Source organism: Marmota marmota, unplaced genomic scaffold (assembly GCF_001458135.2).
Source record: "Marmota marmota marmota unplaced genomic scaffold, marMar, whole genome shotgun sequence".
In the NCBI taxonomy this organism is placed as follows: Eukaryota; Metazoa; Chordata; class Mammalia; order Rodentia; family Sciuridae; genus Marmota; species Marmota marmota.
Window position 1 is genome coordinate 9,184,707 of NW_026000164.1, and position 72,089 is coordinate 9,256,795.

The 72,089-nt window shown below is 41.9% G+C and overlaps 1 long non-coding RNA gene and 4 gene segments (V, D, J or C); 1 reads left to right on the plus strand and 4 right to left on the minus strand.

Annotated features, from left to right (window-relative positions):
* Positions 1 to 23,443: 23,443 nt before the first annotated feature.
* LOC107149100 lies at positions 23,444 to 24,349 on the minus strand. The segment is given in 2 exon segments: positions 23,444 to 24,104; positions 24,233 to 24,349. Coding segments are annotated over 2 exon segments (399 nt in total).
* A 9,384-nt stretch (positions 24,350 to 33,733) lies between these two features.
* LOC107148990 lies at positions 33,734 to 34,277 on the minus strand. The segment is given in 2 exon segments: positions 33,734 to 34,122; positions 34,229 to 34,277. Coding segments are annotated over 2 exon segments (438 nt in total).
* Positions 34,278 to 39,930: 5,653 nt separating this feature from the next.
* On the plus strand, positions 39,931 to 43,740 carry LOC125611622. The gene is made up of 3 exons (XR_007341830.1): positions 39,931 to 40,049; positions 43,145 to 43,376; positions 43,518 to 43,740. It is a non-coding gene; the product is annotated as an uncharacterized LOC125611622 (long non-coding RNA).
* Positions 43,741 to 47,369: 3,629 nt separating this feature from the next.
* LOC125611620 lies at positions 47,370 to 48,271 on the minus strand. The segment is given in 2 exon segments: positions 47,370 to 47,847; positions 48,140 to 48,271. Coding segments are annotated over 2 exon segments (453 nt in total).
* Positions 48,272 to 51,597: 3,326 nt separating this feature from the next.
* LOC125611658 lies at positions 51,598 to 52,515 on the minus strand. The segment is given in 2 exon segments: positions 51,598 to 52,016; positions 52,304 to 52,515. Coding segments are annotated over 2 exon segments (588 nt in total).
* Between the last annotated feature and the right edge of the window lie 19,574 nt (positions 52,516 to 72,089).

Here is a 72,089-nt window from a genome sequence, read left to right on the forward strand (position 1 = left end):
CAAGAGGTGGCATGAGAAGCTGGGTTGACTCAGGCCATTTCTGTGAAAGGGACTAGTATGGAAAGCCCTAGACCCCCTAGAGCCTCAATATCTCCAGAATGGGGAGACAGGAAGGGCTTCTGAGTGCTTCTCGCTGGGCCTTCTTTGGTGAGGGCAGGGTTCAGGAAGGCCAGCTCTCCCCTTTCTGTGCAGAGAGGAAGTGACTGCATAGAGTTGTGGGCTAACTGCTGGCAGAGTGTGTGAGGGGGCTGCGTGTCTGAAGGTTGGGAGAAATGTTCAGTCTAGTCTCAAGACAGCACATTTCTCAGAGCTGTCCCATTTTGGGGTACCCCAGGCACCAATAGATTAATTGTATCCTTCCTCCTGGCTCTTGCCCTGACTCACACATATAGATCATGGTACACATTGTGGTTCACCTTTTCTGACCTTCTTTTCTGACCCTGAAACCTAATAGGGATCTCAGTGACACCATGATTCATGAACATTGTGGATAAAAAGAGGGAGAATTTAGGAAGGATACTGAAGTATAACCAAAGAAAAACGCTTAATATATGGTCTGGCACACCAAGTTCAAGGGTATCATACCTGGGAATCTGACCTGCCTCTTCTAAGGGGACAAAGGTCTTCACAGCCAAGAATCATGGTCTCCATGGCAGGTGAGTTTGTGGTGGAGTCTGAGTGTTAGGATTAGCTCTGTTCAGCATGCTATAAGAGAACACAAGAGAAACTGATCCATCAGGGATTTAAGGTCATCTTGGTTGAAATTGATACTACTGGTTACCGGTGAAGAGTTCTGCTCCATTCCATGTTGGAGTATAACATTGGAGAAGCAGGGTTTGTTTTAAAAAGGGCAACATAGACTTATTGGGGCAGATGGAGAAGCCCAGGACAACTTTATAACTTCCTATTAGGGGGGCTATTCCTGCTGAAGTTTCCCTTGGCAACAGGTTGGAGCAGGGGCAGGTTCTTGATAAGAGTGGAGGAAGGGCTCTGAAGGAATTAACATTTCAGTCCCTCCATTTTCTGGATCTGACCCTTGCCTATCTGCTTGTCTAATTCTGGCTTCAAAATGACTTTTAAAGTGGTTAGTTAGGTATCCAGAGGTACATCCAGGGAGAGGAAGAGGGATGAAGGTAGAGTGACCATAATAGATGAAGGCCTAGAAGTGAGTCAGCAAAAGTCACATCTGTGAGCCTGAGAGACGTGGAACATCTCTGGATAGAACGTCAGCTGAAGGCAAGGGAAAGTCCACCTTGAGAAGGGGGACAGGTGCATAGCCACAGCATCATGGGGATGTGGAGAGACTTGCAAACTCACAGAAACTTAACCCTGAAATTTAATGGGAAGGCCCTGGAGGGTGTAGGAGCAGGTAGCATGCTGGCAGGCGGACTGACATTTGAGTGTGGTTAAAGGAATCCAGGTGAGAGACGATATTTGCAGGTCCACAGTGTATCCGTGAGGTCAGGAAAGTCAGTAAAAATGTGGAGAACCTGGGAACATGCAGGACAGGACAGGGGATCGGCTATAGAGGAGAATGGGTGGGGGAGACAGGGAAGGTCACTCCTGCATCTCTGGCTTGTTTGGTTTTGGTGGTGGCAGAATCTGTCTGCTGAAATGGGGAAGCTGGGGGGCACTGGATTTAGTCAACAACTCAGAACATCTTCAGAACATGGTGTTCTCTCCAATCATGGAGACATCAGGAAGGGGACCTGGAGTAAGGGACCAAATTTTGTGGCAAGTAGATTGGAAATGAAATGGTTCGTTTGGGCAACAGCTCAATTGTATTTAAAGATTAAAGCTCCACATGGAAGAGGATTGTAGACTGTAACCCCAGACCCCAGACAGTGACTTCTCCTTCTTGGACTTTGAAAAGCTCCTTTGTATGGTGGGGAAAAGGAGAACAAGCCCCCAGGTGTTAACCATTATAGACAGCCCCGAAAGCTGGGGTGTGGGGAGGGTTTCTATGGTCAATGGTGGTGGGAGCAATTTTCCTTTTGTTTTGTGTGGGACCTTCCTGGGGAGGAGTCACCTATTTTTGTGGCTGCCCCTTTTTGTGCAGAGAGCAGCTGTCTGTGCTGTGCTGTGGATAAACTACTGGCACAGAAGTACAGGGAGGTCTGGTTGATGCTGGTTGACGTCAATGTCAGAGGAAATTCCTTGTTCTCTTTTCGAGAGACAATGTATCCATCGGAGATATCTCCCTTATCAACCATTTCAACATTAATTGAAAGGTAGATCAGCTGGAGACCCAATCCTGGGTCTTGTCGATACCAGTACATACAGTCATGGTTCATATTCTGAGAACAAGTCACCGTCAACGTCTTTCCAGTCTTGGTGATGAGGTACCTGGGGTTCTGGGTCACCTGGGCTTCCAGGGGGCCTGTTAGGGAAGGAGACAGAGCTAGAGAGAGCTGGGGTCCGTTGGATGCTGTAACCCCAGGAAAGGACTAGAGCAGAGGCCTGAAAGCTAAGGCCAAGGGTTGTCCACATGTTCTGGGACTCACCTGCTCCCAGGAGACAAAGGACCACAGAGCCCAGGAGCCAGGGGCCCATGGTAGCCTCATAACGTAACACCTGCATCAAGAAGATGTCTGCCTGGGGACTCTAGTTGTGTTTTTTTGCAGTATTTCTACTTATTTAGCTACTTGGGCCTGAGAGACATTTCCCAGAGAGAAGCCACTCCCCTTTCCTCTGGTCACAGGGCCAATTCAGGCTGGGGACACCTGTGATCAGTGTCATTTTCCTCAATCTCCTTGAGGCTGCTGGTCTTCATGGATGCATCATGTTTTCTTATTAATACATTCTGGTAAGATTGCCAAGTATTTATGTGTTTTGGATCTTGATGCTACAAACTGGCAAAACATGTTTGTCATCACTCAGAAATGTGAGAACATGAAGCTTACACTGTTATCAAAACTGCCTTCTGCTATTTTTAGAATGCCATTTCAACTCTGCAGAAAGCATTCCAAGTATCTTACCGACTGTCTATTCACTGGTATATTTTTTAGTTGCTACCTTTTAAAAGCAGCTAAGGTGGAAAAACAGTCAAACCCACATCCTGGATTTTACCGCTCTGATTCCAGCTCAGAATCCTGGACACGTGGCCCTGTTGTTCTTCGGCAGATGAGACTGGGCGATGGGTGCTGCAGCCAGCAGCTGCTCCCTTCAAGACGACAGGAGGAGTTTCTTTTTTCCTTTTCCTCTTCTCTCTCTTCAGTACCTTGGATCATCCTTAAAGTTTCTTTTAACAACTTAAGATGAATAAAATTGTATACATCTGCCACGTACCACGTGCTACACACACACACACACACACACACACACACACACACACAAAATATCAGCTTTTCTTGTGCTCTTTTTCTTGGGGCAATGGTATTCCTGGGAGGGAAGGGGACTGCCCTAGACCCCTCCTAATTCCTCCCACCACAGCTGGAACTTCCCTGAGCTCTTCAGTACTTTATCAAATAGTTTTCATCTCAGGGAAGAAGCAAGTTTCATCCCAGTTTCAAAGCCACCCTCCAAAGTCAGAGATGACTTTGCTGCCAGCCCTCTTCGGGGTGGGAGGTGCAGCTCCAACAGTTTCCATTCCAGGTGAGCAAGGGGAGGACTCTCATGGAGGACTCTTGTCCAAGGACACGTGCTCTGTGTGTGTGTGTGTGTGTGTGTGTGTGTTCCAGCACCATACCTTTCTGGAAAAGAGTGTGGGGAGCGAGCTTGACTCTACTTCACCCATAGGGGTCTGTGTTGTACTGGGAAATCCGCCACATCCTACCTGTGGGTCTTGAGGGAAGGAAAACCGTTTTCATTCTCAAAATCCCACTGAAGTGAATAATTTAACATCAGTCAACTCCCTCACCCCAAATATTGCCTTCAGAAACCTTTCAGTTTACCCACATCCACCAAGCTAAGCCCTCTGTCTAACTGGGCTTTGGGTTTTCTCTCTTAGACCTTCCAACATTGTAGAAGTGAAGAATTACACTTCAAGGTATTATTGTTTTTCACATGCACTTTTCATACTAGTTTAAATCAAGATTTAGGAGGTTGCTGACTTCACCTTCCTGTCCCCCTTCCAGCTAATTCAGTCTCCTCAGACACATGGCTCCTTCACAACCCTTCCCTTTGACTACAAAGAGGCTTCTCTGGTCTCTTCTTCCTTCTCTGCATCAACCAAGGCACTGAAATGCTGCTGCTAACCTGCGTGCCCACATCAGGAGCCAGGTGTTTGCCTTCCACTCTTCCTTCTTACCACCTTCCCTTTGCTTTCTTCTACCCAAGGCCACTGCATGCAAGAGTTTTGAGAACTTACTCCATTTCTCCTATGCAAGGCAGGCTCCTATGTCCCTAACAACAGGACTGGGAAGAAAACAGAGTCTCTAGATGGTGAGGAGCTCAGAGACATCTCCATCAATCTTTTGCAATTTTGTGTAATACATTTCATTCTAGCTGTCCTGTCCCAACTCCTATTCCCGTACTCCCAGGTGTCTGCTCTCTTCGTCCCCCTCCTGGCACCATTGGGTAAATTCACTGCATCTTTCATGCACACATCCTGGGCAATGGTATCTTGACCAAAAGTAATCATGCCCTCATCTGCCAGACTGAGGAGTAATTTCTTAAAACCCGTGTGACAGAACACGTGCTCTACCCTTTAAATACACAGCTATTCCCCACCCCCTGCCATGTCATTCTGATTGCTGGTGGAGACTGTGGAAATCTTGTCACATTCTAACTCTTATTTTGCTTTATGCTCAGGCGCTTTCGGTACTGAAGAATTCACTTTGCCCTTTATTTTCCTGTGCTCTTTAACAAAACCTTTGCAAAACTCCAATAAGGAATATTGGTATGTTCCTTTTAATTGATGATATTTAATTAGGTCAAACTCCTATTTCCTGAATTTTGTGATTATATTAAGAAATGTGTTAGTGCCCCCTAGTGGAATATTCCTGTAATGGATGTACTACGTCTTGATCCCAGAGTTTGGTGAATATATTTACTTGGATGGTAAATGAGACTTAAGGATGCAGATGGAATTAAAACTGCTAATCATCTGATCTTGATTAGATTAGATTGGGCCCTATAGGGAGAATGTCCTGTTTATCTCAGTGGGCCAAATCTAATCACACAGGTCCTTAAAAGTACAGAACCTTTCCTAGCCGTGTTCAGAGAGACACATGACCAGGGTGACTGAACAAGCAGGCTCAGAGGGAAGAGAGATGGACCTCTGCAGGTTTGAAGATAGCAGAAGGGAGTGGGAGGGCAAAGCAATGGGTTCTCTCCCAGATCCTTCAGAAAGGAACACACCCTGCGGACCTTGATTTTACTCAGGTGAGACCTGCGTTAGACTTCTGACCTACAGAACCATAAGATGACAAGTTTGCATTGTTCAGAGTCCAGAGTGCTAACCATCACACTGTGGAACAAGTTTGCGTTGTTCTAAGTCACAAGATGTGTGGTAATTTGTATGGTAGCATCAAACAACGAGTGCAGTAAAAAAAGACCCCAAACATGGCAAGGTGTGGTAAGAGAGTGACGAGGACGGGAAAGCCAAGGAAAGGGAGTAACCAGGACAGGGAGGGACCTGTATGTTTCCCTCCACTGGGGTGGGCTCAAAGGCCAGGGTCAATGCATGCCTTGGGTTTGCCATAGTTTGTGCAGAGAGGCTTTCTATGTATTGACAAAGTGATGGTGAAGGGGGATTTAAATATTTGGTTAGTGCTGGATGATTCAATGGTCTGGGAACATAATCCCATAAGTCTCTTTCTCTTTTCTTTCCTTTTTTTTATGGTTGTGGTTGTGAGGATTGAATCCAGTTCCTCATACAAGCTAGGCAAATGCTTTACCAGTAAACTACACCACTATCCTACCCTATTTCTTTGTTAGAGAGATTATGTTTACCCAGGGTATCTTTCTCAAAACTGCCAACTTCAGGAGAATAATGGATAAACTCTATCCTTAGCCTTGGATCTTACGGATTCCAGAACATTCTTCAGGTTGATACTCTGAAAACATTTCAATACAACTTTCTTCCCTGCTTCTCCCAGCAGGTGTCTCAGGGGCTGTGCTTCTTTGACATTCACAAGGCTTGTGGGAGAAGGATGCAGAAACTGACCAGAGTCCACCAGAAAATCAGTGGGGAAGCTGTGCAGAGCGGTGTGTCCACAGAGTCTGCAACACCAGGACCTTGGCTTCCCGTGTGCTGTGTGCTCTCTGAGCACACCTGCCTCTTCTTGGCCACACGATGAATGTCCCTAAGGCTTCCCTCCAGACCAGCTCTTTTCCTCAAAAAGCTTCAGCAAGTTAAGTATTTTATAGACCAACTCAGATCTGGAGAAAAGCCTTTTTTTTTTTCTTAAATACCCATCCCTTCCTATTTCTACATCATTTCTAACACAGTTTAGTCTATCAAACCACATGTTCTTTAAAATAAGTACCATCCTTATGATGATTAGGAAGACAGGTTCTAGAGAAAGTTTGAACTTGAATCCCATTGTGGAAATGATCACTTCTGTGGGCTCAAAGCAATTTACTCAGCCAATATGTGGTTCAATGTCTTTATAAGTAAGTGGGTGTGTTAGCTTCCTAGGGCTGCCATAACAAAATGCCAAAGACTGGCTGGAGCAGCAGAATTCTATTTCCTTAGAGTCCTGGAGGCTAACATTCTGAGATCAAGGTGCAGCAGGACAGGTTTCTTCCAGGGTCTCTCTCTTTGGCTTGTGGGTAGTGCCTTCCTGCATCTCCAAAAGGTCTTTTCTCTCTCTCTCTCTCTCTCTCTCTCTCTCTCTCTCTCTGTGTGTGTGTGTGTGTGTGTGTGTGACTGTGTCCTAAGCTCCTCTTCTAAGCACTAGGGCCTCGCCCAAATGCCCTCATTTTAACTTAATTATCTCTTTGAAGATTCCATCCCAGGTACAGTCACATCTGGGGTACTGAAGCTTGAGATGTCAATGTATTACTTTGGGGGTGGGGTAGGAATAGGCCTGTGACAATGGAATCTGAAATGTACTTACCTGACAGGTTTGTCATAACACTCAATTAAGTAACTGCATAAAGAGATTAAGACATTGCCAGACCCAGGGCAAAGAGCTCTGTTTCCTGCTGCCTCAGTCATAGCCTTGGTTTGTTCTCTGCCTGTAGGAATTCTTCTCCAATCTTCTCCAATGTTCTCACCCCAAACAGGCTTACTACACCCCCTTTCCTGCACTGCTTTGTGCCCTCCTTCTTTCTCATGTGTCCTGTGCCAACTTTGGCCTGGTTCCCTCTTAATCCTGGTGGCCCTGCCAAGCAGGACGACTCTGCTGACAGGCTAAAGGTGTGACTGCAATATCAACAGCAGGAGTGGTACAGGAAGTGTCTGCTATCTTTCCACGTGCTATCCTTTGTCTTGCTTCTACATGATTATAGCAATTTTTGTCAAACTGAGCATATATTTTTATACAGGTTGGCGTCTTAAATTGAAATAAATTTAATACACAGTTTCCATGTTTCATTTTTTAAGCATTCACCCTATTTTATACGTTTTGGGTGCACCCACACACTCGATTCTCTCTTGCCATGTGAGGTGACACAGTTACAGGTTTTGAGGATTGGTCATGGGCATCTTTGTGAGTCATTATTGTACCAATCAGAAGCCCTTGGACAGAAAAGAAGGTGAGGCTGAGAAGGGGTTACACCTAAGAAATACAGTTTGGAGGGAGGAGGGGAGAAGATGTGAGCCCAGCGTCTGCTGATTTTTTTGTTTATTCTGTTAACAGATATTTAATGAACGTGTGTTGTGAACTGGGTGCTCTCTTAGACCTTATGATCAGAAACATAGACACAAAAGTCAACTTTCTTGTCCCCATACTGATTATGATTGACTATTCACTAAGCACATGTTATACATGGAGAAAGATAATAGAAAGGCATGTCTTCTGACCTTGAAGATTTTATAGGCCATCAGGAAGAATGTTGTACCAATGAACATCACCATTTCGCATTTGCGTGAAGAGAGGATTATAGAAGGAATGAGGGAACCCAGAGGCAGGAGCCTACAAACTTCCTAGGAGAATGGAGCATGTTTCACATAGTGTTGTTTTAAAAATAATATTTGAAAGTGCAGAGTGTGCAGATGAGCCATGCAATGGATATAGGTGCACAGCATGTTTTGGAGACAGAGTGCAATGTTGTATGTGAGTGGTAGAAGGTGTGAATGGATGTTGTACTAAGGCCATGATAAAAGAGGAGACCTCAAGATCAAGTTAGAAAGGAACCATAAAAATAGAAATCCCACAGTGGTCAGAAGGTAGAGGGAGTAAACCTTTTCTGAGGTTTTCATTGGAATTAATGGATGAGGCTGAGTAAGCAGGCCCATCAAGTCTGGAATTTCAGTGGCCTTGAGGGTGTAGGGGTTGTCTTAGTGGGTCTAGTACCTGTCCCTTGGGTGATCAGGACAGCAGAATAGGGACACAGAGTGTGAGAGCCCAAGAAGGCTGGTTTGGAGTATGGGTTGGTATGCTCCAAAAATAGGTGCTTGCTCTCTCTAGAAATTGGTTGACTCTGGAAGGGGCAGGCCCTCCAAGATCAGCAAGTCCCCTGATAACAAAGTGCTAAGAGCCAAGTATATGATGCATGGCATTTTTGGTCGAAAGGTGACGCCAGCTAGCCATTGAGATGATATGATTATGTTAAGATTTGCATTCATATGGATATTGGACTCCTGCTGTTCACCTAGGCCGGCTATGGGACTCCTGGAGAGTTCCCATTGGTTGGGGAAGTACAGTAGGAGGGAGTTCCGGGGGAGGAGCTCTCTCTGCGGTCCGGGAGGACGCCGCGTGGGTGGAAAAAATCTTCCCGGGCGGTACCGGACATTGGCGGCAGTTTCAAAAAATAAACTTTGTTCCTGCTTGAGTGGCTCGTGATTTTGTGCCCAGCCAGACTGCGGCAACAAAGCATCAGAAAATATAGGCAATAAAGAAGCATGATTAATACATATAATGAGTATGTCCTCTTTAGGGTTCAACTCTTAATTCGGAAAGTTAGCAAAGTGACTCAAGAGGAGAGGCACAGACTCTATGACAACATTCTAAACTCTAATGAGGACATAACCTCAGAATACAAAGGACATTTTCAAATTATTAAAGGTATAGCCGCAGAATCTCCTGTGCTAATAACTTTGATCTGATGTATTATAAACAGGGAAAGCCATGGAAGGAAGAAGTAGCATCATCCCTTCTCAGTGTGGAAGATTCAGTTTGGGTCCAGTTATAACATTGGATTAGATAGAATGATGGATAATAAGGAATCAGAGAGCTTAATAAGAGAAATATTTTATTTATCTAGGAAACTGGTAAAAACAACTAACCATGGCAGTAGTTAACAGTCATTGACATGATGAAGAACAAAGTTATTTAGGAGTTAGAAATGCAAGCACTTAACATATGGAATGGATGTCCAGGGCAAAGGAGGAAGAGAAACTCATCATAAAATGTAGGCAATAGAAAGGAATTATTTTCCTTTTTCATCTTGTTATATGTCTTTCTCTGTTTATGAGATTGAATGGCAATTCATTTCTGTGCAACTCATCAGTATTTTGGAGGATGGTACTGGGGATTGAACCCAAAGGTACTTTTGCCACTGAGCCTTTTCAGTTTTTATTTTGAGGTAAGATCTTGCTAAACTACTGAGGGTCTTGAAAAGTTGCTGAGGCTGGCCTTGAACTTCCTCCAGCCTCAGCCTCCTGAGTTGTTGAGATTTCAAGCATGTGACACTGTAGTCAGAAATTCTTCAGTACTTGAATTATACTCAGTTACCTCTGTGGTCTAATCATGGGAGTGTGGGTAAATTCACAAGAAGAATTGCTCAGCTGAGTTTCTGCTGCTCAACAATCCCTATAGACAAAACACACTTCCTGGATTTTTTCCTCCATCTGGGAGACGCTGGGCCCACACATACTCTGCAACATTTTTCTGCCCTCTTTGTCCTCTTCTTCTGTTACTCAGCCATTGCACATCCAAGAAAGTCCTGCTGTGGCTCTTCCCATTTTCCTACATACCATGATTGATCATGGAGAGACCCCTTAAAGTCTCTGAACAATCTTTGCCTATCTGAGGGAACTTTTTTCCTTTACTTGATTGAACAGAGTTCAGTTCAATCAAAACTCAAAATTTCCCTACATTTGTATCTGATAAGTGAAGTTTGTTTTAGAAAGTATTCAAATCATGTTAATACCCTCTAGCTTTGTGGGATATTGAGGAGGGGCAAAGACTGATTTCAGTAGGAAAGGGGTCCCGGAAGGACAAGAATGGGAATAGGGGAGCTGGGAATGTCAAGTGTGGGGTAGGGCTTTGGTGCAATCCTGGGGAACCATCTCCAGTTTGGGATGAGGGATATGGAGGGCAGGGTCTCCCCCTTGGTTTGCCCCTTTTTGTGCAGAGAGGGACATGGCTGTGTGGTGCTATGGATTCACTTCTGGCACAGAGGTATACAGATGTCTGGTTGGCACAGGTAGACTCCAGGGTAAGGGGGAAATGTCCTATCTCACTTTGCGAGGCAGAGTACCCCCCCAGAGACAGCTCCTTTTTCAATGATGTCAGTATTGGGTGAATAATAGACCAGGTGCAGCCCAACTCCTGGGTCTTGTCAATACATTGCAAGGTGATTTATATTCTGGGACCCCTGTAGCGTTAATTCTTTTCCTGTCCCAGAGATCCTGTGTCTTGGGAAATGTGTGACTACAGCATCCTTGAGGCCTATGTGGAAAGAAAAAAAAAAAAAAGATCAAATAAAGACAGAGGCTGGGGGAGGAGAGGATGATGCTATTGTCATAAGGTGTTTTATAGGGAGAGCCAGGGAGCCAGCAATAGGGATTCAAGACCTAAGCCAGGGCTCTTCTGCTTCCAGGAGACACATGACCTCACAGCAGAGGGGCCTGGTGCTCATGGCATCATTGGAAGCATAAAGCTGACTGTTACTCGGATGAATTTAGGCTCTATGACCGATGCTTTTCATCTACTTCCTGTCCAGAGAGCACAGCCTCCTCCACTGCTTCAGACGAGAATCAAAGGACTCTCAGAAAACAGGGTGTGATGGTTCCATTTATTCAGGCCAAGGAACTGTTTATGTTGTTCCTTTGAAGAATCAGCATATGGCGGGTTTTTATTTTTTTCTTTTTGGCCTCTGTGAACATTCTAATTTCCCTTACACATCCTTTGTGATATGATGATTTTGTGCCCTTTGAATGTGTACTAAAGTATGGTGGTAGATTTACTAGTATTTCGTGGGACCGTGAGTGTATTCTCTGAACAATTCTCTGGGAACTCTTTTCCACCTTATCTCTATACCCGACTGTCAGTCATCACTTTGACCAATCTATGTTACTTGTTTCCATGAATGTGGTGCAATTTCTACATAATTTCCTATAAGACGTGTGTCCTTTTCCTGGTGTCTCTCTTGGGGCTCTTGAGGGAGTGGGAGGCTATGGAGCAGCCATATATATTCAAAGGTAGGACAAACTAGGAGGTGCCTTAAAGTTCAGAGAGGATTTGGGGCTGGCGTAGTAGTAATTCTTCTCCCCAGTGGTTGCTTCAAATGGAATTGGGGATTGAGACTTGCTGGTGATCTGTCTCTGGGTCATGTGACTATTCCACTAACTATTCAGAAAACTCTTCACTTTGGAGAAAAAAGCATTTGAGGAAGTTGAGGAATGCTACTCGGAGACGCTGAGGATCAGGGGTCACTGTTGTGACTTTCTGTTGTTTGATATTATTTATAGGAAGATAGTTTCTCAAATTCTAGGCCAACTGAGGATGTGGCTGTGAATTGCCTTGGATGACCCATTGGGGCAGGGGTCCCTAGATGTCTCTGGGGCTAGGAAGAAACCCTTTCTTCTCCCTGGAGATACTGCACTCATTAGGGACCTCTCCTTCTTCACTGCTGCTAGTAACAAGGGAGTAGTGGCTTCATCGTTGCCCTAGCCCAGGGTCTTGATCTTACCAGTATATGCCACCAGGACAAAATATTTAAGACATTTGAGCAAAGGTCTTTGCCTGTCCTTCTCCAGATATGAAGGCCCTAGCTTTTCTAACATCCAAGTGCCTTACAGGGGTAGGAAGAAGTACCTACCAGGAAGTCCAATGTGTTGACCCTGATTTTTTTAAAAAAATGCTTCTATTGGAGCCTAGAAATCCCAAGTCCTTATAATTTCTGATTTCACCACTTTTGGGGGACAGAAGGGAGCCTGATATGGAAGGTAGGACAGGGGAAGAACTATTTCAGCTATGAACATCATCGTTTATTACCGAGTCTTATTTTTGTATGGAGATTATTTTAAACAACTTACGCGAAGTTTCTCAGCTAAATAAAACTTCTTGGAACCAAATATCACTGACTTCAGTTTTTCTAAGAAATTACTTTTAGAGAGGTTAAGTAACTTTGAAAAACTGGAGAGTGACTTGATAAATCAATTTTCAAAATCTGCATTTTCAGCTATTAATAATGGATTTTCTCAAGATTCTCTACTTTGCATTTTTTCTTTTTCCTTTCTCTTTTTTTTTCAAGAGTGATTGGAGACTTCTTTTTGCAGAAGTTATTTTTAATTTTGCTCTATAAACTAAAACTATACTTTATATACTATTCCCAGACTTCCTGAAATTCAAAATATCTTTTATTTCCAGGTGTGCTGCACTAGTTCTGTTGATTTTTTTTTTTCTGAAAACCTCAAGCACTCTTATAACAAGTGGCTTTCTCATGGCCAAGTCCTTTGTGCCTAAGTTCTGGGCAGATCTCCTGAGAGTGGCTTCTGGGAAGCATGGCCTTTGTATCTTTCTAGTTGAATCCTTGGTTGTCCTACTTCGACACTGATTCTCTTCAGCATTCAGCATACCCTCAACAGTCCTTCACAGTTCATTATGATGCTGAGTCATTCTCGAAACTGGGTTGATGTCTTGTCATGAGAACTGTGATAGAATTTGGAGGCATTGCATCTCCATACAAACATTTCTGTTTCAGAGTAAAAATCTCATCCACCTGAACATGATTTTTTTAAACAATTTCTCTTCCTATTGGCTACTAGCTTGCTTCCAGGGGAATAATTTTAGGATGGACATGCAGTTAAATTCGTTACATAGTGTCCTACCAGTCCTCCTTGGTGTTGCCGCCATATTGTTGCTGGGTGGGGAGAGTGCTGATATGTCCCTGTGTGTATCTGTAGGTTCACTGAGGGGAGGATATGGGATGGGGAATGGATATGCTTTCTGCATATTATAAAGAGAATAAATTACAAATTGAAAGTCCCTCAAAGGGTTACTTTCTGTGTCCCTCTGTCCTTCCCTGACCTTCCTCTCAAGAGCAGTATATGGTGGATTCCTGCTGCTCTGCAAAGGCCACTGTCCACACTACTGCCCTTAGGGGCAGTGAGCTCTGTGTTCCTCTGAACCCAGAGGTCACTGTGGATCCCTCCATTGGAATATTCTACCCCTGTACCTGTGAAGGTGAGGCATTTATAGAAACTGGTGGGCTTAAACCACTGCCGTGACAACTAACATCAGAAAAGTAAGACTATTCTTATTCCTGTGCCACCCCTTCAGCTCTTCACACAGAGGCTTGTTTACCAGCCTCCTACTGTAAGCAATAGGTCCTGCCCTTGATGAGGGAAGATGGGTGAAACCTGAGACTTGAAAGTCTTAATAAATAATTTTTTGATGACCAGAGGATGGCAGGGTACAACTTCAGGGTCAATTCTCCAAGAGTATGTTGGAATTTATTCTACTGAACAAATGTATATTGAACAGTTTCTGTGTGCATCACATGTAGTACTCCACTAGGATTTGAAGGTGAACAAATCTGCAAGGTCTTTGCTTCCATTGCTTATCAGTTTGTATATCATGCATAGACCTAAGCTCCAGAACCGTAAGGATAGAAGGATGTTTAGTCTCTCAAGGACTAACTTTGCCAACAAGCAGTCAGACATGTCCAACAGAGCCTCACTATGATGACAAAAATTGAAGTTTGCTTATATTGTTGTCGGCACAAGGAAGAAGAGACCTCCATACTGCTCTAGGGAGGGGGACTTCAAAGAGGTTGTGTCATTTTAAGTAAGATTTGTAGGGAAAAAATTGTTTCTGATAGACTAGGCAGAGGGACCATGTCCAAGAGAACATGAAAATTTCCAGTATTTTGGGAGTCTCTGACCTATAAAAATTCGATTAAATTCCTGTGAGAAGGCAACTGGAAGGTGCTTTTCTGTGAGGAAATTCTATGACAATCATTTTATCTTTTTTATTTTGTAGCCACTGTTCTGTTTACTCTTTCTATCCGTATTAATGTCAATTTTGTTAAATTATATCTTCCTAAAATGTGAACTATTTCATTTTGGCTGTTAGGTAATTATTTGCAGAGAATTAAACAAAATATATTTTTAAAAAAACAGTCTCTATGATGATATTGTTTCCTCTGGTCATTTCTTATTTATTATATTTGTTTTCTGTCTTGTAGTTGGCGAGTAGTTTTCTATTTTTTCCAATTATCTTGTTTATTTCTCTTAGTTCTACCATTTATATCTTTTCTGCCTCATTAACTTCTGTTTTTATGTTTATGAATTTCATCTCTCTGCTTTTTTTTTTCCTGTGTCTAAAAAGAGTCTCCTGTGGCAGTGTCACAGAAAAATAGGGCACTAGAAAGAGACAAGCGGCACTTGGTGATGCAGAAGAGCAAGGTTTGCTCATCAGAGTCTTCTCCAAAGCTGAGCACAGCCCTTTGTTCTCAGTATCTTTCTGTATTTCAAGACTTTCTTGGGCAAGTAGCCTTGACCCCTCCCCCTTTCTCCAAGCAGCTCTGGTTCCCGTCACAGCTGCTGAGCACAGATGATCACAGAAGCAGAAACTAGCAGGTTGCAGCTATTAACAGAGAGAAAAAGAAACATCTTAGGAAGGAGCTGCCGCTTCAGTGGAGGGCCAGCGTCCCCTCAGGAGGCTTCTGAGGAAGATCTGTCCCCTGCCTCTGCTGGCTCCTGGGTGTCCCTGCAGCATTTGCCTCCTGGTCCTGCTCCATCTCCAGGGTGCGTCCCTCCAGTCTCTGCCTCCACTGTCACTTCTCCTTGCTCTGAACCTGGTCCTCCTGCCTGCCTCTTGTAGCAGTCTTGTGATGATGTCGGACACACCCGGATAATCCAGGATATTTTCTCCATTTCAGGATTCTTAACTTAAATCATGTCTGCAGGGTCCTTTTAGCCCACACATAACAATATATTCACAATTTCCAGGAATTAGAATATGAACACTTGGGAGGGATCATTATTCAGTCTTCCACAATGAAAAAAAAAAAGTAACTGCAGCAATAGTTTTAGAAAAGTAATAAACTGAGATCATATCTTTGCTGGAGAGGCAAGAGCTGATAGATAGAAAGCTGGTTTACTCCTTTATGCAATGAATAGCAGCCACTGATTCTGTTTGGGACACATACTTATGTTAGAAATGCAAAAATCCAAAACCTTAGACATGATCCCTGACCTCATTAAGCATAGTTTATATTAAACTTATTAACAAAAATCTATTAACAAATTCAACAGTGAACTCTGATTGAAGTTCAGGGTTCTGTGGGGCATTTGCCATGATCAGAGTTTAGCCGAGTATAGCTTTAACATGAAGGAGCAGCTAGTTGGATGCACAGGTCTCCAGGGACAGAAAGATTACTCTTGGTCCTGTGAATGGCATGTGCAGAGGCCTAGGAGTGAGGGAGAAAGCACTTGAGAACTTTGGGAAAAGTGAAATATTTGGTCATGATTTCGTCCAGGGAGTGGATTAAGGATATGTGAGTTTCACAGTGGAGAAGTGTGCAACGACCAGAACATGGAGGAGTTTAAGAATTTGTAGGTTGGGAGATGTCAGAAAAGAGACATTTACAGTTTAGCATTTGGTTGTATGCCTAGTATCAATGGAATGGGTTGAAACACAAGTAAGACCCCAGATAGGTGGATTATCTGGGAGATGTTGGAATCATTCAAATGAGAGATATCAGATGAGGGTTGGAAAGTTATGGTGGAATGTGGGGGGTTTTAATAAATAGAAAATTTAAACTTGTGATTATGCATTAGATGTGAAAGGACAGTGTCACAAGGGCAGGGAAGACATTCCTGGGTCTCTAGTAAGAGAACTTGTGTAAATGGTCCTATCATTTAGGGATCCGGGTGAAGCAGGAGATGTGTTACAATATGGCTTAGAGCAGATTAACAGTCTCAAGCAGCTGAAGATCCAGGATCAGGACCAGGATGGGGAGAGGTGATATGTGCACTTGAGTGGGATTAGGGAGGGGCTATTCTCTCTGAGGAGCAGTGAAGCTGGAAGGGTACATAAAGGGTGTTGATATGTGCAATTTAGTCTCATAAACAGAGAATGGTTCCATTTGAATGGGAAACAGACTGGGAGAAGTTTTCCATCCTCTGCACCCATTGGGATAGCACAAGAAGATTAAGGAAATATTGTCTTCTGGCCTTTGAAGTCAGAGGTAAGGATGCAGCTCATGTCAGATTGCACAGGAAAATCTCTTGCTGGAGACTCTGGAAAAGGCTACTCTGTACTCCTGTAGGAGAGGCTCTTCATCTGCATGGGGTGCTCTCCTGAGATGGGAGGCTACTGCCTCTTGAGACCACTATCTTTGTGCAGTGAACACAATACCCCTGCTGTGCTGTGGAAAGCAGAGGCATAGAGATGTCCAGAAGGCTCTGCAGATTTCAGACCTGAGTAGGGTAGATTATAAACTTTTGTCATAAAATATTGTTTGTAACAGAGACGTATCTCTTGTTAATAACATCTTTAATCAAATTCAACTCTGATTCTTATAGATACTGTTATAAACTTCCCTGGCCCAAGTTCTGAGAACTCCTTTTCTACCTCTGCAGTCAGGTGTCTTGGGGTCTGGGGTCTTCAGCTTCCATGGGACCTGTAAGGTGAGGAGACCAGATGGAGACAAAGCCCAAGGGAGAGCCTTATGCTGCAGTGTTTGGAACCTGGGCTGTGCCCTGGAAAGCGTGTAATTAAGATTTACCAAATATTGCTTAGACTCACCTGCTCCCAGGAGACAAAGGAACACACAAGGAGGTATATCCAATTACTCAAGAATGAAAAGGTCAGCAAATCTTCCTCATCGAAGGGGAGTAAAACTCCAAAAATTCTAATTAGAAGGAAGATATTTTCTTTTAAAAAAATTAATTTTTTTTTTTTTTACCCAGAATAAGGCACACATGTCTTCATGGCTCTCTGTGGGCTGTAAGCAATCATTTGAATCTGAATTTTATGCAAACACTTGTTTAAATTTAGTTAGTAAAAAATGTAAATTTTACATTATGCTGCTATTTAAACTGTCTTAAAGCTATCCCATTTCTTTTCCATTTTCTTATTTATTTTAAATTGACAAATAATTGCATATATTTATGAGGAGTGAACAACATGATGTGACATTTTGATATATGTATACATTATGGAATTATTAAAACAAAAAATATAATAATGTGTGTGTGTGTGTGTGTGTGTATAAAATTTTTGTTTACATCATACTGCCATCGAGTTTGGATTTTGTCTATTATATCTCCACCATTTGAGCATTATGCCTTCAGTGTTTATATAATTTATATATAACACACGTAGACTCCTGCTCATGCTTGCTCTCTCTCATACATCCCAAAGGAATATAACAATTATGAATTACCAAACCCTGAAATAATCTTTTCCCATTTGGGGCTCCTGTAAAACAAAGGTAATCATTAATAATGTTGGGCATTTGCCTTTATAATAAAAACTAATCTTATCTTGGTAGGAAGTGCTGAGAAAGAAAAAGTAAATGAAAATTTACTCACCCTTGCTGAAAAAAGATGAAAAGTGAACTGGACACTTAGAGATTTGAGAAGATTTTCTCTGATGGATTTTAAATCAATTAGAAGAGGGGCTCCCAGTTGTGCCAATTGTGAGATGATTTAAAGATGAATGATGAGTTGACCCAAGTCCTGGTCAATGATTTAATACAAAATCTATACCTCACTGTAGAAAGGATTAAATAAAGATGGAAGAACAAAAGCATAGATGTTGGGTTGGTAGGAAATTTAAGAGAGGCTCAACCCCTATTAAGATAACGGGGTAATTAGAAGGTGAACCATGTGTCCTTCTTGCCCAATATAGGAATAGCTCATGCATGGCCAGACTTTTACTGATAAATGCATTTTCTGCTTTAGGTAGAGAAGTCTCTGAAACAGTTTCTGGCAATTTTTAAATGCCATCAATAAAGGATACAGGAATTACCAGAGAATATTATTACGTATGTCTGTATACATTTTTGGGTCAGTAAAATATTCTCATAGGAACTCTGGGATTCAGGACCTTGTCATCCTTCCAGTGTCCATGAAGTTACAGAAGAAAGAGATTCCAATAAGGGCAACAGATAAAATGGCACCAACATTCAGCCAGAATGGAAAAATCTAGAACCAGAGGGTAGAGCTGCTGAGTCAAAACTTCATATCATGACAAAAGGACTCACCAGTCATCAGAAGAGGCAGAAGGAAGAGAGAAGGTCCTGGTTTCCAAACCAGGATGGCCTTCTGACTCAGGGCCCTGGCTCCATGTGGAAGTGGAATTAACTCTGAGAGTTAATCTGACCACACTGTTGCAGGAATCAGGCAAGAAACAACAACCAGCACTTGGGAGAAATCAAACTTTATTTTACACCAGCAGGCCCAGAAGAGATCAACGTTCCAAATTCTAAGCACTCCTTACCAGTTTTTCACAACATTTATAGGCTATCTAGTGAATAAATATCCTTGTCTAAAATAATACATTGTTGTGCACAGGACTTCAAAAAATGATATATGATTGTGTGTAAGAGTTTTCAATCAGAAAATAAAATATCATGGGATGGATTCAAACTAAAAAGCTTCTTATCAGCAAAGGAAATGATCAATAATGTGAAGAGAGAGCCCACAGAGTGGGAGAACAACTTTACTATATGTGCATCAGATAGAGCAATAATTTCCAGGATGTATAAAGAACTCAAAAAACTTAACACCCAAAAAACAAATAACCCAATCAACAAATGGGCTCAAGAACTGAACAGACCCTTCTCAGAAGAAGAAATACAACCGATCAACAAATATATATATAAAAAAAATTCAACATCTCCAGTAATTAGAGAAATGCAAATGAAAACTACTCTAAGATTTCATCTCACTCCAGTCTGAATGTCAATTAATTATCAGGAATACAAGCGACAAGTGTTGGAAAGGACGTAGGGGGAAAAGATGCACTCATACATTGCTGGTGGGATTGCAAATTGGTGTAACCACCATGGAGAGCAGTATGGAGATTCCTTAGAAAACTTGGAATGGAACCACCATTTAACCCAGCTATTCCAGTCCTTGGTCTATACCCAAAGGACTTAAAATCAGCATACTATAGTGACACAGCCATATCAATGTTTATAGCAGCTCAATTCACATTATCTAAACTGGAACCAACCTAAATGCCCTTCAATAGATGAATAGATAAAGGAACTGTGGTATGTATACACAATGAAATATTATTCAGCATTAAAAGAGAATAAAATTATGGCATTTGCAGGTAAATGGATGGAATTGGAGAATATCATGCTAAATTAAGTAAACCAATCACGAAAAAACAAAGGCAGAATGTCTCTCTGATAAGTGGACACTGATTCATAATGGGGGTCAGGGGCATAGGAAGAATGGAGGAACTTTGGATTGGGCAAAGGGGAGGGACAGGAGGGGAGAGGGCATGGGTGCAGGAAAGATGGTGGAATGAGTTACCCTAGGTACACGTATGATTGCACAAATAGTGAGACTCTACATTGTGTATGACCTGAAAAATGAAAAGTTGTGCTCCATTTGTGTACAATGAAATGAAATTCATTCTGTTGTCCTGTATAATTGATTAGAACAAATGTTTTTGTTTTTTTTTTTTTAAAGAGTTTTCAAGGGGAAAGCATGTTTACAGAAGCAGAGTGCGAAAGGGGGACCTGGCTCTTCTTATAAGGCCTTCTGCAATGGGAGCTTAGGTTTTATGCAGTGGCTAGCATGTCTGGATCCCCACTAAGTGCCTTTTATGAGCTCCTATACCATGTTTTCAACCATGCTGAGCCAGCACTCGAAAGTTACAAAGGTTCTTAGAGCACAATTCATTATCCCTGCTCCACACTCTGCTTTTTGTCCATCATAATAAAACCAGAACTCTGAGCATGAACTCAAATTACTAAACATTTCAACTAAATATATTTTAAAATCCATCCCAATAGATGGATATATAAGTTTGTGTTCAAAATTGAAAAACAAAAACAACGAATATGTACATACAGACACATTTTTACATGTCCTCTGCCTTAAAACCCAGACTCTATTAAGAAAGACAGGTTTCATTTCTCCTGCAGTATGCTCCCATGAATATTTGGGATTATGGTTCATTTTCCCCTTGTTCTCAGTCAATTATATATTACCATGAAGTATTATTATCAGATAAAAATTGTTACATATATTTCTATGTATTTTTGGTCTAGTAAAATACCCTCTCTCACTTTCCACACTTCTCCTTACCAAACATGCTTTGTTTTAAAGAACTTGTAAGTGGGAGGTGTGAGGGATTTAAATACCATGTACCAGAAGTTAGAAAATATGATACTTGGAATAAAGTCTTGAAGAACTACTTGGTGACTGCTCCTCCCGCCATTGTATTCTATTATTCCTCCACTGAGCTAGAAATTGTACCAAGTTCTAGGAATGTAAAATTAGAAGGAGATCACTCTTAATATAAAGAATACAGAGTCTTTTGAAGAGCCAGTATAAAAATAATCATAAAAAACATAACCACAGTACTTCAGGACTACATAAACTATGCTGAATCTTTTCTGTCCACAAGAGTCAGAAAAACTCTATGGATCAACTTATCTCTGACCTGTAAACTGAAAAATGGGTACAAGATACTCAGGCAGTCAGAAAGAGCTCCGTTCAGATATAGGAAAGAGTGTTTGCAAGGGTGCAATGAGCAATTTAGTGTGGTCTATTCAGGGAAATAGAAGAAGTTCAACTGCACCAGAACCTACAGAGCTGGAGTGAATGTGGACGATGCAGCCACATTTCTACCCAGAGCAGTGTTCACAAAGGGCTTCACATAGTATGTGAAATATCATGGTCACAGTCACCCTGGTGGCAACATGGAAGCAGCGAGGTTAGAGGCCAGCACACCAATGACAAGGCCTCTTATTGTTTCCTCGGTAACAGATGATGAGGATCTGCACCAAAGCAGAGACAGTGAGGAGAGAAGCAGCTGAACCACGTGAGCACATGCACTGGGAATGGATGCTGACAGCCCTTTTGGTAAATTGCTTTGGTTAAAGGGACTGCTCCTCCTTGTCAAGTGTGTGGCCTCAGTGAAATGATGTGATTGTCCAATGACACCGTTGCAATGAAAATGGGCATAAGACCTGTCTCCCTGCCATAACTTAGATGACTCCGGGGCGGTCAGGCTTTGGAGCTCCCTGTAGGGCCAGCAAAGCTTTTGTGGAGGCTGTGGCACAGCCCAACTCTTCGCTGTGCCCAATCCCACTTCCTGTCTTTCACAGCCATCCATGTTGACTGCAGGGCATTTTCCAGTAACTCCTCTGCACATGCTGATCTCCCTCTGTCTCCCCAACAGAGCAGTTGTGTCAGGGCAGTAGAGTAGGTTGCAGATAAGTACCCAGAGACCACATGAAAGACATATGGTTTATTGGAGAAAGTATAGAGGAGGTCAGAGACTGCTTCAAGAAGAGTTCAGTGGCAGCAGGCTGACAGCACCTCTGTCCCTCAAGGGTTTCACCAAGAGTGCCTCTTCTCCCTCAGGGTGTTTTTATCCAGTGCCAGTTGGCTGGATGAGTGACTTATATCCTTCCCACAGAGTGCCCTCAGTTTCACACCTGTCCCCACTCAGAGAGGGGTTTTATATGTTAGCTGCAGAGGCAGTGACATCATGGGTCTCAGCTTGCTTGTTTGACTGACCACAATCCCAAGGAGCAACCTTCCTGATGTATATGGAAGAGAGTAGCTTTCTAGAATGACACTACCTCGCCTTAGCTTCCAGTGTACATAAGAAAAATTCAGTGTCCTTCAAGATGATTCGTATCTGGACTTTCCAGCCCAGGCTTGCTCTCATCGTTCCCTTTGCTTGCCTAGGGTTTTGACCACAGAAAGGGTCATTCAAGGGCATGATGTCCTTTTACTGTGTCCTTTGCTTTAGGGACAATACACCCTGTAAAGTCAGTTTTGTGAGAACCCAATCTACAATGACGTATGCTATAAAAATGATAGTTTTGGAAACTGATTTAATGTGAAAGCTAAGAGAAAAGAAGAGCCTAGAATGATTGTTCCATTCACTGAGACAGAAATACAGTGCGACCAAAATGGGTGCACGTAGAGTTGGAGAGACGACAAATTCAGCCATGAATTCTTTGAGTCACTTATGGAGCGTCCAACTCTGAGTGCCCAGTGGACATCAGTTAAGACCATGACAATGGTTGAAAAAGTTGAGGGGAAAGTATTTATACAGAAAACAAAAAGAGGACAGATGGAAAATTCTAGAAAATATACTAGAAATATCCAGGAGCTAATGAAAAGGAGTAGTTAATAGCTTATGAGAGAAGAATTTCTACTATAGCTGAGAAGATTGAAGGAGAGTGTATGGACAGCAGGGAGGAAACTGAGGAAAAATACTTTTTTATTTTAAGGGAGAAATTAGATGAGACAGATCCCATAAGAGACTAATAGAAATAAAAAGGGTGACATTATTTTATATGAGAATAGGTAGAAAGTGAAAAAAGTCAAATACTATTTGCACAGTCACCAAGTCCTGTGGTTCTTTTGCTGAATAATCCAGGTTCATGGGCAAGAAGAGAAAGCACATGAGGAAAGACTCTTAGCAAAATGTTCACACTATGCTCTGGCTTTATCCTGTGCTTCTGTGCCTGGACTCACTAACCCCCAGGAGGGACCTCAATGCAGGGGAGATGGGGGTTCATTCCAGTGTCTGGATAGAAAGAGCATCTCCAAGTTCCTGGCTTTGGTCCCATGTGGGCCAAGGGAATTCTTCTGAAATTCAACAAATACAGATAATAATACAGATAACAATTAAAAGTCTACCTAGTCTTTCAGACTAAAATTAATCTCATCGGAGATTATGGTGTGGGGCAGTAGATGAAGAATTACTTTAATAGACCATGATCTCTACCACTGCACCTTCTGAATCAGATTTAATAATAATTAAACTTGGAGTAAAGCTTTAGAAAGCAAATAGTTCTCAGTATAAGGCCAAAAAGTCTAGAGCTGAATGGTGAAGCTGTGCTCAGAGGACCCATGACTGAGAAAGGGCACACAAGGCAAAGGGACTGTCAGCGGAGAACAGAATGGAGTGGGGGACGTTGCAGGGTGGATGGATACAACAACAAAAGGACCAGAGAAACCACATTGTATTTGAGCTCCTAAGAAATGCTTGCATTGCAAATCACGAGCCATATCAAATGCCTGGGTTCATTCCCCTGGAAGGTCACAAGTGGATAACCCCTCTAGATAGATAGATAGAATAGGCAGTGAAGACAGATCCAGTGTAGCCTGTGGCTTCAGAGTCATTATCTCACCTGGTGACATTGACCCAAAGTGGTCCTAAGCTCAACTGGGGGCTCACACTCAATAGGACCATTCAAGCTCAGAGTATCCCACAGCCCACAATCAGGAAGGCCTCTGTGCTCTTCTGACCAAATAACTCACCCATGTGCCTGTCTTTCTGTGCAGAGAGCAGGTGGCCCAGATACACTGTGTAAAGGAGAGCTGGCACAGAAGTAAAGAGCTGTCTGGTTGAGGGTGGCAGTCTCTACAGTCAGGGAGAATTTAGGCTTCTCTGTCCGAGAGGCACTGTACCCATTGGAGACCTCTCCTTGGCTAATGTCATTGACACCAATGGAGAAGTAGATCAGCCATAGACCCTTCCCTGGATCTTGTCGATACCAGTACATTCGGTCATGACCCTTAGTCTGAGAACATTCCAGCACAGTGCTCTTTCCTGTCTTTGTGATCCTTTTCCTTGGGGTCTGAGTAACGCCAGAATCCATGGACCCTGCAGGGAGGGGTGGGGAGAAAGACAGAAGCTGGAGACAGCTAAGGAAGGTCATCTTGCCGCAGTCAGCTTCATCCAGGACCTGGGAAATTTAATGCAGGGATTTCCTCATCTCTTTCCAAACTTACCTGTTCCCAGGAAACATAAAAACACACAGGAGAGCACTGTGTAGCCCATGGCAGGGGGAGGCAGGAAGGAGATGTGTCCATCTCTGAGCACTGGGGAGACAGGGCCTGGCAATAGGAAATGGGAAGGATTCAGGAAGTGACATCATCCTCCTCTCACTTGACTAGCCTCAGAGCCAGGTGCAGCCACACCCCTGCCCAGCAGGACCCAGCCCTCCCCTTCCCTCCTTTCTGCTTCAGGCAAAGGGTACTTTGGATTAAGTACTTAAACCTCAGTGGGTGAAGACAGATCCAATGCAGCCTGTGGCTTCAGAGTCATTATCTCACCTGGTGACAGGTGAGATATTTTTCTACTGATTCTTCTTTTCCAGGCTCCTCACTGACAATTCCAGAGTTGTCTTTCTCCCTCTCCCCTCGGTGTAGCTATTTCAGTTGTCCAGGGAAGCATCCTCCTCCTGATATGACAGACTCTTAAAGGAATCTGGTCTCGCTGGAATGTTAGGACATTTCCACCCCCCAACCCCCATTTATTCATTTGCTCTCAGTTCTAGGCAAACTATGAAATTTAAATAAGTTCTCTAAAATTCAAGACTTTTTATTTGTTTGTTTGTTTAAAGAGGGCAGAGTTACTAACTTTGTTCCAAATGAGGGTGATTCTAAGAGGAAAGTTGATAGTATTGAGATCATACATTAAAGGAACAGAAAGATACCAAATTGATCCTGAGTTTAGTGTCCCCTGCTTCTCTGGTAAATGTTTCCTGGGTGCAGATCTTTACTGAAAATATTGGCCCACTGTTGGCAGGTGAGTGTTTAATGTGGCTTTCAAAGAAATTCACCTTCACTCATGATTTGAAATAACTGAAAATAGGCTAATAAAAGGTAATTTTACAATAACATAAAATATTCTTATTTTTAGGAGGAAAATGTTCCACATTTCAATAAAATAAATTGCTAGTACATCCCAGCTGCAGAGATAGTGTGAAATCTTGTCCGACTGAAGAAACAGCTGGATCCTTGCCGCTTCAGGTGTGTGTCTTGGTTCTCCCTGGTGGCAGCCTACCCTAGTTAGTCCTCCTGCACATCAAGTTCACAGTCATTTTTGGTGGGGTGGGGTTGGGGTGGGGGGGAGGGAGATTGAACTCAGGGTCAAACCACTGAGCCACATCCCCAGGACCTCCCCCCACCTTTAAAATATTTTATTTTGAGACATGGTCTCTCTAAGTCCTTAGGGCCTTGCTACTTTGCTGAGGTTGGTCTTGAGCTGGCGATCTTCCTGCCTCAGCCTCCAGAGCAGCTGGGATTATATAACAGTCTTCTTTAATTTATCTATTTTGAAGTTTTTAATTTATTTTATTTTTGATTGACAGGCAATATTTAATGTGGTGTTTTGATCTCTATAGACATTGGATAGTGATCAAATTATGTCCTAAGAAAATTTTACCTATTCTTAGGTCAGGATAATTATTTTAAGTGTTCCTCATTTCTGCATCGTGAACACATTCGAAAGCCTCTCTTATTTGGAAGTACACATTGTATGAATAATGTTAACTATATTCTACTGACTGTGCCATATTGCCATCTAACTGAGCTGGTGACCTGTGCTGGGTTCACAAACTCTGACTACTTCAACAACCAAAAAAAAAAAAAAAAAACGGCAAAGGAAGCACGCAACACACAGAAGTACCTTTTCAAAATCCGAGATGGTTCTCTGACTTTAGGGGTCTGCGGAAAGAGAGAGAGCCACCTGAATTCTTTATTCTTGCATAGGGGAGAGACACAAAAGGGGAGTTCAATGAAATGTTTTTTCCATGTAAGGCAAAGGGTGAGGTTTCAGGGGGTTGAGTCTAGGATGTCTGGTGGTCAGTAGGTTGACTGGCATCTTGGAAGGCCACCCCCATCCCATGTGCTGTGTGATGATCAAAGGCAGAGCAACTGAAAGGGACACATACGTGCACAGCTCAGACAGAGCAGCATCGTCAGTCCATCCGCTTTGTGCACTCAAAATGCTCACACACAACCCGTGGCTGGCTTGCCACATCTCCACATTCCCATCGCTCAAAGCTAGGGGGCGCTCAGCTCCTATGGGCAGCTCCCAACAGCGACATAGAACAAAAGAATTTATTCTTCCTTTCTAACTGTAACTTTGTCCTCATTGACCAACCTCTCCTCATTTCCCTTACTCTTCTTTTCAAATATTTTTATGTTTCACTCTAAACATTTCAAACCTATACACAGTGGACACAGTTGACGAAGGGGACACCACATGCCTCCATTACCCAGACTCTATAATCACCCACTTGTGGCCTCACTTGTCTAGGTACCCCACTCCTTCTCCCTCTCCTGTGTTTCATTGAAGTCACTGCTTTATTTAGGAGTGCCGAGCACACTTCACAGCATCTGCACACATTCCACATGGTATCTTCCAGTGACCTCTCCCTTCTTCCCTCCTAGTGTCTTCTATAAACAACTCCAAGAGAAGCATGGATTTACTCCAGTGAATTGCTTTTCCAAGGGTTTGATTAATACAGGATAATGAAAATGAGGACTACCATTTTTGGTTTGCCCTTAGTGTGAAAAATAGCTTTGTCCCTACCTGCAATTCCTAAACTAAAGATGCTGTGTTGCTGCCCCCTGCTGTTTGGAGTGGTGTGGGTGAAAGTGAGATTGGGGAGCTGTTCTGGGAGATCACATCAGATGCGAGAACAGAGGACTCAGGTCTGGTGGGTGAGAGGCCATCCTTCAGCCACTCTGGACAGATGCATGCAAGGAGAAACAGAAATCATTCTGGGAGCAGGATCAATGGCCAAGGGGGAGAGAGATGGTTAGCAGAGGAATGGGTGGAGAAGACATGGGGTAGGATCAGATGGGCATGGAATTGAAAAAGACCCCAATTAATGGACAACCAAGAGAGTTTTAAATGGCAACGGCCAATATTTCTCCTCCTCTGGGTTCATATGGCCCTGGAATCACATTTATAATCCATACATATTCCCTCTGACTGTCCTCCACCACAGGCAGAGGGCTAATCCAACATCATGTCCTTTGACAGCTGTTTGTTGTGTGTGGATGAGATCCTAAGGACGCTGGACACTCCCTTCCCCTCATGAGTGATTTCTCTATGTAGCACACTCGCCAGCACATAGGATGCCAAAGGAGAAATGATTATTTTACCCCTGGTGAGTGATTTCTGTGTCTAAGGAAATTCTGCCTATTCTCAACTCACAAGTTTTTCTTTTATTTTTCTTCTAGAATATTTATAGTTTTAGTTTTTTACAATTAGGTCTATGACATATATCATTTATTTTCATTTAGGATATTGGTTAAGAGTCTAGGTTCTTCTTCTTCTTCTTCTTCTTCTTCTTCTTCTTCTTCTTCTTCTTTTTTTTTTTTTCATCCAGTTGTTCCAACATCATTTGTTGAGAGGTACCATCTCAATGTAGTGAAACTTCCAATCCATAAACATAATATGTTTCATCATTTATAAATGTTTTCTTTAATTTTGCCTAGCCATGTTTTGTAGTTTTTCATTGAATATCTTTTGCTGAATTTATTGTTAGTTTGTTATTGATACTATTGTAAATATTATTATTTTATGGAGTTTATTTTAAAGTTGTATGTAGCTAGTAAATAAAACATGATTTTTAAAAATACTGACCCTGTGTCTTGTGATCTTGCTGAATTCACTATTTACAATTGTTCTTCATCAATTTCTTATTTTTCTATATAAAATCATATAATATACAGATAGTGATACTTCTTCCTTTTCAATATTTTAAATTTTTCTCCCATTCCTGTTGCTTTAGCACACTGGATAAAATGTGCAATATAATGTTGAATAATAGCAGTGAGAAAACATCACAGCTCACTTCCTATTATGGAAGAAAAGTGCTCCACATTTATTATTAAAAGGACTTTAGCTATAAAGCTTTTGTAAGTAACTTCCATCAGACTGGGAAAGCTGTAGTAACATTTTGCCAAGTGTTTTCGAGTAAGTACTAGATTTTGCAAAATGTTTTCTCTGAAATGGTCAAATGGTGGTTCTTCATTATTCTACACTGGTTTCTGCCTGTGAAACCATTGTTTCTCCTGTACTTTTGGTGATTTTTCTTTATCATTATATACATGTTTATGTATAAATATACACATGTGCAAACCCATACGTGTATACATACTTATTTGAAATTGACCTGTTTAATGTGTTGTGAAGGATTTTTTCATCATTGATCATAATGTTGTTCTGGAGAATTTTATCAGTTTTTTGCATTAGGGTTTTGCTGGCTCCATATAATACATTGTGAAACAATTCTTCCTCTCCTAAATTCTGAAAAAGTTTATGTAAAACTGATATTTTTCTGTTAAGATTTTATAGAATTTATCAAGAAAAGAATCTGGGTTTGTAGTTCCCTTTGAGAAAATCTATTTTTAATGTTTCCATTTGTGCATTACAGTTATACACAATGTTATATTCCATGCATAAGTGACACAGTCACTTATGCATGGAATATAATTTGCTGTACTTCAGTCCCAAATACTTCCTATTTCCCTCCCTCTTACCTCTATTATTTTCTATTTTCTACTCTACTGATCTTCCTTCTACTTAGTTACAGTTTTTAAACTGGTGCTTTATAGATAAACATAAAGGTGAATTCACTATAGTATATTCATATTCAAATTTGGCTTAATTTGGTGAATTTCATTCCACCTTTTCTCGCATTTCTTTCTCTCCCTCTGTCCTCTTCCTCTACTGCATGGTTCTCCCTTCTATTTTCATGGGATTTTCATCCCCCTTTTCACTAATTTTGCTCTGGCTTCCATATATGAGACAAGACATTCAATCCTTGATTTTCAGGGTCTGACTTATTTCATTCAGCATTATATTCTCCAGTTCCATCCATTTACCAGCAAATGTCATAGTTTTATTCTTCTTTATGGATGAGCTATACTCCATTGTGCACATATATCACATTTTCTGTAACCATTTGGTTCCATAACTTGGCTATTGTGATTTCACTGCTATAAACATTGGTAGGCATATATCAATACAGGATGCTGATGTTAGTTCTTTTGGATAAATACCAAGGAGCAGGATAGCTGATCATATGGTGGTTCTATTTCTAATCTTGGGGAGGAATCTTTGTACCGCTTTCTAAAGTGGTTATACTAATTTGCAATCCCATCAACAAAGTATGAATGTACATTTTCCCCCAGATCTTTGCCTGCATTCATTCTTATTTGTATTATTTATTTATTTATTTATTTATTTTTAAAATATTTATTTATTTATTTGGTCCTGAGGATTGAACCCAGCACCTCATGCATGCTGGGCAAGCACCCCAGCTCCAGCCATTATTTGTATTTTTAAAATGTGATTATTCCCAATCCTTAAGAAAATACCATTCCTTCAGAAAATTCTTTATGAACAAAAAGCCAAGAAAAAGTACAGTAATAACTTACGCCAAACACTATACATCTGATATAATAAACTTTAAAAAGCATTAACATAGGCAATGTGAATATAGAATACTTTAAAATATTTCTATTGACATAGCTAAAACTTAAATTATATAAAGACAGATATAAATAAAGCATTTCCTAATGTGTTATGTCTCATATTATAGTGCATATTTATTTCTGTGACATTAAAATAGGGACGAATACCACAGACATCTTGCCTAGCAGTTCAAATATTCAAAGGGCCACATGATTTTTTTGAAAGTACAGTAGGAATTTGAAGTTACTATTTATATCTGTACCTTCCTATATTTTGAGAACATGCACTGTCACTATTGCAAGAAAAGAAAAGAAAAATATACTAAGGAAAAGACAAGAATTGGTTTGTTGATTAAAATCACACTCAATCTTCAGCAAAGGCAAGAAAAACAATTAGAGAGTGTTTTATATCCTTGGCTTTTTGTATTGATACATAAACTTCAAGGAGGAAGGAAATTAATTGTCTATCACAAAATGCAGATATATACATCAAAGGAAAGTGTAATATAATCAATGGAACTTTCATATCAGAAAGGATTTTATTTACTTTGAAACACCCTTATTACCTCCTTTACATTTTCCTTTCTCAAATTGTTCAGATAATGTTCTGTGTACAATCTAAGACCATTCATTAGAAATATAGATTTTTTAAAAAGACACTTAAAAACTTAATATATCAATGTGAACATAGTGGCATGTAAAAGGAAATGAAAATTAAATGTATACATATTTCCTAAATATCATTATTTGTATTCTTGATGATTGCCATTCTAAGTGAAATGAAATGAAATCCGTGTGGTTTTGATTTTCATTTGCCTGATTGCTAAGGATGTTGAACAGTTTTTCATATATATGTTGGCTATTTGTATTTGATTTTTTTGCCCATTCATTGGTTGGGTTATTTGTTTTCATGGTGTTATATTTTGAGGTTCTTTATATATTCTGGATATTAATCTCCTGTTGGAGGAGCAACTAGCAAAGCTTTCTCCTATTCTGTAGACTCTCTTCATGCCTCCTCTGCTGTGGAGATCAGTTTTAATTTGAGACCATATAAAGTTCTTTACCTTTCTTATTTCATCTTGAGTGAGTTTGGTAAATTGTGTTTTTCAAATAATTCCATTTCTATTTCATCCACATAGAATTTATTGTCATATACCAATTTATGATACTCTTTCAACATATTAATATTTATTGCAGCTGTATTCTCTCATTCCTTATCATAGTAATTCCACCCTTTTGATTATTATGGGTTAATCAATTTTATCAACAGATGAAATTATGACCATATTTTCCTCTAAGTCCTTGAATGTATTTTTACAATAGCTTAAAGATCCCCACCTGAAATTTCCAGGTTCTGTTATTTCATGGTTGATTTCTACTGCCCACTTTTTCCATGTATGGGTTATATTTTCCTGTTTCTTCCTACATCTACTATTTTTTTAAATTGAAGTAGCCATATTTATTCATATTCAGTCCTTATTTATTCTGCTCTTGCCATTTGGAGGCACAGATGGAGTGGACAGTAAGTGGTATTTTGTCTTGTAGTAAGTAAGGAGAGCCCACAGAGGTGGAAGCAATCTATAGCCATGGCTCAGGCTGTCACCACTGATGCCTCTTCTTTCCCAGTGCATCTCAGGAATGTGAAGGTCTTGAAGCATCTCAGCCAAACCCATTTGAGATGCTCCCTCTTGTCTGTGTCACTTTCCACAGAGATAGATGTTGACATTTGTTGACATTTTCCCAACTGCCTCATCTTCAAGTTTTTCAAGGAAATCTTGGTGTTGCCTTTCCTTGTCAGTATTCTGTTGTCTCTTTCTGTTGGAGGCACTTTCAATTTCCAGTCTCTATGATACTGACATTTGGTATGGCCAAGCTCTTGTTGATTAATACCACATCTGGAAATACTATCCAAGTTTATTTTGTTGACATGCTAATCATTTGAGCGACAGTTGGTCAAATCAAATCTTCAACACCAGGTTTCCAGGATTTAGAGGATGTCCCAAATGAGAATTTCAAAAAGACTGTTTCTGTGTATCATTTCAGGTGTTTTCTGTGCTCCAACTTTTCTTGAGGATGTGTTTTTTCCACATTATTCCCCAACCAGCACTGCAGGTTGATTTCAGTTGCTGCATTCTCTCACAACAATCTCTTCTACACATTTGAAGTAACAAACTTTGAAATGGCAATTCCAAAAACAGCTGAAATTCCATGTAATGTAACTGGAAGTTTTTTAGTCATCTTGTGTTTTAGTGAATGAACACAATTTTGCAAGCATCTGTGGAATGAAAATGGATCAGCTGTCAGACCAAGAAATTAATGGGATTGGTGATTACAGTGGATGGAATTTAGCCATAAAAAAGATAATGTCTATGCAAATATTAAGTCTTTAAGAAAATATGTAAAGTGTTACTGTCCCCTTCCTGTACCAGGCAGCAAAATCCAATTAGAAAAAAGAAAAGGAAAAAGTTTAATTTGAATCAAGTTGACCAAAACCACAACTAAAGGGAATATTTTTTTTCTCCAAGCATTTCTGAATGAGAAGTTCTGTTTTAGGGGTGAAAGTAGTTTGGGGGGCAGCACTGACTGGAAACTTCCATGGTGCTCAAAGATGTGAGTTATAATGGAGGAGCTTGCTCTGGATGCCTAGGGATATGGCAGAGAGAGGTCTGATTCAGATAGTGGAGCTAATTAACATGCACACACTCAGGAAGAGGTCATGTGCTTCCCCCATGCCCACCTGCTCTTTGAAATCTGACTGAGACTATGGGTGGCACAATATTAGGAGGTGACATTTTCAATGTCTAAAATAAAAAGGGACTATTTAATACCCAGTATAAAATCATTGAGTAAACTATAGAGCTCCCAATAAAAATGGTCTAAAAATGAACAAGCCGTTCTGAGAATAGAAATGCAAGATCAACATCACATGAAAAAGTGGCCAAACTCCTTAGTGATCAGAAAAATGCAATTAAGAAAGGGAAAGAGAAAGTAAGAGAATAATCTAGCTTTCTAGATTGATAGCACTGTTCATTTTCAGGTTGCTGCTGATTATTAGGAATAGTGGTATAATATTTCCCTCTCATTAAATTCTTACTTTTATTTCTTTTACCTTAATTATTTACCTGCATCTTAATGATAAATACTGATGATGTTTTGGGAGAAAGCAAGAGAGACTGGGATCCCCTAAATCTACTCACACTGCTGGATTGGCAGCCATTTAGCTTGCTGGATAATGTCCTAAGGAGATACGAGGATATGGGGGGAAAACTTATGGCCTTGTTTGAGGGGTTGCAGATGTAGAGGGTAATTTAAAAAAAAAAAAAAAAACTTTCTGGAGAAATTTGGTCACATAAAGTAAAATAAACATGTAGTCGTCCATGTCTGAACAATCATGATCCTAGGCATATAAACCTACAAAGGGTCATGAAGGGATATATTCGAGTATTTGCAATGGTGGCAGGAAATTGGAGGATAATCAGGTATCTTTTCTCACAGAAGTGAGAATGGAGTACAGTGCATTATTTAGCAAGAGACTAAAATGCAATGTTTTACTCAGAGCTGAGTGAAAAGATCTAAGAGGAAAATAGCACCCATAATAAAATAACATTTGCATGATTTTAAATACACACATCCATGACTGAGCTGAGTGTTCTATGAGAAGGTCACGGCTGAGTCATGACTAATCCTTTCTTTCTCTTGAGATTTTTAATCCCAGACTTAGAAAAAGTGGGGCTGACCTTATCAGTGGGGTGGGACAGTGCCAACCAGATTTATGATCTTTGGTGACCGTCTTATTCTCACTGTGAGGATTGGACAAAAGGAGAAAGACAGTGTGTAGGGAGAGAAAAGAATGAAGCAGAGCGAAGAAGAAAAAGAAGAGCAGCGGGCGGCAGCCCAGCCCCTCCCCCAGGCGGTGTTCTTGCAGCGTGGTCAGCCCATCCCTCCTAGGCTTCCCATGGCCCTTTGGCCTGTGTAGGCTCCGCTGTGGTTCATACCCGCTCCAGCTGATCTCTGTTACTTCCTTCCAACGTAATGCATCGCCTGCTTCTTGAGTCGGGCTGTGATGGATTTATGCACCAAGAGGAACCAACGCTTCAGCGCTGTGGATGGACTGCTGGCGCAGAAGTAGAGGGCTGAGTCTCCTGGTTCAGAGGACTGGATTTCCAAGCTGCAGGGGGAGTTTTGGGGGTACTCAACTGTGAATCGCTGCTTGACCATCTCGATTTGCTCAAGAACTTCTTGGTTCTGAAAGTAAATCAAGAACTGAAGCTCTTTGTTGGGCTTCTGTTGATACCAGTAAACGGCGGTGTGTCCTGTGGTGGGGACACAGTGCATCTTTGCTTTCTGTCCTTTCGTTTTGACCAGATGTCCTGGAGTCTGGATGACTTCAGCAACAAAAGAACCTGCAAGAGAAGGAGGCAGAAGTTATGGACTAGCCCAGGAGGGACCCCGGCTAGGAAAGAGGCTTGGATCCAGGACAAGGAGCTGTCTTCTGTGCTCAGGACTCACCTGCTCCCAGGAGACAAAGCACCAGGCAGCAGAGGACACTCGTGCCCATGGTCACATTGGAGTATTGAGAGAATGAGGCTTTTTCATTCCCTATCAGCGACTTTCTTGTCACATGATCCCTTTGTGACTCATAATCAAGGTGTGAGTGGTAAAACCCTCACGATATTGGAAGGAAAGCTTTCATCCTGATGTAACAAATACAACTGGTTTATATTTTATTCATGTGGAAGCATCTTGCAAAATTCTATTTTTACTAACATCAACCAGATAGACATATTTCAGAAAGTTTGAAAATAAGCAAAATAACAAAATAAAAACACTATACTACTGCTGAATAATGATTACACTGTGAATGCCTTAGTGAAAATCTTTGAAGATATTTTTTCTCTTTCTGTGTGTGTGTGTATGTGTGTGTGTGTTATATTTGGACACATTTTTGGTTAAAATTTTTAAGTGTTCTTTCATAAACTTTTATTCCATTAAACAATCATCCTTCCCTGTTATTGCATTTTTATCTTCTTCGCTAACTCAGTTTTTATTTAAAGTTTCACAGTGTTCTCATAAATGTCCTTTACTGCTAATTTGCTCAATTTCTAGCTCAAGGTCGCTATCATCTTTTAGTATCTAATTAAATTTTAGAATAACATATTCCTGCTGTTAGTGTTGTTTTATGATTCTGAGACTAGCCACTGCTTTGGAAATACTTTACGTTCTAGCTGTTTCTGATACATTTGAGCTTGCTCTTTTACGACATTTATTTTACATGATCTCTTTTTCTCTTCCCTGATTTCTGTCTATTTAACATGGTGCACTTGTTTTTGCGTGTGATATTTTTTCTTATTTTCTTCTTCCTCTTTCCTGTCCCCATCTTAAGTAATTTTAAGAGCTTAAGTATTTCTGTGGATTTCTACTTACTCTCTGAATAGTTCAAAGAAATTGAACTATTCGATTTCTCCATGTTAAAAATGATATCGAATATGCAGACAAGAAGCTGATAAGATACCAGCAGAATGAACCCTGCAACAAACAACTTGCTAAAGGAAAAAGAAAAGTCACCAGAGTCTTTGAAGTCTCATGTTTCTTTCCCCAGATCCATTCCCATTTTCCAACTCTATGAAGTGTTCCAGTTTATCTTTCTTTGAGTCTCTGACATTTTAATACGTAGGAATATAATTAAACAAACTCTATTTTATGCTTTAAAACTTTACAAGATGGGACAATACTGTACATTTCTGAAATGTAGTTTTCATTCACATTTGTAAAATCCAGTCATTTTCGTTTTAATTCATTAATTTTCAATGCTATAAAATTCTTATAGTAACATACCATCATTTATTGATTCTTCTGTTAGTGTCCACTTGGATACTTTGTAGTGTTTTCCTGTTACTGGAGATATTACACTGAAATTTTGGTCCTGGTTTTTATGTGTAAGATTTTTCTCTAGGAAAGAATTTCTCAAGTGTGAAATTGATGGGCAGTGGGTGCACACATCTTGAACTTCACTAAAAAATAACAAATTATTTTCCAGAAATGGTCTACCAATCCATATCCCATCAGAAATCCAAGAGGGTTCTTGTTGCTGCCTTGACTTGACAAAACTTTGTGTACTTTCTTTTTCCACTTTAGCTCTTCACGTGGGTGTGTATTACACTGGATTCTTAATTTGCATTTCCTCTAATTATGAAATTTAGCAATATTTCCCTATTAATGATAAATTAAATTTCCCCTTTTGTGAAGTATTTGTTTTTTTTTTAACCCATTTGTCTATTGAATTATCTTTTTCTGGTTGGTTTATGTAGAAACTAATTTATAGATACTTTTAAAAATTCTATATATTAGCCTTTCTTAAATACATAAATATAGATAGGGACAAGGATTTGGGATTGACATATATTCACATCTTTCTATATAACTAATCTTTTCACTGTTCAATGATTAGTGTTGATAAATTGCACATGTTAATTCTGATATAGCCATTTTAATCAATCTGTTCCTTAGTGGTCAAGAGCTTCAAGAAATCCTCACCTGATTTGAGAACATGAAGATGTTCTTCTATAGTATATTTTAGAAGCTTTGTAATTTTATTATGTTCATTTATTCTTTTTGTTGAAATTGATTTGTGATATATTGTGATAAGTGTCCAGTTGAATTTTTCTTTGCACAGATTCTCAATTTCCCCACTATCTTCTGTTGAAGAATCTGTGATTCCACCTCTGCAGTCCACCTCCGTGCATGTGTGCACACACACGTTTTCCCCACAGGTCTGTCTGTGTGTCACTGTTCCTATATTATTGTGGTCTTATAATAACTCTTAAGTTGGTTAAATAGGATCCTCCCACCTGCTTCTTTCTTGTCGGAGCTCCTTAGCTAATTTGATCCTTGGTAGCTTCATATAAATCTTAAATTCAGTTTATCAAGTTGTATCTAAAACCTATGGGGATTTTAATTGGATATATTTAATATATAAATTAATTTCTAAATCTGGAATTTTTTTAAAAAAATTGACTCTATTCACCTCTAAAGACAAGGTATATTTTCATTTATTTGAATCACCTTTAATAGCGACCCACATGGCTTCACACTTGTTTTTTCCAGAGAAAACTTTGAGTTCATTTTTTTAGTTTTCTCACTTTATTCCCAGGTTGTGCTCATTTGTATCTCTGTTTACCTTGATGTTCTAAGTCAGTTGCTGGGGCGTAGGTGTTTGGGTCTATCAGAGCTGCAAGCCTCCATTCCCTGAAGCACACCAGGTCTGAAAGACTCAGTGTGTTGCTCCCTCCCTTCCCCACACCTTTCAATGCAGCGGCACCCCTGCATTCTTCCTCTGCCACCAGCCACTGAGGGCAGAGGGCAGACACACCCTCACTTACCGAGGCCATGCATTGCCTGCTTTGGTGGCCTTTTGGAATCATATCCAGGTCTCACATCTTTCTAAAGGCCTCATAAAGAGACTGCAGTTGAAAAGGTGAGTTCACTGGTGTAAACTAACATGTCACCCATGCAAACCTGTTGCTCAAGGTGCGTCTGTGGCTTCTTGACTTTACCTTTTTTTTTTTTCATTTTCTTACAAGTATTAAAATTAAGATCAACCTGGATTCTCAATCTTCTCCTTACTTTGTTTTTACATCTCCTACCTTGACTTCTCCCAACCCTCAGCCTTCTTTAATCTCCCAAAGAATCAGAATACTACAGTCCATAGTTTCAACCACTTTCTCTCTGCCATCTAAGTCTATGTTCTGGAATTTGGGGGCCCCATTTTGAATCCCATATATGTGAGTTCTGTGGACTCTAAACCTCTCCTCTAGTTCCATTGCATCTTATTCTCCCATCTGTAAGGACAAAATCCTACTCCTAGTTTTCATCTGATTGTCTCAAAGACCCCTGAAACCTTTTGTCCCAGATGGGAATTGCAACTTTCAGCAAGGTCTAGTATTGTTTGACTTTTGTAAGGGACCAATGTTATATGGAGGCAATTAAAAAATTGCATGGATTCCCTGTCTACTAATGACAATCCAGTATTCCTCTCAAGCTTCTCTTTTGAGCAACAGGCTACAAGGGGCTTCCACACTCATATCAATGAAACCAGAATCTCAACTTGTTCAAAAATGCATTCTACCTTCTCAAATTTGTTCCATTGTATTTATTTAACTCATATCAGTGAATCTATTGTCTCCTCTTTCCTAATTGTTCTCCAAAGTGCTGCTTTCTTTAATCTGATTTTGCAGAAATCGTTCTCTGCCCAGCATGTCCTACCCACAGCCAGATGCCTCTGGTGAAGCTCATATGAGGCCTCCCCTCTTTCAGCTTCTTCTGATCCAATGAGACAGAACCAAGCAGGCCCACCCCTGAGCTCCCACAGAACTTCTGATTATAGTACTATTTCATATTATATTACATTCTGTTTTATTCCATTCCATTATAATTATTTGCTTTTTTTATTAGACTGCTAACTCCTTAGAGAAAGGATTGGTTTTCTATTCAGTTTTGTATCCTTGGTATTTGGTAAAGTAGTAAAATCTTAAGAAAAAGCATAGATAAATCTAGAAGGAAAAGTTGAAAGATTTGAGGCACAAGGGGCAAAGTTTATCTTCTGGGACTGCTGTCATGAGAGCTAGATTAAGAATTCAGTTGTGTGTGGTGGTACGTGGACATTCACATTCACAGCACCACAACTCACAGTAGCCTAGTTATGGAACCAGCCCAGGTGTCCATCAACAGATGAATAGACAAGAAAAAACATGGTATATATTCACAATGGATATTTATTCGGCCATAAAGAAGAATGAAGTTTATGTCATTTGTAGAAAAAATGGGTGTAACTTGAGAGCATTATGTTAAGCAAAATAAACCAGAATCAAAAAAGATCAAGGGTTGTATGTTTGGTTTGGTTTTGTTTTTTTCCTCCTCTGTGGAGGCTAGAGAGGAAAAAAAAGAAAAGGGGGAGGTTGGAGAAAGGGATCTCCTGTAGCAGGGAGACAGTAGAATAGAGGAAGGAGACCAGGGGGAAGGAGGAGAGAGAATGGGGAAGTTCTGGGGAATGAAAGTGACCAAATTAGGTTGCATTCATCTATGAATGTGTCCCAATGACTTCCACTGTATGTACTATGTTATATAATTATAAAGTACCAATAAAAATTAATTAATAAAACAACAATTCAAGGATGCAGGGAATGACACTTAGCAGAAGAAAATTTTAAAAAAAAGTTAGGAGTGCAGGTTTGTGCCCCTAGGGTCAATGGGGCACACCACTGCGGGGCGCTACCAGAACAGAGGGATGGGTAGAGCCATTGATGGGTGTGGGCCAACTTCACCATGAGAGAACAGCCCTCCTCCTCTCAAAAGATGCCACAGCCTTCAGTGATGTTTCCTTTTTGAACACTCTTTTCAACTGAAATCAGTCTCAGACCTTGCCCTGGGTCCTGTGTTTACCAGTACATGGCAGTATATCTCAAATTCTGTTTATGTCCAGGTTCACGTGGGCTCACAGATGGTTGCTATTACAAATTTCTGGAGAAAATGTTTTACATAATATGCTGAGGAAGAGATATCAATGGAGAAATGTAAAAATTAATTTGAATTATGCTGACAAAAAATCTTGGTAAAAAAATTTAATACTCATAAATTCCTTATGAGTATTAAAATACATTCATAGTTATTTTATTAAAACAAATTTTTTAAAAATTAACAAAATATGTGGTAGAAGACCTATCTAATAAACACCATAAAACAATGCTGAAAGAAACTAACAAAGACATCAATAAAGAGACATTGGGTGCTTTGGGGGCAGGTGAAGAGGCTCTGCATCTTGTCGCAGTGGTTACATGGGTGTAAAAATTTATCCGGATTTATTGAAGGGTGCACTTAAAATGGGGTGTATTTTATTGCATGGATTTTCACCTTTATAAAGTTGATTTATAAAATCGCACTATTTAGTTTTCCAGAGGGCGGGAGTTGCTGAGGGCTTCTGGGAGGTTCCGCTGGCAGGACAGCTGTGGGCAGCAGTCACTTAACCACACTGGAGAACCTGGGCCCCCTGTGCTTTGCTGGCCTTTCCTGGGCTTCTGTCCCCCTCAGCTCTGTGAAGCGCCCCTTTGTGCTCACCTCCAGTTATCGGTTATACTTTTTTCCTTCGGCCTTGTGTTTTTTCAAGCTGAGTCTCTGTTAGTTCTTCACAACTGAACGTATCACTTGCTTCCTGAGCAGGTCCACAACGAGTTTGTGTTCTAAGAAAAGCCACTGTTCAGCACTGTGGATTGGCTACTGGCACACAAGAACAGGGCTGAGTCAGTGAGCTCCGTGGACTGGATCTCTATGCTGCAGGGTGAGTTCTTGGGGCACTGGGCTGAAATTTGCTTATCTTTCATTTCTGTTTTCTCTATGATGTCTTCATTCTGAAAGTAAACGAAAAACTTGAGCTCTTCTCCCAGCTTCTTATGATACCAGTAAACATAACTGTGTCCTTTTTTAGGGATGCAATCCATCTTTGCTCTTTGATCCTTTCCTTTGACCAGATGTCTTGGGCTCTGGGTGACCTCAGTGTCCATGGTCCCTGTGGAGGAAAGAAATAGAAGCTGGAGAACAAAAGCCCAGAAGGGAACCTGGTATTTCAGCCACAGGAGAAAGGGCTGAAACTGGAATCCACCCCGTTCAGAACAGGGACTTACCTGCTCCCCAGAACACCAGAGCCACACAGCAGAGACATCTGAGGCACATGGTTGGCTCTGGGAGACGCAGTGAGAGGCCACCTTTAGTACAGGCTTCCTTGTCCTCCTTCAGCAACCTCCTTGCAATGTGATAATTTCCTCAGCCTTGAAGCCACTGAGCATATGGCATGAGACATTTCATAGGATGTGGGAGGGCAGGCTTTGACCTCCCTGGTGGATATGGACAGTGTGAGTTTTAGGCTGTTTTTATTTTCTTCTTCTGTGACTGACTATTCTATTCTTTTAATAAAATAACTTACATATTATTTATTTGCTTTTTTTCCCCTTCATACCAGGGATTGAACTCAGGTGCACTCGACCACTGAGCCACATCCCCAGCCCTATTTTGTATTTTATTGAGAGACAGGGTCTCGTGAGTTGCTTAGTGCCTCAATTTTGCTGAGGCTGGCTTTGAACTCACTATCCTCCTGCCTCAGCCACCTGAGCAGCTGGAATTATAGGCATGTGCCACTGTACCTGGTTTATTTGCTTTTTAAACTTGTCAATTTCCCTCTTTCCTGCTTCGTTCCATCCTAGGTAATGAGTCACTACTCTGTCACAGCAATCAAAGTTTCCGCCACATTTATCACATAGCAGCTACTTCAAAGAATTAAATGCTTGTAACAAATATGCAATACATACGCTATATAAATATGCAATATATATTCCTACTCCAACCAGTCAGCTTAAGAGATGGATTTTAGCTGAGAATTTTCCAGCCCATGTCCTGGTAGCTGTAACTTACTTGCTTTTCCTTATAGTTCTTAGCACTTATGTTAGAATGTGTAAAGTCTGTATTATTTGATACTGTATGTCTTTTAAATGTGTCCAGGGAGAATTATTCTGTTCATAGTTTCATATGACATTAGTTTTTCATTCTAATGCACGTTGACATAGAATTCTAGAGAATCCATTTTCACTACTATTTAATATTCCATTATATTAACTTTCTGGAATTCATTATCCATTCTTGAATTAATGGCCACTTCCCCACCTCTCAATTGTTTGTACTACTGCAAATAGTATTGTGGTAATTGTACATGTCTCTGCATGCCTAGGTGCAAGATATTCTCTATTTCTGGGAATATAAAAAGTGGGTTTTATTTAACATGTCAACTTTACAAAACATGACAACATGCTTTCCGACTGATTAAGTCAAGTAAATAATCCCACTAACAGTTCATGAGTGACTTCAAATGCTCTATATCTAGGATTACAATGACGATTCAGTATTCTTTTAATTTTGCTTGTCAGTTGGGTTAAAATTCTATCTCGATGTACAATATAGTTTCACTTTTAACTTCTCTGGTTGCCAAGGATGTTCAAGATATTTATTGTATTTATAGGCTGCCAGTATTTTCTGGAAGCTGTCTTTTGCCTGATTAGCTACTCATTTTGGCTGATTAGCTATTATTTATTTGTAACTGTAACTGTCCTTTATATGTTGTGGATACCAAACCTTTGTCAGCTGAATGTATTGCTTTTAAATTTGTGGCTTGTTTTCACTCTCTTCATGATGATTTTTGCTCAATTTCTTAATTTAGTTGAATGTGCCATTCTTTTCTTTTGGGTGTATTTTTTTTCTTATTCTTTACAATGAATTTCCAAGTTCATGAAGATATACTCCTTTGTTATTTACTGAAACTCTTAACATTTTGAATTTTGCACTTAAGCATTTAATCCATTTGTAATTTATCTTAGCTTATGTGGTGAGGAAGCTTTTAAGTATATCTTTTCTTTTGTGGATAACATTTGTCACAGGATAACTCACTGTATATTATATCACCCTTCATATATATGCAAGACAGCTCTGTTATATGTCAAATTCCTATATATGCATGGGACTATTTTTCATCTTACAATTCTTTTCCACTTGCCTATTTACTTATGCAACTTTTATTATCTTAAATTATAAAATCATTTGATAATTGGTAGGACAAATTACTTCAATTTGTACTTCATCAGTATTATCTTGCTATTCTTGAATTTCTTTTTCACTTATAATTTTAGATTATTTTTGTCAAATTTTGTGAAAAAAAATCTTATGGTTTTGATTAATGTTGTTTTGAATACATAAATGATATTACAGAAACAGGAATCTTTTCTATTGCATTCATTTGCTCATGATCACAGTGAATATCTCTACTTATTTCAAGGTTTTTTAAATACATTTTTTAGACATATGAAGGAATAATTTATTAATTCAATTCACAAATATCCAGTAGAAAAATTGCTAAAGCCCAAAGGAAACCCCAAGGAAAAAACACAAATAAAATTAAGGAATTCAGTAAACTTAACTAAATTTAGCTATTAATAACAACAATGCTTCTTTGTAGTGTCTGGATCTTTGGAAACAACTTTATCATCTAATAAGAATTACTTCCTTTTCCTTCTCATGCACACGGTTTTTCTTTGTCCCACTGGCTGCAAATGCAGTATGTTGTAGAGTAGAAATGATGTTTCACTCATTTATGAATTGAACGATTATAGGTGCCAGATATGCAGTAAATGCTCTGGGAATTATAAAAAGTAAGATTAATCTTGCTTCTTATGGGACCAACTGGCCTCTCAGGGTATTTTTGAAAATCATTCTTCTGGTCCTAAGCATCTCATCTGAAGTATCTTTAGTATCTAACAACTCTTTCCAGGTGAGTGACTGTATCTGGGCTCTAAGTGCCAAAGGTTTTTTTGCCCTTTTTTTTTTTTTTAACAGAAAGACCCACATTGCCACCTAGTGGTGAGAGGGACAAACTCATCTGATGCCCCTTGTTCCAGGCTGCCTCTGCCCCACCTGAGATGAGTTGGTACCAGTTCCACACCTGGTTGTAGCAATATAGAAGCAAGTCATCTCAAATGCCTGAAGGAAATCAGGAAACAAGCATCATGTGTGTATGGTGACATGACTCCACAGAACTGGAACTAGTGATGAGTTACCCTATTGCACAGTGAGTCATTTAACATTGGTTGAAGGTTTATGGGTACATTTTGTCTTCTAAACCTTTTCCTGCCACCATTCAAGGTGACTGTGCTACTTGAGTCTCTGTCCTAAATTCTCTGCTCTTTGCATTGCATGCTCCATCAACAAGGGATCATGCTTCCAACCAGTCCTAAGCACCTTGCCTGAAGTATCCTTGGCAACTAACAACTCTTTCCAGGTGAGTGCTTTAGGTACCAAAGGGTTTTTTTTTTTTTTCCTACAGAAAGACCCACATTGTGCTAAGTGTCTCCAATGTTTACTTCTCCTGCACATCCATTTTCTGAGTTCAGGACAGCCAATGGCTTTTTGCACATTTCTAATTGGATTTCTGCCTCAGAGTTTATCCCAATCTCAGAGTAAGCCACGATCCTCCTCATTTGGTCCTCCTAATCCATCTGCTAAAGGAGTCATACTCAACCTCAGACTCCACCCCCATCTGTTGCTTCTCATACCTAAGTACTTTCCAAGTCTTTAGGTTGACTTTGTAAACACTGTGCCCTCCCTGTGCAAGAGGAAAGTATCTTTTTCATTCTCAAGGACAGGAAGTCAAAGTTCAGAGAAATCTGCACAAACAACCCTTGTTAGACTATTCCTATCTTCCTCACCATTTCTCCATTGACTTAACTGCCCTGGCCCAAGCCAACTGCCTTATCACAGTTCCATGGTTTACTACTCTCGGTCTGATTTGGTACATAAACGTTCAACTCCAACTACATATCTGGGTCTTTTTTCCTTTGAAGGATCCCATGTCATATAAAAATGTGTATCAAATTTGTTTACCTTTCTCCTGTTGATCTGTCATATGTCAGTTTAATTCTCAGGACTAGTGAAAAAAACCTTAAGAGGGTAGAGGCAAAATGCTGCCTCCTCTCCATGGTCCTTTATTTCTTCCCATGGCAGCCCAGGTGATCTGATTATTACCCAGAGATCTGATTAAGACAGAGGTCAAATGTAATGCTCTAGTGACTCCTTAAACTTAATGTTGAATTCCTTACCAATTACCTTGACTTGTAAGGCCATGGTGGTCCGATGTCTCCCTCCATCTCTCAGCCTCACCCTGTCCTCACCCTCCCTCACTCTGCTTCTCCATCATTGCTAACTCCTTTCCAACCCTTCCAATCTCTTCTTTCCCTCCTGCCTGGAACACTTTGCACTGGCTCTTCCGTCTTCCTTAAATTCCTTTCCTTGCATTGTCTTTCATTACCCATGGTCCCACTGAATTTACTCGAGCTCAAGTTGATATAAAGTGTTTAGGAATAATACTGAATGTTTTTCCCCATGTTTTTTCTCAAAAGGAGGATACCCACTAAATATACAGTGTCAGGAAACATTTGATTAAGAGTCAGCTGCAGTAAATTAGCCACATTCCATTTTTCTTAGGCAAAAACTGAATGTTGCTGATTTTTAAAATAGTATCTGAGAGTAGTTTTCAGATAAAAGGCACACATATTCATGGGTATTCCACCACAGGTAGTCAAAAGTAGTCCAACTGCTTTTCATATTCCAATGGAAGAAAATGGCAGCAGCAGTTTGAAATCATCAAGGAACTAATCAATCTATCACCTTTAGGCACCTGCGATGTATGTACTATTGCAAACGTGTCAAGACTTCTGTGAGTCAGCCCCAGAAATTATTTTTTGAGCTATTGAATTGCAATGTCAGTTGTCCCATACAACTGGCATTTCAACCCAATTAAATCCTGTAAGATAAGATGTCAAGAAAGAAGTGCGTGCTCAGAATAGTGGTGTGTGTTAAAAGACATTGAGGTCCTAAGGGACCTTGTCTCCCTCTAAACCTGTGAAATTCTCCGCATGGTGTCTCCATTTCTGGAGAACCAGATGCCTCCCTTAAGAGTGTGTGTGTGTGTGTGTGCGTGTGTGTGTGTGTATTGGGGGGCAGGGAGGGGGAGACAAGCATCTGTCTTAAAGGTGAACTTGGATTTAAATATAACATAGCCCAGAGATAGAAAATTGAATCAGAATATGGAAAGAAAGAGTTATAATTAAAAGGAATTGATCATTTATATCATCAAATATTTGGAAGAAGTGTTATAGGATTTTATTTTGATGGCTATATTCCAAGGAGGACAGAACCAATTTGGATGGGTTATATTTGACACTATGGCCATATCCTCCTATGGTAATGCATGTGGGCAGCTGGCTGGGTCTCTAACGGTGAGCTGAAGTGCAGAAGGCAGGCTGGCCACGGCACTCATCCATGTCCACAGACACTGCAGTACCCTTCAGCTTAGTGTAGAGGGGGAATAACTGACTGCATGCGGCAGGCATGTCACCTCTTTCTGACTGCATTTCAGGCCAGAGCCTTGAGTGCTCATGTCTTCCCGGTACCAGTGCTGAAGCGGGTGGTGGAATATTTAGAGCTATTTTGCTAGCTCTCTTCTTGAGGCTGAAAACACTGGCAGAGTAGGAGGCAGCAGTTTATGGGTTCTTGGTTTCCATGGCAATGAATACAGTCTGAGGGGACTAAACCTATTTAATCAGCAGTGGCAAAATGGACCCTGTCATCATGTAGGTATAATGTGATCCATTGCTAAACTGGCTTTGTTAAAACAATTAATTGGGAAGCTATCATGGTTAGCAGATCTGAATTCCTGAGTTCTTAGGTTAGCAAACCAAAACCTAAGTCAGCGTGAATGGTCATCACCTAGGAAAACAAACCGTCAGCTCAACCAATCAGGAACTGCCAACTAGACTCTACCTAAGGTCTTTCCACGTTGACCAATCATGTGTTTTCTTTGTCTTGCTTCTGAGAACACCTTGTGAAAGCTGCCCGCCGGGTCTCCATGGACCCCAAACCACCTGGGATCTAGCACTGCCCAATCTGTGAATTGTTGTTGGGTGAAAACAACTCATCAACGTCTGTATGTGCTTTTATTCTGTAGCAGTTCCCATCCTATTTTAAGTCCCACTGTGGTCAAGGGCAAGATCTTATCTGCATGCTTTCATTTTCATGCTGAGCCCCTGCTCTCTGTGGTAAAGGCATTTACAAGGCATGAGTCTGCTGGTTGGCAGAGCGTCCCCTGAGGGAAATCCACTGGGTGGTGGCTGAGCCACCTTGGTTCTCAGTAGGTAATGCTCTTCATCCTCCATTGTCAAGACCTCTAATCCTCTGTAACACTTTTACACATTCATTTCTTTCTCTCTTTTTTATGCTCAGAACTTGATCAGTCTTAACCTGTGATTCAAAACATGCAGGCCTTGCTTGTCAATGCATGGTTATTTACTTAAAACTAAACTATGGGCTTTGGAAATATCTCCCCTTCCCCACACAACAATATGAAAGACAGATGCTCAGTAGTTTCGTGGTCCCCTCTCTTCACATATTTACTGGACATATTTTCTTCTAATAAATGGTGCTAATGTATGTTGCCTATTTTTTATCAGATCATGCAGATTTGTTGGTCAGTATCATTTTTTGCTTTTCCTTAGGAAATGATTTCTACCTTCAGTGTTCCACTTATCATCTTCTACCTTCTGACAGAACATTCTAGATCTTTCAGCCATGTAACCTGAAGTCTTCCTTCTACCTTCGCTATTGAACTGTATCTTGAGAGCAGCCCAGCAAAACCTTCTCTAGGTGTTTCAGATATGCTCTGTAGATGCACAGGGAGTTCGCCTCCTGTGCTCTCTGTCTCTCCTCCTCCATCATCAATAACAACCTGGATACTTACAGTGTGTTGGATCTTTCGATAAGTAACACTCTCTGCCTGGTTGCTGCATAATTTCTCTCCATCTTGAGGGAACAGCATGGTGACATGATGGTGCTGAACAGTCACAGAGAGCCAGTTACCAAAGGAAACATAATAGAAATGTACAGCAATGTGTAGACGTGTCTACAGCTCTAGCTGTGGGATTACATGTATATTTATTAAAAACATAGGAACTTGGCAGAGTCAGGCAAACACCTAGGTCTTGAGATATGGGGGAGCTTTCCATGTCAGTTGGTCACTCGATTCCCATTTTTCTAGGTCTAGACACACGCTCCCAGAGTTCTAATTCACAGAAGCTGTGGTGTTCCCTCCCCCAGGCTCCTCCCACAGGGCCCCTGGGGTCTCGGGGGGAGGGAAGGCTGCTGCAACCCTTCTTGCCTAGGTCTCTGACTTCCACCCAGCACTGTGTCACCAGCACAGAAGTAGTAGCTGCTGTCTGTAGAATGTGTTCTGGTCACCTCCAGAGATGCAAAGGAGGAATTTGGGTGACTGATGGGAAACTTCTCCTTATCAAAATCTTGTTCGTGGGTGCCCTCAGATCCTACATTAGAGGTTGCCATCAGGACAAAGCCCTGTTTGGGGAACTGACGGTACCAAAACACAACTTGGGCCTGGAAGTCCACAAAGCGACACTCGATCTTCACAGAGGTCCCACTCTCACAGATGGCCCTGCTTGGATGTTGAGAGACATGAGCACCAAGCCCAGAGCCTGCTGAAACACAGGGACACAAGAGGCCAGCAGGACCAGAGTCAGACAGGACCCAGGACACTCAGCCTCTGCCATCACCTTTCCCCCAGCCCCTGGAGAATCCCTTTCTGTCCCCAAGCATCCTCTCAGACTCCCTGGGTCATAACTGGTGCCTCACCCTGTACACTTGAGACAGCCTGGACGTGCCCTCTCACTTTTAGAAGCACACACACTCCACAATGCCTGGCACACTTCACTCACACCAGCACACACACACATACGCCCACTCTCCCAGGCAGGAGAAGGCTCATACTGGGCCCCAGAAGCAGCAGGAGCAGCAGCATCTTCAGCGTTGGCCTCACACCTCCTTCTCTGGGGAGGTCTGACCCTTCTTCCTCTTCCCAGCCCTGGAGGATGGGCGCCTGAACACAGGGTCCTGGGGTGCTCTCATCTGCCCCCTGGTGGTGATCCTTGCCAGTGATACAAGATGCAGACTTAGCAAATGTATAGTCGCTGCCCTGAGACCTAGAACTCTGGGATGATTCAAGCGAGTTTCTTAGGTGGAAAAGGGGACATGTATTTTACTCAATCCTTAGCTTTTTTATCCTATCTTCGAAGTAATCTTACCAAGACATCTAACAGCTGTAAATCGCTGGACTACAGGCCGACACTGCATTGTGAATCCACAGTGCCCAGAGCAGCACCTGGGCGGGAGGCTTGGTGCTTCATTATAATCAGGTTGAAGGCCCTTCTTATCTTCAAAAGTGCTCTTCCCCTCATGATCATTTCATGACAATTTCCCTCACATGTCAGTGGACTTGATTCCAAAAAAAGAAAAACATACTCATTTATCCTGTATGTCTTCATGTAAAGAAAGTTATGACAGTAATTAATTTATCATCATTTTACTATAATGTAGATCTCACTAAGTACTGGCCAATGGAAATGAATTCTTGGTGGTGTAAGGAACGCTTTCTATTTGAACATACTGGGCTAGGCCTTTTAATGGACCAGTTTTGAGAAAATTTAGCAATTACCAAAAAAAAAAAAAATAATCAAAAGAGGGCTGGGGTTGTGGCTCAGTGGTAGAGCGCATGCCTAGCAGGCACGAAGTACTGGGTTCGATCCTCGTACCACATAAATGTAAAATAAAAATATTGTGTCCACTTAAAACTAAAAAACAAATATTTTTTTTTTTTTAAATCAAAAGCAAACAAAATAACGTAGAGCTGAAAGTTTTTTTTCCCATAGCACTACACTTTCATTTGGAGAACAGCCTACTGGTTTTACTTTTACTTAATGTTTAGTTAAAGTTCTCTTGAGTGGGGAGCTTACAAAGGTAGAATTAAGACATGAATCATCTAATTATATTTGTGACATAATGAAAAAGATTTTTATCCTAAAAATAAAACTTTTGCATTACATCAGGGTTAATATATGTGCCTAAGGTCATCTGCACTGTCTTGTGACTGCATTTGCCTTTCCTGGTTGGCTGGGCCCCTTGGAATGAGGCCAGTTCACAATGTAACTACAGGGTGGAGCAAAGGAGTACTTGCTATGGATGGTCTGGGGTCCAGCTTTTGCTTTGTCTGGGAAGAAGAGGCTGGAACTGCCCTCATCAGAGCAAAACCTTCCTGTTTATTTTGAGAGGCACTCACTAGGTGTTTTGTTACTGTGTCAACTTAGCTAAGCAGCAAAAGAATTTCTGAGAATTTCCTTTGTGATTTGTGTAGGTCTGGCTTAGAGTTGAACACATGGAGAAGAAATGCATGAAAGTATTCAGGGAAAGTAAAATACCTGCCATCATTAAGAAATCATCATTGATCTGAAGCTGTGACAAAGAGGACCAGAGGTGCTGGGTTGGCTGTTAGAGCACTTGATGGGTACACATGAGGCCCTGGGTTTGAATCCCAGCACTGAATAAAAGAAGTTAATAAAGGGTGCCAGTGGTTCCAGTGTGTGCTGACCTTTCTCTACTTCACGTCCTACTGACCATGCTGACCACCAACCCCGCTACCAACGGGACACCCAGTCCCACAAGCCCTCCCTGAGAACTCATGGGGCAGTGCACACAAAGAGCCAGCCTCCTCTCATGGACTCCAGCCCCCACCTCATGCACAGTCCATCCAGGGCTTTCGTGTACCTAACTTATCCCAGGCTCCAGTTTGTCCCCCATCACCAGACCTACTTAGAGTTTTTTTTTTTTTTTTTTACCTAGCTAGTTTTGGATCTTTCCTAATCTAGTTTCTCCCCAAATTGTGTCAGGTCTGATTCCTAACATAAAATTTTTAGTTCTTCAGGCTGTGCTACTTAATTTTGTGTCATTATTGGCATTGTCATATATAGTATAGACTAGTCATGGGCCAGGTCAAACATGTTGTTAACAGCCAGTATGTTACTAGTCCTCAGTTTTAGAGTATTTCAGTGTGACTTTGTTTCATAATTTTTTCTTCTTTTTATCCACCTGATGAGTTTTCTTGATGTCTGGGAGACGTTAGCGTTCATGAGAACCGTGGGGTAAGCAGACAGAAGATAGAGTCAGAGCTCTGGGATCACAGGACTGTGGCCCATGAACAGCCCTGGTACTGGGGTCTGATAGCCCCTAACAGGGTTCTACTCATTGCCAGGACACATCTGCTTCCACGATTCTAAGGGCAAACAGCCAAGAATCATGCTCCACAGGGCAGAGGTAAAGTTAGATGTATCTCTGAGCTGGTATGTGCTAAAGATTTGCTTGAGGAAAATGGAATGTGTAGATAATGGTAAACATGGCTATCTATCATCATCATCGTGTAGGTGATGGTAAGCATCCCCTATTGGCAAGCCACTTGGTGGTGGCTGAACCACTGTGGTTCACTCTCTGGTTCTCACAGGTAATGCTCCTCATACTCCATCTTCAAGACATCAAATCCCCTGTAACCCTTCATGTATTATTTTTTCTCTCTTTTTTTATGCACAGAACTTAATCAATCTTTATCAGTGTCTCATAACAGGCAGGCATTTCTTGTCAATCCATGGCGATTTATCTAAAACTCAAGCATGGGCTTTTGAAACATCTCCCCCTCCAAACACATCAATATGTAACACAGATGCAAAGTGGTTTCCTTCTCCCATCTCTTCATATACATACTGGATACATTTTCTTCTTCTAAAAAAATGAATGCTAATGCATTTTGCTCATTTTCTATTGGATCAAGCAGATTTGTTGTCAATGGAGAAATCATCTATTAGGAAATGATTTCTTCAAGATCCTGCCTTCAGTGTTCCAGTTATCTTCTACCTTCTGACAGAACTTTCTAGATCTGTCAGTCATGTAATCTTAAGTCTTCCTTACAGACTTCCTCTGGCTCTTGCACTATTGTAGCCTATTTCAAGAGAAGTTCAGCAAATCCTTCTCTAGGTATTTTTCAGATATGCTCTGTACCTGCAGAAAGGGATTTACCACAGCAGTGGATTTGTTTATGACTAACTCTTTCTGACTGGTTGCCTTCTGATTTCTCTTGATCTTGAGAGTATAGCATGCTGACAAGATAGTGCTGAACCATCCTCGAGAGCCATTTGCCACAAGAAACAGAGAAATGTACAGTCATGTGCAGAAATGTCTACAGATCTAGCTGTGGGACTTTACATAGACTCATGAAAAATATATGGAGAGCACGGCAGAGTCAGCAAAGATTCAGGTCTTCAAATACTTGGGGAATTTTCCATGTCAGCGGGTCACTTTATTGGACAAATTTTATTCCCATTTTTCTAGGTCTAGAGAAAAAACCCTCACAATCCTCCACACTCAGATTCTCTGTCCAACTCCTCTTTGTGGTTTTCCCTCCCCCAGGCTCCTCCTAGAGGGCTCCTGGGGTGTGTGCCGGGGGGGGGGGCAGGCTGCTGCAAACCTTCTTGTCTAGGTCTCTGACTGTCTGTAGAATGTGCGCTGGTCACCTCCAGAGATGCAAAGTTGAGGTTTGGGTGACTGAAGGGAAACTTTTTCTTGACAAAGCCTTGTTCGTAGGTGCCCTCAGATCCCACATTAGAGGTTGCCATCAGGACGAAGCTCTGTTTCGGGAACTGACGGTACCAAAACGCAGTTGAGGCCTGGAAGTCCACAAAGCGACACTCGATCTTCACAGAGGTCCCACTCTCACAGATGGCCCTGCTTGGATGTTGAGAGACATGAGCACCAAGCCCAGAGCCTGCTGAAACACAGGGATAGAAGAGACCAGCAGGACCAAGTCAGACAGGACCAGGACACTCAGCTTCTGCCATCACCTTTCCCCCAGCCCCTAGAGAATCCCTTTCTGTCCCTAAGCATCCTCTCAGACTCCCTGGGTCATAACTGGTGCCTCACCCTGTACACTTCAGCCAGCCTGGACGTGCCCTCTCACTTTTAGAAGCACACACACTCCACAAGGCCTGGCACACTTCACTCACACCAGCACATGCACACACACGCCCACTCTCCCAGGCAGGAGAAGGCTCATACTGGGCCCCAGAAGCAGCAGGAGCAGCAGCATCTTCAGCGTTGGCCTCACATCACCTTCTCTGGGGAGGTCTGACCATGTGCCCCCTTCTTCCTTTTCCCAGCCCTGGAGGATGGGCGCCTGAACACAGGGTCCTGGGGTGCTCTCATCTGCCCCCTGGTGGTGGTCCATGACAGTGATACAAGATGCAGCCTCCTCAAATATATAGAAGCTGCTCTGGGACCATGAACTCTGGAATGATTTAGCAAGTTTCTTAGGTGGAAAATAGGACACATATTCGAGTAGTAAATGCATTTTACTCAGTCCTTACCTTCTTTGTCCTATCTTGGTAGTAATCATACCAAGACATCTCAAGCTGTCAATCACTGCACTACAGGCCCACACTACATTGTGAATCCACCGTGTCAGGGCAGCACCTGGGCTGGAGGCTCAGTGCTTCTCCATAATCAAGTTGAAGGCACTTGTCACCTTCCAACAAGCTCTTCCTCATGACCATCTCATGATAATTCCCTTCTCAGTGAATTTGACTCTTAATAAATACTCATTTATCCTGTATGTATTCAGGTAAAAAAAAAAGTTATGACAATAATTTATGTATCATCATTTTACTATTATGAAGTACACACAAGTATGAAATGAATTCTAGGTGGTTTAAGGAACATTTTCTGTTTGAACATGCTGGTCTAGGTTTTTTAAAGGAATAGTTTTAAAAAGTCTAGCAATTAAAAAAACAATTAAAGAAAACAAAGAAACAAAAATGCAGAGCTGAAAAGTTTTTTCCCAAGCACCACACTTTCATTTTGCGAACAGCCTAGTGGTTGTAGTTTCACTTAATATTTAGTTATAGTTGTCTTGAGCAGGGAGCTTAAAAAAGTGGTATTAAGGGCTGGGGTTGTGGCTCAGTGGAAGAACACTCAACTCACCTAGCACATATGAGGCACTGTGTTCAATCCTCAGCACCAAATAAAAATAAAAGGTATTGTTTCCATCCACAACTAAAAAATCATTTTTTCAAAAAAGTGATATTAAGACTTGAACCATCAAATCATATTTGTGATATAATGATAATTTTTATCATAAAAATATGATTATTGCATTACATCAGTGTTACTGTCTGTGACAAAGGACATTTGCTTAGTCCTGTGACAGCAAGAGGCCCTGTTTGGTTGGGCCTCTTGGAATGGGCCACCTCACCAGGCAACTACTTCTGCAGTGTGGCACTAGGACTCCTTGCTATGCATGGTCTGGCCCCAGCTTTGTGCTTTGTCTGAGAAGAAGAAGCTGGAAGACACCTGGATCAGAGCCAAGTCTTCCTGTTCATTTTGATAGGCACTCACTGTGGTGTCCTGTTACCTGTCAACCTAGCTAAGCAGGAAATGTGTTTCTGAGAATTTCCTTTGTGGTATGTACGGTTCTGAGTTGGCTTAGAGTTGATCTCAGGGAGAAAAAAAATGCAAAAAGTCTGAAGGAAAAATAAAATCCTTGCATTGTTCTGAAATCATCATTGATTGAAGCTGTGACACAGAGGACCAGAGGTGCTGGGCAGGTGTCAGAGCACTTGACAGGTGCACATGAGGCCCTGGGTTTGATTCCCAGCACTGAAAAAAGAAGAGAATAAAAGGTGCCAGTGGTTCCAGTGTGCAGACCTTTCCCCACTCCACATATTGCTGTCCATGCTGACACCAGTCCTGCTCACCAGTGGGACACCCTGCCCCACCAGCCCTCCCTGAGAACTCGTGGGACAGTGCACACAAAGAGCCAGCCATCTTCCATGGATTCCAGCCCCTGCCTCTTTCAAGGTCCATCCAGGGCTTTCATGTATGTAACTCATCCCAGGCTCCATTTCGTTCCCCATCACCAGACCTAATTAGAATATTTTTTTTCCTAATTAGTTTTTGACCTTTCCTAAACTAGTTTCTCCTCAAGTTGTGTCAGGTCTGATTCCTATGATAAATTTTTTTATTTTTTCATGCTTGTGCAGGTTGATTTCAGTGTCATTATTGTCACTGCCATTCATAGTATCGATTAACCACAGGCCAGGCCAAACACGTTGTCAAAACCCAGTACATTATTAGTGCTTATTTTTAGAGTATTTCAGTGTGACTTTGTTTTGTAATTTTTTCTGCTTTTTATCCTTCTTTTTGTCTTCTTTTTATCTTTTTCTTGGTGTCTGGGGAACTTTAATGTCCACATGAACCATTGGATAAGCAGAAAATAGCAGAAAATAGAATCAAAGCTCTGGGATTACGGGACATCAGCCCAAGAAAAGCCCTCTGATAGCCCCTAACAGGGTTCTGAATCTTTGCCCATGACATATCTGCTGCCAAGAATCAAAGACCATGAAGCCAGGAATTGTGTTCATAGGGCAGAGGTAAAGCATGATGTATCTCTCTCTGCTCTGAGCTGGTACATAATAAGATTTGCTTGAGGAAAATGGCAAGTGTAGATGATGGTAAGTGTCCCCTACGGACACACTTAGTGGTAGCTGAGCCACCATGGTTTTGCTCCCTGGTTCTCACTAGGCAATGCTCTTCATTCTCTGTTTTCAAGACTTCAAATCCTCTGTAACCCTTCATGTTATTTGTTTTTCTCTTGTTTTTTAAATGATAGAATTTAATCAATCTTGCTGTGATTCAAAACCTGCAGGCATTGCTTGTTAATGTGTGGTATTTGCTTAATACTAAACTGTGGCTTTTTGAAACATTCTTCCCTCGGTACACACAACAATATGCAAGACAGATGCTCAGTCGTTTCCTTGTCCTGTCTCTTCACATGTTTCCTGGACACATTTTCTTCTAATAAATGGTGCTAATATATTTTGTTCACTCTTTATTGCATCATGCAGATTTGTTGGTCTGTGACATTTTTTTGCTTTCCCTTAGGAAATTATCTCTGCCTTCATTGTTCTACTTTTTATTAGCTACCTTCTGACAGCACTTTCTAGGTCTGCCAGCTCTGTAATATGAAGTCTTCCTTGCAGGCTACCTTCTGCCTTCTCACACTATGGAGCACTATCTCAAGAGCTGCTCAGTAAAACCTTCCCTAGGTATGTTTGGTAAGCTGTGTAGCTGCAGACGGGGCTCCCTGCTGTGCTCTCTGGCTCTCCTGCTCCATCATCAACAACACACAGGAAATTCAGCAGTGGATCCTTCTATGAACCCCTCCCTCTACCTGGTTGCCTCATGTTTTCTCTTGATTTGAGGGTCCAGCATGTGACAAGATGGTACTGAACAGTCTTAGAGAGCCAGTTGCCAAAGGACAGATCATAGAAATGTACAGTAACGTGTAGAATCACCTACAGATCTAGCTGTGGGATTTCACATAGATTCAGCAAGAACATCTGGCCAACATGGAAGAGCAAGGCAAAGATCTAGGTCTTCAAATATTTGGGGAACTTTCTATGTCAGTTGATCACTTTATTCCCATTTTTCTAGGTCAAGACAAACAACTCCAACACTCAACACAGATTCTTGTCTAGAATTCTGTCCCCAAACCTATGCTCTCAAGTTCTCATTCAGAGGAAATTGTGGTCTTCCCTCTCCCAGGCTCCTCCTATAGGGCCCCTGGGGTCTGTGTGGGGGGAGGTACCGGCTGCTGCAACCCTTCTTGCCTAGGTCTCTGACTTCCGCCCAGCACTGTGTCACTGCCTCCACAGAAGTAGAAGCTGCTGTCTGCAGAATGTGCGCTGGTCACCTTCAGAGATGAAAAGCTGAGGTTTGGGTGACTGATGAGAAACTTTTCCTTGTCAAAACCTTGTTCATATATGACATCAGAGCCCACATTAGAGAGTGCCATCAGCACAAAGCTCTGTTTGGGGAACTGACGGTACCATAACACAGTTGTGGCCTGGATGTCCACAAAGCGACACTCGATATTCACAAAGGTCCCATTCTCACCGATGGCCCTGCTTGGATGTTGAGAGACATGAGCACCAAGCCCAGAGCCTGCTGAAACACAGGGACAGAAGATGCCAGCAGGACCAGAGTCAGACAGGACCCAGGACACTCAGGCTCTGCCATCACCTTTCCCCCAGCCCCTGGAGAATCCCTGTCTGTCCCCAAGCATCCTCTCAGACTCCCTGGGTCATAATCCCCCGCCTCCTCTAACTGGTGCCTCACTCTATGCACTTCAGCCAGCCTGGAGGCACCCTCTCACTTTTAGAAGCACACACACTCCACAATGCCTGGCACACTTCACTCACACTCACACCAGCACAGGCACACACACGCCCACTCTCCCAGGCAGGAGAAGGCTCATACTGGGCCCCAGAAGCAGCAGGAGCAGCAGCATCTTCAGCGTTGGCCTCACACCACCTTCTCTGGGGAGGTCTGACCATGTGCCCCTTCTTCCTTTTCCCAGCCCTGGAGGATGGGCGCCTGAACACAGGGTCCTGGGGGTGCTCTAATCTGCCCCCTGGTGGTGGACCTTGCCAGTGATACAAGATGCAGCCTTAGAAAATTTTTTTTATAAAGAAGTTGCCCTGAGACCTAGAACTGTAGGGTGATTTAAGAGAGTTTCTTAGGTGGAAAAGGTGACATGTATTCAAGTAATAAATGCATTTTACTCAATCCTTACCTTCTTTGTCCTTTCTTCAAAGTAATCGTACCAAGACATCTCACAGCTGTCAATCACTGCACTAGAGGCCCACACTACATTGTGAATCCACAGTGTCAGAGCAGCATCTGGGCTGGAGGCTCAGTGCTTCTTCATAATCAAGTTGAAGGCACTTTTCACCTTCCAACAAGCTCTTCCTCTCATGACAATTTTCCTCACTTGTCAGTGGATTTGATTCTAAAAAAAAAAATACTTATCTTGTACCTTCATGTATAGAAAGGTATGACAGAATTTTATTTATCATCATTTTACTATTATGAAGGTCACATAAGTATAAAATGAATACTAGGTGTTTTAAGGAACTCTTTCTATTTGAACATGCTGGGCTAGGTTTTTTTTTGTCACTAATCTGTATTTATTGATAATGCTGATGCTATTTATTTTTGGTAATATTAATTTTAATTTAATAACATTAAATAGATCAGATATTTATATCTTCTCTTATTTAAGGATATTTAAGACAGCATACAATAAAAGACAGATACAAATAAATAGCTGAAACAAAAAAAATAAACTTCTAAGTCACATTTATTCCTTTAATCATTAGGCATTTACTTTGTTCACTTTAATTCCAGGGACATAATAATGAAGATGATAGAACTGGTCCCTGCCCTGAAGAACCTGAGAGTCTAATTGGGAAGACTGACAATCATTGGATTTTATGAAGTATGGAAAAATAGGGGATGCGTAGGAAGAGCCAATTGGAGGACATTTGGGCAGAGAAAGTCTCTCTATTAAGAGCCAGTAATTCTGAACCTGATGCTTATCATATATTTCTAGAGTGCTTGGGAGCTTAACATGTCATGCAAAATATACAAAATTTTAAATAATTAAATATCATTTAAGATAATAACAGCAACTAACCAATACAGGCTGGCTATTAATAGCCAATAAGAGGGGCTGGGGATGTGGCTCAAGCAGTAGCATGCTCGCTTGGCATGTGTGCAGCCCGGGTTCCATCCTCAGCACTACATACAAACAAAGATGTTGTGTCTGCCGAAAACTAAAAAATAAATATTAAAACTTCTATTGCTCTCTCTCTCTCTCTCTCTCTCTCTTTATAAAAAAAAATAGCCAATAAGAGCAAGCTGTTATTTTGGTTTTAAGGAACTTGTCACCTTATTTCTCGATATTGACATTAATGTGTGACAAGCATTACAGAACATATTTAGTAATTTTACAAGGAAAAGTAAAAGGATTGTTGAAAAATGAGGAAATACTGCCATAGTGGCAACAATATAATATTTTGTGTAAGGAAAATTATTTTTTTATGTTGTAAGGATATAGAAATTCAACAAATTAAAAAGAGGCAAAAGTCAATGTAATTGTTAGATCTAAATTGATGAAAAATTAATATATTTGTGTATATAATTCATTTATTTGAGCAAATACCAAAGATTTATATTTTAAAAATAACTTGTTTTTTAAAAGTCACACATATCTGAGATTTTGTTCAGAGAGACAGCTTTGGATATCTTTTTTTTAATATTTATTTTTTAGCTTTAGGTGGACGCCATGTCTTTATTTTATTTTTATGTGGTGCTGAGGATTGAACCCAGTGCCTGACACATGCCAGGCGAGCGTGCTACCAGTTGAGCCATATCCCCAGCCAGCTTTGGGTTTCTTAATTAAATATTTTTAAAAAGTCTAGCAATTACAAACCAACCAAAAGAAAACAAACAAACAAAAAAATCAAAAACAGAGCTGAAAGGTTTTTGCCAAGCACCAAACTTTCATTTTGAGAACAGCCTAGTGGTTATAGCTTCACTTAATATTTAGAGTGGGGAGCTTCAAAATGTGGTTTAAGACTTTGAACCATCAAATCATATTTGTGATATAATGATAATTTTTTATTATTAAAATATGTATATTGCGGAGATGGGGCTGTAGCTCAGTGGTGGAGTGCTTGCCTCACATGTGTGACACTGGGTTCGATCCTCAGAACCACATAAAAATAAAATAAAGGTATACAAAAAATGTTTAAAAATAACATGACTATTCATTACATCAGTGTTACTGTCTGTGACAAAGGACATTTGCTTAGTCCTGTGACAGCAAGAGGCCCTGCTTGGCTGGGCCACCTCACCAGGTAACTACTTCTGCAGTGTGGCACTAGGACTCCTTGCTATGCATGGTCTGGCCCCAGCTTTGTGCTTTGTCTGAGAAGAAGAAGCTGGAAGACACCTGGATCAGAGCCAAGTCTTCCTGTTCATTTTGATAGGCACTCACTGTGGTGTCCTGTTACCTGTCAACCTAGCTAAGCAGGAAATGTGTTTCTGAGAATTTCCTTTGTGGTATGTACGGTTCTGAGTTGGCTTAGAGTTGATCTCAGGGAGAAGAAATGCAAAAAGTCTGAAGGAAAAATAAAATCCTTGCATTGTTCTGAAATCATTATTGATTGAAGCTGTGACACAGAGGATCAGAGGTGCTGGGCAGGTGTCAGAGCACTTGACGGGTGCACATGAGGCCCTGGGTTTGATTCCCAGCACTGAAAAAAGAAGAGAATAAAAGGTGCCAGTGGTTCCAGTGTGCAGACCTTTCCCCACTCCACATATTGCTGTCCATGCTGACACCAGTCCTGCTCACCAGTGGGACACCCTGTCCCACCAGCCCTCCCTGAGAACTCATGGGACAGTGCGCACAAAGAGCCAGCCATCTTCCATGGATTCCAGCACCTGCCTCTTTCAAGATCCACCCAGAGCTTTCGTGTACCTAACTTATCCCAAGCTCCATTTCGTCCCCCATCACCAGACCTAATTAGATTTTTTTTTCTAACTGGTTTTGACTTTTCCTAATCTAGTTTCACCTCAAGTTGTGTCAGGTCTGATTCCTATGATGAATTTTTTATTCCTTCAAGCTCGTTCAGGTTAATTTTGGTGTCACTACTGACTTTGGCATACTTAGTATGGATTATTCAGGGGCCAGGCCAAACATGTTGTCAATAGCCAGTACGTTGCTAGTACTTGCTTTTAGAGTATTTCAGTGTGACTTTGATTCATAAATTTTTTGTTCTTTTTATCCATGTGATGAGTTTTTCTGGATGTCTGGGGAACTGTTCTATCCACGTGAACCATTGGGTAAGCAGAAAGAAGTTAAGAGTCAGAGCTCTGAGATCACGGGGCATCAGTCCAAAAAGAGTCCTCGGAACCCTAACAGGGTTCTACATCTTTGCCCACAACATATCTGCTGCTAGGAATCAAAGGCCATGAAGCCAAGAATTGTGTTCAGAGGGCACAGGTAAAGCCTGATGTATCTCTCTCTGCTCTGAGTTGGTACATGCTAAAGATTTGCTTGAGGAAAATGGTAGGTGTAGAAGATGGTAAGTGTCCTCTATGGACAGTCCACTTGGTGGTGCCAGAGCCAACATGGTTTTGCTCTCTAGTTCTCAGTAGGTAAAGCTCTTCATCCTGTTTTCAAGACCTCAAATCCTCTATAACCTTCTTTTGTTGTTGTTTTTCTTTCTCTTTTTAGGCATATAATTTAATCAATCTTTACCTGTGATTCAAAACATGCAAACATTGCTTGTCAAAGCAAGGTTATTTACTTAACACTAAACTATGGCCTTTTGAAACACTCCACCCTTGGCACACATAACGATATGCAAGAGAGATGCTAGGTAGTTTCCTTGTCCTGTCTCTTCATGTGTTTACTGGACACATTTTCTTCTAATAAATGGTGCAGATGTGTTTTGCTTACTTTTTATTGGATCATGCAGATTTGTTGGCCAGTGTCATTTTTTGCGTTCTCTTAGGAAATCATCCTTCTATGAGCCCTCTCTCTACCTGGTTGCCTCATGATTTCTCTTGATCTTGAGAGTCCAGCATGTGACAAGATACTGCAGAACAGTCATGGAGAGCCAGTTGCCAAAGGAAACATCATAGAAATGTACAGTAACGTGTAGAATCGTCTACAGATCTAGCTGTGGGATTTCACATAGATTCAGCAAGAACATCTGGCCAACATGGAAGAGTCAGGCAAAGATCCAGGTCTTCAATTATTTATTGAACTTTCCATGTCAGCTGATCATTTTATTGTCATTTTTCTAGGTCAAGACGAACAATTCCAACAACCCTCCACACCCAGATTCTTGTCTACATCCCCTGTCCCCAGACTCACGCTCCTGGAAGTCTCATTCACAGAAGCTGTGGTTTCCACACCCCCCCCCAGGCTCCTCCCACAGGGCCCCAGGAGTCTGTGGGGGAGGGGAAGGCTGCTGCAATCCTTCTTGCCTAGGTCTCTGACTTCCACCCAGCACTGTGTCACTGCCTGCACAGAAGTAGAAGCTGCTGTTTGCAGAATGTGTGCTGGTCACCTTCAGAGATGCAAAGGAGGCATTGGGGTGACTGATGGGAAAGTTCTCCTTGACAAAACCTTGTTCCTAGGTGCCCTCAGATCCCACATTAGAGGTTGCCATCAGGACGAAGCTCTGTTTCGGGAACTGACGGTACCATAACACAGTGAGGCCTGGAGTTCCTCAAAGCGACACTCGATCTTCACAGAGGTCCCACTCTTACAGATGGCCCTGCTTGGATGTTGAGAGACATGAGCACCAAGCCCAGAGCCTGCTGAAACACAGGGACAGAAGAGGCCAGCAGGACCAGAGTCAGACAGGACCCAGGACACTCAGCCTCTGCCATCACCTTTCCCCCAACCCCTGGAGAATCCCTTTCTGTCCCCAAGCATCCTCTCAGACTCCCTGGGTCATAACTGGTGCCTCACCCTGTATACTTGAGACAGCCTGGACGTGCCCTCTCACTTTTAGAAGCACAAACACTCCACAATGCCTGGCACACTTCACTCACACCAGCACACGCACACACACGCCCACTCTCCCAGGCAGGAGAAGGCTCATACTGGGTCCCAGAAGCAGCAGGAGCAGCAGCATCTTCAGCGTTGGCCTCACACCACCTTCTCTGGGTGTGAGGCCATGTGCCCCTTCTTCCTCTTCCCAGCCCTGGAGGATGGGCGCCTGAACACAGGGTCCTGAGGTGCTCTAAACTGCCCCCTGGTGGTGGTCCCTACCAGTGATACAAGGAGCTTCCAACTTCCTGTGAAAGAACCATCTTGCTGGAGAAGGCCTCAGAGGCTTGCCAGGTCAACCTCCAGACGTGTAGAGGTGCTCTGAGACCCATAACATTGGGACAATTTCAGCGAGTTTCTTAGGTGGCAAAGGCGACATACTTTCAGGTAGTAAATGCATTTTACTCAATCCTATGTTCTTTGTCCTATGTTCAAAGTCATGAGTGTTAATCACTGCACTACAGGCCGACACTGCATTGTGAATTCACAGTGCCCAGAGCAGCACCTGGGCTGGAGGCTCGGTGCTTCTTTAAAATCAAGTTAAAGGCACTTCTTACCTACCAGTGAGCTCTACCCCTCATGACCATCTCCTGACAATTCCCCTCACATCTCATTGGACTTGATTCTAAAAAATACTGGTTTACCCTATAAGTCTTCATGTAAAGAAAGCTATGACAGTAATTTATTTTTATAATTTTATTGAAATGGAGTTCACATTAAGTACTGGCCAATGAGAACGGATCCTAGGTGGTTTAACGAACTCTTTCTATTTGAACATGCTGGGCTCAAGGTTTTAATGGATCAGTTCTGAAAAAAATCAGGCAGTTACAAACAAAACATTGCAAACCTTAGAGCTGAAAGTTTTTCCCAAAGCACCATACTTTCATTTTGAGAACAGCACACAGGTTGTATTTTCACATAATGTTTAGTTATAGTTCTCTGGAACATTTAGCTTAAAAAGGTGGAATTAAGACTTGAACTATCAAATTTTATTTGTGACATAGTAAAAAGGATTTTTATCCTAAAAATATAACCATTGCATTGCATCAGTGTTAATATATCTGCTGAAGGGCATCCGTATGGTCCTGTGACTGCATTTGCCTTTCCTGATTGGCTGGGCCTGTTGGAATGGGGTACCTCACAATGTAACTCCTTCTGCACTGTGTAGCTGTGGAGCATTGTTGTGGTTGGCCTTGGGCCCAGCTTTGTGCTTGGTCTGGGAAGAAGAGGTGTTAAGCCCCAGGAGCAGAGTAAAAACTTCCTGTTTTTTGTTTTGTTTTGTTTGAGACACACTCACTGTGTTGTTCTTTTACTGTGTCAACCTACTTGAGCAGGAGATCTGTTTCTGAGGATTTCCTTTGTGGTATGTATGGTTAGAGTTGATCACATGGAGAAGAAATGCATAAAAGTATCAAGGGAAAATAAAATACCTGCCATTGCTCTGAGATCATCATTGATCTGAAGCTGTGAGAAAGAGGACCAGAGGTGCTGGGCAGGTGTCAGAGCACTTGACAGGTGCACATGAGGCACTGGGTTTGATTTCCAGCACTGAAAACAGAAGAGAATACAGGGTGCCAGTAGTTCCACTGTCTGCTGACCTTTCCCTACTCCACATATTGCTGTCCGTGCTGACCACCAGCCCTGTTGACCAATGGATCTCCTCAGCCCCTCTGGCCTTCCCTGAGAACTCAAAGGGCTTTGGGCACAAAGAGCCAACTGCCTCCCATGGATTCTAGCACCAGCCTCATTCATGGTCCACCCAGGACTTGGGTGAACTTCTTATCCCAACCTCCATTTCATCCTCCATCATGGGAGATCATTAGAATTGTTTTTTTCTAACTAGTTTTTTGGACCTTTCCTTATCTAGTTTCTCCCCAAGTTGTCTCCAGTCTGATTTATATAATAGATTTTTTTCCTTCATGCTCATATTGGTTAATATTTTTTGTCATTATTGACACTGCAGTTCGTAGTATGGCCCAAACCAAACATTTGTCAACACCCAGTATGTTACTAGTCCTTATTTTTAGAGTATTTCAATATGATTTTTTATATATATATTTTTTCTTTTTATTCACGTGATGAGTTTTCTTGATGTCTGGGGAACTTATTTTCCACAAGAACCATTGGGTAAGCAGACAGAAGTTAGAGCCAGAGCTCAGGGAACACGGGGTTAGGGGGTGAGATGGCAAACGAAGCTCCCTGGCATGGGCTCTGATAACCCCGAACAGGGCTCTACATCTTTGCACAGGACATATTTCCTGCCAAGAATCAAAGACCATGCAGCCAAGTATCATATCTCCCAGGGCAGAGATAAAGTGTGGTGCATCCTCTCTCTGCTCTGAGCTGGTAAAGAATTTCTTGAGGAAAAAGGCAAGTGTAGATGATGGTAAGCATCCCCTATGGACAGTCCACTTGGTGGTGGCTGACTGAACTCAGTTTTGCTCCCTGGTTCTTCTAGGTAATACTCTTCATCCTCCATTTTCCAGACCTCAAGACCCCTGTGAGCCTTTCTTTATATTTGGCTTTTGCTCACTTTTTTATGCATAAAACTTAATCTTAACTCGTGATTCAAAATATGCAGGCATTGCTTGGTAATGCATGGTTATTTATTTGAAACTAAATTATGGGCCTTTGAAACTTCTTTCCCTCCCCACACAATGATATGTAAGGCAGATGCGGTTTCCCTGTCTCATCTCTTCACATGTTTACTGGACATTTTCTTCTTCTATAAATGGATGCTAATATATTTTGCTCTTTTGAAATTGGATCATGCTTATTTGTTGGTCAATGTCATATTTGTTTTCTTTTTAAAAAAAAATGATTTCTCCAAGGTCCTGCCTTCAGTGCTCAACTGGTCATCTTCTAACTGCTGACAGAACTTTTTAGACCTGTCAGTCAGATAATCTGAAGTCTTCATGACAGGGTTTCTCTGCCTTCTCTCACAATTGACCCCAATCTCAAGAGCAGTTCAACAAAACTTCCTCGAGGTGTTTAGATACTCTCTGTGCCTGCAGAGGAGGTTCCCTGCAGAGCTCTGTCTCTCCTGCTCCATCATCAAGAACCCACAGGATATCTCAGCAGGGAATCCTTCTCAGAGTAACTCTCTCTGCCTGGTTGCCTCATGATTTCTCTCAATCTCGAGGGTCTAGCATAGTGAAATGATATTTTTCAACAGTCATAGAGAGCCAGCTAACAAACAAAACATCATAGAAAAGTACAGCAATGTGGAGAATTGTCTGCAGATCAAGCTGTGGGTTTTCACAGGAATTTATCAACAACATATGAACAACATGGCAGAGTCAGGCAAAGATCTTCCACCCAGCGCTGTGTCACTGCCTGCACAGAAGTAGAAGCTGCTGTCTGCAGAATGTGCACTGGTCACCATCAGAGATGCAAAGGTGAAGTTTGGGTGACTGATGGGAAACTTTTCCTTGACAAAATCTTGTTCGTAGGTGCCCTCAGATCCCACATTAGAGGTTGCCATCAGGACAAAGCTCTGTTTCAGGAACTGATGGTACCAAAACACAGTGAGGCCTGGAAGTCCACAAAGCGACACTCGATCTTCACAGAGGTCCCACTCTTACAGATGGCCCTACTTGGATGTTGAGAGACATGAGCACCAAGCCCAGAGCCTGCTGAAACACAGGGACAGAAGAGACCAGCAGGACCAAGTCAGACAGGACCCAGGACACTCAGCCTCTGCCATCACCTTTCCCCCAGCCCCTGGAGAATCCCTGTCTGTCCCCAAGCATCCTCTCAGACTCCCTGGGTCATAACTGGTGCCTCACCCTGTACACTTGAGACAGCCTGGACGCGCCCTCTCACTTTTAGAAGCACACACACTCCACAATGCCTGGCACACTTCACTCACACCAGCACACACACACACACGCCCACTCTCCCAGGCAGGAGAAGGCTCATACTGGGCCCCAGAAGCAGCAGGAGCAGCAGCATCTTCAGCGTTGGCCTCACACCACCTTCTCTGGGGAGGTCTGACCATGTGCCCCTTCTTCCTCTTCCCAGCCCTGGAGGATGGGCTCCTGAACACAGGGTCCTGGGGTGCTCTCATCTGCCCCCTGGTGTGGCCCTTGCCAGTGATACAAGGAGCTTCCAACTTCCTGTGAAAGAACCATCTTGCTGGAGAAGGCCTCAGAGGCTTGCCAGGTCAACCTCCAGATGTGTAGAGGTGCTCTGAGACCCATAACATTGGGACAATTTCAGCGAGTTTCTTAGGTGGCAAAGGGGACATACTTTCAGGTAGTAAATGCATTTTACTCAATCATTAGCTTCTTGTGCTATCTTCAAGTCATCCCTTCAGGACAACTCATGGCTGTTAACCACTGGACTACAGGCCGGCTCTATCTTGTGAATTCTCAGTGCCCAGAGCAGCACCTGGGCTGGAAGTTCAGTGCTTCTTTATAATCAGGTGAGGGCACTTCCTGCCTTCCAGTGAGCTCTACACCTCATGACCATCTATCTCATAACAATTCCCCTCACATTTCAGTGGACTTGGTTCTAAAAACAATGCTGGTTTATCCTGTAAGTCTTCATGTAAAGAAAGTTATGACAGTAATTAATTTACATCATTTTACTAAAATGGAGGTCACACTAGTAATGCCCATGGGAAATGGATTCTTGGTGATTTAAGGAACTCTTTCTATTTGAACATGTTGGGCTCTGTGTTTTAGTGGACCAGCTTTGAAAACGTCTAGCAATTACAAACAAAACAAAAAATTCTTAGAGCTGATAGGTTTTTTCCAAAGCACCACACATTTATTTTGAGAACAGTACTCTGTTTGTACTTTCATGTAATGTTTTTTTATAGTTCTCTGGAGCAGGGAGCTTAAAAGATTGAATTAAGACTTGAATCATCAAATTTTATTTGTGATATAGTAAAAAAAAGGATTTTTATCCTAAAAATATAACTATTGCATTACATCAGTGTTAATGTATCTGCTGAAGGGCATCTGCATGGTCCTGTGACTGTATTTGTCTTTCCTGGTTGACTGGGCCTCTTGGAATTGGGCCACCTCACAATGAAACTACCTCTGCACTGGGTAGCTAAGGACTCCTTACTATGGGTGATCTGAGGCCCAGCTTTGTGCTTTGTCTGGGAAGAAGAGGCTGGAAGTGCCCCCAGGATGAGAGCAAAAACTTTGTGTTCTTGTTGAGAAGCACTCACTGTGGTGTTCTTTTACCATGTCAACCTAGCTACACAGGACAATATTTCTGAGAATTTCCATTGTGGAATGAATGGTTCTGGGTTGGCTTAGAGTTGATCATAGGGAGAAGAAATTCCTAAAACTATCAAGGGAAAATAAAGTGCCTGTCATTCTGAAATCATCATTATGCTGTGAAAAAGAAGATGAAAGGTGCTGGGGAGGTGTTAGAGTACTTGACAGGTCCACATGAAGCCCTGGGTGTGGTTCCCAGCACTGGAAAAAAAAAAAAGGAATAAAGGTTGCCAGTGGTGCCAGTGTGTGCTGACCTTTCTCTATTCCACGTTCTGCTGTTCATGCTGATCCCCAGTCCTGCTCACCAATGGGACACCCTGCCCCACCAGCCCTCCCTAAGAACTCAGGGGGAATGGGGCACAAAGAGCCAGCCTTCCTCATGGATTCCAGCACCAGCGTTGTTCACGGTCAATCCAGGACGGGGTGAACCTAGCTTATCCCAAGCTCCATTTCGTCCCCCATCTCCAGAGCACGTTAGAATTGTTTTTTTTTTTTAAACTAGTTTTGTGGAAACTTATTTATCTAGTGTCTCCCTAAGTTGGGTCAGGTCTAATTCCTATCATACCTTTTTTATTCCTTCATGCTCCTATTGGTTAATCTTTGTGTCATTATTGATACTGCCATACACAGTATGGATCACTCACATCTAAGCTAAACATGTTGTCAATAGCCCATATGTTACTAGGCCTTATTTTGAGAGTATTTCAATGTCAATTTGTTGTGTAATTTTTTTCTTCTTTTTTTATACGAGATGTCATTTCTTGTTAGAGTCTGTAAACAAGTCAGGATAGCGCCTGGCATTTTGCCAGAGAAATGTTAGAGTCTGTAAACAAGTCTGGATGGCACCTGGCAAAATGCCAGAGGTGGTTTGTGAAGTAACACCAGTGAGCCATTAAGTGTGGAGATTTTTTATTGGTTGACTGATGTATCTAGTTTATGCTAATTAAGATAAGCTGTGTGGAATATATAAATACCGCTCCTGTCCTACAATAAATGGCTCCCATTCCTGCTGTATCAATGTACACAAGTTGCTTGTCACCCCCCCCGGTTATTTTGCTGCAGCCGGACTGCGGCAATTTCTTGATGTCTGTGGAACTGTACTGTCCACAAGAACCATTGGGTAAGCACCCAGAAATTGGAGTCAGAGCTCTGGGATCATGGGGTCGGAGGAAGCAGGGGTAAAATGACACAAGAAGATCCCTGGTACTGGGGTCTGAGAGCCCCTAACAGAGTTCTACCTATTTGTCCAGTACATATCTGCTGCCAGGAATCAAAGACCACGCAGCCAAGAATTTTGTTCCACAGGGCAGAGTTAAAGCGTGATATATCTCTCTGTGCTCTGAGCTGGTACATGCTATGGATTTTCTTGAGAAAAAGGCAATGCAGATGATGGTAAGCGTCCCCTATGGTCAGGCCACTTGGTGATGGCTGAACCTGCTCCATTTTGCTCCCTGGTTCTCACTAGGTAATGCTCTTCATCTTCCATTTTCAAGACCTCAAATCCCCTGTAACTCTTTCGTATATTTGTTTTTTTCTCACAATTTTTATGCATAGAACTTAATCCATCATAACTTGTGATTCAAAACATGGAGACATTGCTTGTCAATGCATGGTTATTTATTTAACACTGAACTATGGGCCTTTGAAACTTCTCCCCCTCCCCACACAACCATATGCAAGACAGATGCTGTGTGTTTACCTAGTTCCATCCCTTCAAGTTTAAATGGATACATTTTCTTCTTCTAATAAATGGAGCTGATGTACTTGGCTCTTTTGTAAATTAGATCCTGCTGATTTGTTGGTTAATGTCATGTTTTGTTTCCCCTTAGAAAATGATTTCTCCAAGGACCTGCCTTCAGTGCTCAACTTCTACCTGCTGACAGAATTTTCTAGATTTGTCAGCCATGGAATCTAAAGTCTTCATTACTGGGTTCCTCTGCCTTCTCTCACTATTGACCGCAATCACAAGAGCAGTTCAACAAAATCTTCCCTAGGTATGTTCCAGATACTCTCTGTAACTGCAGCGGGGGTTCCCGCCTATGTTCTTCCTCTCCTGTTCATCATCAAGAACCCACAGGTACCTCAGCAGTAATTCTTTCTAGGACTAACTCTGTCTGCCTGGTTGCCTCATGTTATCTCTTGCTCTTGAGAGTCCAGTATGTGACAAGATAGTGCTGATCAGTTGTAGAGGGTCAGCTACTAAAGGAATCCTCATAGAAATGTACAGCCGTGTGTGGAAATGTCTACAGCTCTAGCTGTGGGATTATACAGAGAGTCAACAAGAGCATATGGACAACAATATGGTCGAGTCAGGCACCGATCCAGGTCTTCAAATATGGGAGAACTTTCCTTGTTAGTTGGTCAGCTTATTGGCCAAATTTATTCCCATTTTTCTAAGTCTAGACAAAATCCTCCCCACAACTGTCCACACCTCAATTATCCCTATATTTACATACATACAATACACACACACACACACAATGCCCCTACATACATGCTCCCAGAGGTCTCATTCACAGAAGCTGTGGTTTTCCCACCCCCAGGCTCCTCCCACAGGGCCCCTGGGGTCTGTGGGGGAGGGGAAGGCTGCTGCAACCCTTCTTGCCTAGGTCTCTGACTTCCACCCAGCACTGTGTCACCAGCACAGAAGAAGAAGCTGCTGTCTGCAGAATGTGCGCTGGTCACCTCCAGAGATGCAAAGGAGGCATTGGGGTGACTGATGGGAAAGTTCTTCTTGTTCGTAGGTGCCCTCAGATCCCACATTAGAGGTTGCCATCAGCACAAAACTCTGTTTGGGGAACTGACGGTACCAAAACACAACTTGGGCCTGGAAGTCCACAAAGCGACACTGGATCTTCACAGAGGCCCCACTATTACAGATGGCCCTGCTTGGATGTTGAGAGACATGAGCACCAAGCCCAGAGCCTGCTGAAACACAGGGACAGAAGAGGCCAGCAGGACCAAGTCAGACAGGACCCAGGACACTCAGCCTCTGCCATTACCTTTCCCCCAGCCCCTGGAGAATCCCTGTCTGTCCCCAAGCATCCTCTCAGACTCCCTGGGTCATAATCCCCCGCCTCCCCTAACTGGTGCCTCACCCTGTACACTTGAGACAGCCTGGACGCGCCCTCTCACTTTTAGAAGCACACACACTCCACAATGCCTGGCACACTTCACTCACACCAGCACACGCACACACACGCCCACTCTCCCAGGCAGGAGAAGGCTCATACTGGGCCCCAGAAGCAGCAGGAGCAGCAGGAGCAGCAGCATCTTCAGCGTTGGCCTCACACCACCTTCTCTGGGGAGGTCTGACCATGTGCCCCTTCTTCCTCTTCCCAGCCCTGGAGGATGGGCGCCTGAACACAGGGTCCTGGGGTGCTCTCATCTGCCCCCTGGTGGTGATCCTTGCCAGTGGTAGGAGATGCAGCCTTCTCAAATGTTTAGAAGGTGCTCTGGTATCATGAACTCTGGCATGATTTAGCAAGTTTCTTAGATGGAAAAGGAGACATATATTTGAGTAGTAAATGAATTTTAATCAATCCTTAGCTTTTTTATCCTATCTTTAAAATAATGGCACCAAGACATCTCAAGCTGTCAATCACTGCACTAGAGGCCCACACTGCCTTGTGAATCCACAGTGTCAGGGCAGCACCTGGGCGGGAGGTTCAGTGCTTCTTCATAATCAAGTTCAAGGCACTTGTCACCTTCCATCAAGCTCTTCCTCTCATGACCATCTCATGACAATTCCCCCCACATGTCAGTGGTCTTAAGACTAAAAATACATGTGTTTACCCTGTGTGTTTTCAGGTAAAGGAAGTTATGACACTACTTTATCATGAGTTTACTGTAATGCAGGTCACACTAAGTACTGATGAATGGAAATGCATCCTGTGTGGTTTAATGAACGCTTTCAATTTGAACATGCTGGGCTAGGTATGTCAATGGGCCAGTTTTGGAAAAGCCTAACAATTACAAATAATCAGAAGAAAACAAGCAAGACAAACAACAAGAAAAATGTAGAGCTGAAAGGTTTTTCAAAAAGAACCACACTTTCATTTTGAGAATAGCCTACTGGTAGTACCACCACTTTGTATTTAGTAACAGATCGCTGGAGCAGAGAGTTAAAAAAGTGGTATTAAGACATGAATCATCAAATCATATTTGTGATTTAGTGAAAATGACTTTAACATAAAAATTTAATCATGCATTGGATCCTTGTAAATATATCTGCTGGATGCCATCAGCAGGGTCTTGACTACATTTGCCTTTCCTGGTTGGCTGGGCCTCTGGAATGGGGCCACCTACTTCTGCATTCAGTTCCTAAGCGGTACTTGCCATGGATGGTCTGGGGCCCACCTTTGTGCTTTGTCTGAGAAGAAGAGGCTAGAAACCCCCCAGATCAGAGCAAAATCTTCCTGTTCTTCTTGAGAAGCACTCACTGTGGTGTTTGATACATTGTCAACCTAGCTACTCAGGACAATATTTCTGAGAATTTCCTTTGTGGTATGTAAGGTTCTGGGTTGGCTTAGAGTTGATCACATGGAGAAGAAATGCCTAAAAGTATCCAGGGAAAATAAAATGCCTGCCATCACTGTAAAATCATCATTGATGTGAAGCTGTGAAAAAGAGGATCAGAGGTGCTGGGCAGGTGTAGAGCACTTGATGGGTACACCTGAAGCCCTGGGTTTCATTCCCAGCACAGAAGAGAGAGAGAGAGGGAGAGAGAGAGAGAGAGAGAGAGAGAGAGAGAATGAATAAAGGGTGCCAGTGTGCCAGTGGTTCCAGTGTGCAGACCTTTCTCTACTCCATGTCCTGCTGTCCATGCTGACTACCAGCCTGGCTGACCAATGCTACCCCCAACCCATTGGCCCTCCCTGAAAACTCGTGGGGCAATAAACACAGGGTCAGCCTCCTTCTGTGGATCCCAGTACTGGCCTCACTGATGGTCCATCCAGGGCCTTCCTCTAACTGACTTATCCCAAGCTCCAGCTCATCCCCCTACCAGACCTCATTAGAATTTTTTTTTTTTTCTAACTAGTTTTGGACCTTTCCTAATCTACTTTCTCCCCAGGTTGAGTCAGGTCTGATGCCTATCATGACTCCTTCTCACTCATATTGGTTCATTTTTGTTTCTTTA